At 30.5% G+C, this 60,948-nt stretch overlaps 7 protein-coding genes, 1 non-coding gene and 1 pseudogene across 11 annotated transcripts; 2 read left to right on the top strand and 7 right to left on the bottom strand.

Moving 5' to 3' along the window:
* Positions 1-2,536: 2,536 nt before the first annotated feature.
* Positions 2,537-2,729, bottom strand: LOC130978492 (small nucleolar RNA U3; annotated as a pseudogene).
* A 1,879-nt stretch (positions 2,730-4,608) lies between these two features.
* Positions 4,609-5,732, top strand: LOC130976769 (RING-H2 finger protein ATL67-like). Its single transcript, XM_057901695.1, has one exon. It carries the CDS (start codon positions 4,778-4,780, stop codon positions 5,333-5,335), a length of 558 nt encoding a protein of 185 aa, XP_057757678.1. The 5' UTR covers positions 4,609-4,777; the 3' UTR covers positions 5,336-5,732.
* Positions 5,733-11,509: 5,777 nt separating this feature from the next.
* On the top strand, positions 11,510-13,488 carry LOC130973978 (reticulon-like protein B3). Its single transcript, XM_057898678.1, has 5 exons — positions 11,510-11,924; positions 12,354-12,534; positions 12,621-12,762; positions 12,865-12,934; positions 13,028-13,488. Exons 1-5 carry the CDS (start codon positions 11,684-11,686, stop codon positions 13,195-13,197), a joined length of 804 nt encoding a protein of 267 aa, XP_057754661.1. The 5' UTR covers positions 11,510-11,683; the 3' UTR covers positions 13,198-13,488.
* Positions 13,489-13,597: 109 nt separating this feature from the next.
* On the bottom strand, positions 13,598-20,191 carry LOC130973977 (golgin candidate 3). Its single transcript, XM_057898677.1, has 15 exons — positions 19,719-20,191; positions 18,442-18,540; positions 18,210-18,305; positions 17,809-17,964; positions 17,284-17,416; positions 17,121-17,185; positions 16,562-16,729; positions 16,314-16,424; positions 16,061-16,207; positions 15,522-15,818; positions 15,318-15,383; positions 14,917-15,119; positions 14,648-14,702; positions 14,242-14,427; positions 13,598-14,125 (listed from the first exon to the last, which is right to left on the bottom strand). Exons 1-15 carry the CDS (start codon positions 19,968-19,970, stop codon positions 14,054-14,056), a joined length of 2,106 nt encoding a protein of 701 aa, XP_057754660.1. The 5' UTR covers positions 19,971-20,191; the 3' UTR covers positions 13,598-14,053.
* A 385-nt stretch (positions 20,192-20,576) lies between these two features.
* On the bottom strand, positions 20,577-20,649 carry TRNAA-AGC (transfer RNA alanine (anticodon AGC)). Its single transcript has one exon. It is a non-coding gene; the product is annotated as a tRNA-Ala (tRNA).
* Positions 20,650-22,626: 1,977 nt separating this feature from the next.
* LOC130977102 (desiccation protectant protein Lea14 homolog) lies at positions 22,627-25,228 on the bottom strand. The gene is made up of 2 exons (XM_057902115.1): positions 24,737-25,228; positions 22,627-23,249 (listed from the first exon to the last, which is right to left on the bottom strand). The coding sequence occupies exons 1-2, from the start codon at positions 25,021-25,023 to the stop codon at positions 22,952-22,954; spliced, it is 585 nt and encodes a 194-aa protein (XP_057758098.1). The 5' UTR covers positions 25,024-25,228; the 3' UTR covers positions 22,627-22,951.
* A 19,456-nt stretch (positions 25,229-44,684) lies between these two features.
* On the bottom strand, positions 44,685-48,119 carry LOC130976460 (probable WRKY transcription factor 45). 2 transcript variants are annotated; one of them, XM_057901332.1, is made up of 2 exons: positions 47,505-48,117; positions 44,685-45,019 (listed from the first exon to the last, which is right to left on the bottom strand). In XM_057901332.1, exons 1-2 carry the CDS (start codon positions 48,050-48,052, stop codon positions 44,842-44,844), a joined length of 726 nt encoding a protein of 241 aa, XP_057757315.1. In that variant the 5' UTR covers positions 48,053-48,117; the 3' UTR covers positions 44,685-44,841. The 2 variants fall into 2 exon arrangements, with proteins under 2 accessions (XP_057757315.1, XP_057757316.1); XM_057901333.1 differs by having other exon boundaries at positions 44,753-45,062; positions 47,505-48,119.
* Positions 48,120-51,222: 3,103 nt separating this feature from the next.
* Positions 51,223-54,953, bottom strand: LOC130974003 (sphingoid long-chain bases kinase 2, mitochondrial-like). 2 transcript variants are annotated; one of them, XM_057898707.1, is made up of 12 exons: positions 54,265-54,950; positions 53,932-54,008; positions 53,365-53,418; positions 53,154-53,213; positions 52,936-53,013; positions 52,768-52,814; positions 52,644-52,684; positions 52,479-52,563; positions 52,289-52,403; positions 52,056-52,178; positions 51,873-51,973; positions 51,223-51,697 (listed from the first exon to the last, which is right to left on the bottom strand). In XM_057898707.1, exons 1-12 carry the CDS (start codon positions 54,425-54,427, stop codon positions 51,568-51,570), a joined length of 1,074 nt encoding a protein of 357 aa, XP_057754690.1. In that variant the 5' UTR covers positions 54,428-54,950; the 3' UTR covers positions 51,223-51,567. The 2 variants fall into 2 exon arrangements, with proteins under 2 accessions (XP_057754690.1, XP_057754691.1); XM_057898708.1 differs by lacking the exon at positions 53,365-53,418 and having other exon boundaries at positions 54,265-54,953.
* A 36-nt stretch (positions 54,954-54,989) lies between these two features.
* LOC130974002 (uncharacterized) lies at positions 54,990-59,731 on the bottom strand. 2 transcript variants are annotated; one of them, XM_057898706.1, is made up of 11 exons: positions 59,381-59,576; positions 58,944-58,998; positions 58,316-58,452; positions 58,039-58,212; positions 57,566-57,802; positions 57,372-57,472; positions 57,173-57,245; positions 57,017-57,085; positions 56,776-56,883; positions 56,361-56,486; positions 54,990-55,571 (listed from the first exon to the last, which is right to left on the bottom strand). In XM_057898706.1, exons 3-11 carry the CDS (start codon positions 58,385-58,387, stop codon positions 55,377-55,379), a joined length of 1,155 nt encoding a protein of 384 aa, XP_057754689.1. In that variant the 5' UTR covers positions 58,388-58,452; positions 58,944-58,998; positions 59,381-59,576; the 3' UTR covers positions 54,990-55,376. The 2 variants fall into 2 exon arrangements, with proteins under 2 accessions (XP_057754689.1, XP_057754688.1); XM_057898705.1 differs by lacking the exon at positions 58,944-58,998 and having other exon boundaries at positions 59,381-59,731.
* Positions 59,732-60,948: the final 1,217 nt, after the last annotated feature.

Raw genomic sequence — 60,948 nt, 5'->3', positions numbered from 1 at the left:
CGAATAGGACTTTGTAGCTATTTTTTTTTTGTAGTTTTACCAAAGAAGTGTTTATATCTAATATCAACATATTTTTTCTTTAAAAAAAAAAAACTAAAATCAATCTGGCTATAAAAAAACTTTGAAATGAACTCAAATTATGGCGACATTACAGGTTATTACACTAATAAAATTAGTTATTTTTATGCCTATGTAGTTATATCTTCAAATTATATTTAAAGATTGATATAAATCATCACATACAAGGGATTTTTATAAAATTAAAATACAGTAAAAATTAAACTATTTATTCTTTTCTAACACTGACGAAATTCAAATTAATTTTTCTTTATTATGATGTATTAATTTCATTTAACCTCAAAAGTCAAAACATGCCAATATAATTATATTTATGCTAACATATAGTAATATTAACATTAATGAATATGATTTTAGTTTTATTTCTGTCCCAAAATGTATAGTGGAGAAAGAATACATGGTTGTGATAGCTACAAAAAGTGCAAAGGTCCAAAGTCTAGCACCCTCTTCACTTTTCCACACCACAAAAACAAAACCACACGCAAATATTTTTTGTTCTCATTCTTTTTCAACATTTCAATATTATACTTAAATGTTTCTTTTATCCTTCTTAAATTCTTGACACTATTACTAAATTAATGTAACCAACACTCAAAATGTTCCTTTTCACCTTTTTAAATTTGGTTGGCAAGTAATTAAATCTTAACTTTTGTACGATCAAATAATTATTGTATTTTTTATTATGAAAAAACTTAAAAATTTTGAACTAACTTCAATTTTTTCACCCATTAAAACTCTTATTGAATTCATAGTATAGTAATTACAATTTTGAATTAACTCTTAATTTTTTTAATATTTTAATTTTAAATGAATCAACCGATTTTAATATAAATTTTTTAAATTTTATATTTAGAATTTAATTTATTCTTTTCAATCTTACATAAAATTTTAATTTTTCGTGTCTTACCTATTACGTGACTAAACTTTTTAAATATAGGGAGCAATACGTGAAATGCAAAAATATTGTGATTTTTTGTGTTTTATCAAAATATGAGAGACAATTTATAATGTAATAAAGTGTAAAGACTAATTTGTAATTTTTATTTTACAATTTTTAACAAAAAAAATTGCCTCGTAATTTTTATTTTTTTAAAAAAATATATAAAGAAATTTCCCTATAATTTATATTTTTAAAAACCTAAATGTATTATTTTCTAGTTAAATAACATGCAACATGCCTATAATAAAAATAATAATTATATGGTGAGTTCTACCCAACCCCCTCTATTTCAACATGTAAATTACCCCTCGTGACGTGACATGCTTTAATTGGATGCTTAGTTTTAGTTTGAGTTAATTTAACTCAATAAGAGTTAATATGTTAACTAAAGTAGGGTAATTTTGTAATTAAATATTTTTATAAGAGAGATAAATATATAATTTCTATAAATATTAAAAAATAAAGTTATATTTTTATCATTGTGTAGAAATTCAATTTACCCCAGTCCCATTTCTCTATGAAATTGAAAGAAAAAATCAACTCCTTAGGTGTTCCATATTTTGATGAACCAGGAAATAAGGGTGTGTTTGGCAACCACGTTCAAAGAGAAGAAGTACGTAGCTGTAATTTTTGGTTTGGCAAATTTTTTATTCATGAACGTAGAAGTGATTTTGCATTCAAAACCACGTTTTCAAGAAGCAACAATTTTAAACTTCTGCATTTCACCAACGGGCTTTTAGCCATCAATACTCAATCTTTATTTATTTTTTACCAATTTTATCCTTTATGCATACTATTGTATTATTTATATTATTTTTGTTTATATGAATTATCTTTTTCTATTATTTACTATTTTTTTATTAATTATTTATTTGATATTATACACTTTTATAATTATAATTTTTTTGTATTATTTTTATTTTTTTAATATAATATATTGATCCTATTAAGAAAGTAAATTAAACAAAAAATTAATTGTAAATAATAATAATAAAAAATTATAACATACTAAAAATATACTGTATAAAAAATATCATAAATTTTTTTTTGATTTATTTCAATTACTACCAAAATAAATATTTAATTTTTTTATTATTTGCAGTACTCTCTAAAATTTATATTTTGTTAGTTTTAATTAAAAGTATATTTTGCCAATTTTTATATATTATTTTTATCTTAGTGTATAAATATTAATTTTATTATAGAATTAATTAATAACATCTATTCAAATATCTAAATTAAAATAATATACAAAAATTATTTAAGTTGATGTCTATTTTAGTAATTTTGTATCTAAAAGTGATTTTGAATAGTGTAATCCAAACAACATTTATTTTACTATAATTCATTTTGATATAAATATTGCCAAACATAAATCACTTAATACAAACTTACTTTTCATCAAAATCAAGTTTGCAAAATTAATTTTATTCAAACTCCCGTTTGCAAACTGTAATCCAAACACACACAAGTATTTAGAGAAAATAACTAATTAAATGGCCAAGGAAAAAATATTTGAGTCTGTCAGAACACCGTGAGACCATCTCGACCACAAGGTTGTAGTGCGAACGATCCACCGTTCAGATGGCATGCGCTTTGGAACAATTAATCACGCTCTGACCTCACGGTCATAGTTCAACCAAAGTCTTCTTAGAACTCAAGGATACAGATGTACGAGCCTATAGAACAGATCCTGTTCAAGTAAGGTCGTGTTCTGTGTTTTGTGTTCTTTGTGTTTAGTTATAAAAACTGCTTTTGTTTGGTGAACCTAGCCCAGGTGAGACTAAGTTTACGTTTGCAAAATTCAGAAAATCTTAAAATTTAAGAACGTGAAATCGATTATGATGGTTTTTCATGATGATAGTGTAGAAGGGAAAGATGAAAAAGAAAATGAAAATAATGATGATGATGATGATGATGATGGTGATGGTGATGATGATATGAGATTTCTGGATGGCATTGAAATTAAATTTGGAGGTATTTAATTACATAATCACCCACTTTGGACTATAATTTAATTATCAATAATTTAACCATAGTTAACATAGCAACCAATTAAAAGATGACATGTCACAGAGGATAAATTACATGTTATTATAGGAATGGTAGGCTAGAATTTACCTAATTATATTAGATGTATACAAAAAATAAATTATATAACATATATATTTATATGTAAATATATAATTATTTATTTTTAATGTATATATATTATTTTTATAATAACTTGAATTGATTTACTAATTATCTTATATATTGATTCACTTAAATAAATAATAAAAATTTAAATTCTACTTTATATATGTAGAAATCTATTGTCCAACCACTAAAGAATATTATTTTTGTAAAAATAATTTGGGACAGTAAATATTCAAATTTTGAAAAAAAAGCCTATAAATTAAAGTTGAGTGCAATAAACTGTCAATTCGACTTCTATTCATTTTTTAGAATGACAACACAACTCTTTAAGATAAAAACAATTCATTTCAGTCTTTGTCTCCTATTTTTGTGATACAATACAATACAGTTTCTATGGGTATTTTTTCATCAATTTTGAATAAAAAACAGTGACGTATCAATAAAAATTTAATTTTTTCTAAATTCAAATTGGTTAAAAATTTATTTGTCTTTATTCTATAAACAATATTTTTTATAAATTATTTTTTATTTACTATATTAATTTTTCTTTAATAAATTATTAAATATATAGTATAATAAATATAAATTAATTAATAAATTATTTAAATTTTAAAAATATTATTTATTATAAAATTTAATAAATAATTTTTAAATATATAAATAATAAATATTAAAATACAGTTAATACATTAATAATAATATTTCTATCATATACTATTAGTTTTATAATTTAAATAATTTTTATAATAAAATAAAAAATCAGATTGTTATTATGAGAAATGGATAAAATGGGGGGCTAATTTTTTTTGTTATGGAAGTAGAAGTGGTGATATACCTTAACATGTAATTTTTGGTGTTTTTCAAAACTGTGAGTACAGAAATCGGAGGGTCCGCTGTACCTTAAATTTTTTTTTTTATACCACAAATCGGACGGTCCGATTTGTGTACCTCCCACAAATCGGGCGGTCCGATTTCTGCACCTCCCACAAATCGGACGGTCCGATTTCTGCACCTCTACAAATCGGACGGTCCGATATCTGCACCTTCCACAAATCGGACGGTCTGATTTCTGCACCTCTACAAATCGGACGGTCCGATTTCTGCACCTCTAATAAATCAGACGGTCCGATTTCTGCTTCTCTGATTAAACGATCCCACATTTGAGTATAACACCCCAACAATCCACATTTTAAAAAAACACCACTACCACTCCAATATTAAAAATAAAAAAGTGAAAATGGGGTTGGTAATTCCCACATTAAAGTATTAAACCTTAGACAGTTCATGTGTGACCGACTGAGGGCAGAGGCTATTACTCTTTGGCAACGGATTCTGCCGTTAACTACTCTTTCTCTCTTCCTTTATTCTCTCTCTACACCAACAAATTTAATGCATTCTACCTTCCCTCATTTAAAGCTTTTGATTTCAATCTCATTGAGCCTCTCCCCGTAAACCTTACTATTAAATGCACCACTCTCTCCCCCCTTCCCCCCTCTTAAAATATCCCCACACGCTCTCTCTCTTTCTCTCTCACTCTTCTCTCTCTCTCTCTTCACAAATGGATTCACCAAAGAATCACAACAACGCTTTCTCCTTCTTCTTCTCCCTCTCCTCATATCCATGTCCATGTCTTCAACCTCATCATTCCTCAACCACCTTGGCCTTGGCTACTCCATAGCCATCGCCCTTGCTTTCCTCGTTCTCCTCTCCACCCTCATCTTATCTTCTTACCTCTGCTGTAACCGCAACCGTCGCAATAATATTAACAACCCCACCACCACCCACCGTGACGGCGTCGTTCTCCCACGAATAATCTTCGTCGCAGAAGGCGATGATGACGAAGACGGAGACGAAGAGCGCGGCGCGGTGGGGTTGGAACAGAACGTGATAAACTCGTATCCGAGGTTTCAGTTCAGCAGGGACAGCAGTAACATCGGACAGAACACTACGTGTTCCATATGTCTGTGTGAGTACAAGGATTCGGAGATGCTGAGGATGATGCCGGAGTGCAGGCACTATTTCCACGTGTGCTGCCTTGACTCTTGGCTTAGGCTTAATGGCTCCTGCCCCGTTTGCCGGAACTCGCCGCTTCCGACGCCGGTTCCCACGCCGCTGTCGACGCCGCTGCAGGAGGTGGTGCCGCTGTCTCAGTATGCTGCTGATAGGAGGAGGAGGTGATGCCTCTTTTTCAAGGGAGAGGGGAGGGGTAATTTGGGTATTTTATTCACTTGTTTTAGAAGATAAAAACATGGGGTTCTGATTTTTCTTTTTAATTCCTATTTTGGGACTATTGGGGTGTTGAAAAGGTTATAAAGGAAGGATTTTTACTTTTTGGGGTTTGATGTAAGTGGGAATTAGGGAATAGAGAAGTAGTAGAATGCTTAGTGCTAGTTGTTGGACTAATGGAAATTTCATAGGAGTTTTTATTTTTTTCAATTAGAATTTAACGTATCATAGCATAAAGTTAAATAGTTTGATTCTTGCTTTATGAATTAGAGATTTTTTGTGTTACAATTCAAAGGTGCTGGAAAATGATTTCATCTTTGAGCAATTGTTCTGTGAATATGAAACCTGACTTTTTATGTCTTTGTTTATTTTTTAACAAGATTTTGTTTTTTTTTTCCAACATTTTTTATGGGATTGAAATATTGAATCCCATTAGTAAAGTTGAATGTTAAGTTTCCTTATCTATTTTGTACCTGTCATTAACCTTAGTGTAGATGTACCTAAATAAGATGTTAGATTTGAAACCTATGAAGGGTTTTTCTTTCTCTTGTCCATATTATTGTACTAGTAGATTATGGTGAACATATTTATAGTGTTGGTGCCATGTTTTTAGTGATGGTGCATACTGTCCGCTATTAGAAGACAATCTGAGTTTGTTTGCTCAATGTATTTTTGGCGGTTTGGACACTCCCATATATATCTTCCTTCCAGTTCAATGTTGGCTTTCTGAGTCTTGACTTATTTTGGTTGAATTTCAATCCTTTTTTATTTTCTTTTAATTTTTCTTTTGCATTTTATTGGTTCAGATCTCCTTTTATGGCAATAATATAAACATACTAGTTGCTACCTTTATTACTGATTAGAAAAGAAGAAAAAATATTGAGAAATTCTTAGGGGTATATAACTTTTAATATTTTTACATTTTAGCATTTATTTGTGACAATTATTTGGTTACTATAAACATGAAATTGTCTTTAGTAAATAATTTTTATTAATTTATGTGTATAAATTTTAAAAATATAAATATAAATTATATATTTTTTGTATGTAAAATATTTATAAATATAAATGTAAATTATTATTAATTAAGTATTAAGTAAAAAATGATAATATTTATTAGTTATATAAGATTGTTTAAAAATATTATATCTGATCGTCATTATTTTTTGGTTGAAATATTTAGTGTATATCCCTGGCCCAACTCCAAAATTATAATACCCTTTTATGAACTTTATTCTTTGGCTCCACTTCATTTCAGAATAATATATAGCTTACTTTTTTAGCTTCTCTTTCCATGGATTCATTTATTTGTCGTCATATGTAGATAGTTTCGACATGGGATCCACTAATTCTTGATCCTGTTTAATTTTCTCTCCACATTTTTCTTTTTTATATTGTACCTTCCAACTTCCAAGCACGGTTTAAAAAACAGCTACAAAAGTGTCTTTTAATCTTATCAAATAATTAAAAGAATTAATATCAATTTAGATACTTGACTTGACAAAAATAATGAACAATATTACTAGTATATGGTTTATACTTCATTCAGAGATCAATTGAAGTGGTCAAGATATTCTTTTCTAGGTACTAGTGGTCAATGATATTTTACGCTTTGCTTCATCTACAATTAATGCTTTCTCCACCTAGAAGTCAAAAGATTGTGTATAATATGTGGTGTGGCGATAATTAACAACATATCGAATTAGTAACATTTCTGCTGTTGTTGGTTTTTAATTTTATTTACTTTTTTCTGGGTTCTTGTCTTCCGGAGTTAGTAGAAGACATGAACTGTTGTACTTGTACATGTGGTCTCTCTCTCTCTCAAATTTGTTGGAGATTATTTATTTTATTTTTAACAATAATAAAAATAGTTATTAATATATGAATAATTTTTTACATACAAGCATTTTTTTATATAAATTTTTACAAATCATTTACATTCACGCGCTTTGAATCGTTATTGCACGCTCTTCTTCTTCTTCTTCTTGCTGCACCTCCTCCTCCTCCTCCTCTTCTCCTTCTTCTGTTTTGTTATCGTCGTCACCAACACCACCACTTCCTCCTCCTCTTTCTCCTTCTTTTTTCATTGGAATTTCTTCTAGTTAATTTTTTCGTTAGCAGTTTATAATTCTGTAGGTGAATAATGTTTCATCGTTGATAGTTTGAATTGAATATAATATAAAAATTTTGCATTGAAAAAAATATTTTTCTATATTTGCAGTTAATTTGGGTGTAATACAAAGATATTTGGGTGTAACATAAAGATATTTGGATGTATTTTTATTCTGATAAGTTCTGCATAATTCAAAACTCTTTCTCTTCTTCATCTTCTACTGCTTCTTCTTTTTTTTCATCATCATCACTATCTTCTTTTTTTCTTATTCATCTTTTCCTTTTTATTTTACCTTCTCAAGTTTCTTCTTGTTTTATTCTCTTAACAAGAATAAAAACAAAAAATCAAACAAAGAAGAAGAAAAAATACATAATGCTGCAAAATTATTTAGAAGGTGATGAACTTACATTCATTTAACTAAAAGAAAGAAAGAAATAAGAAAAAAAAAGAAGAAAAAAATACAGCATTAGAGGAAACATTTTCTGTATTTACAGCAAATTTGGGTGTAACGTGAAGATATTTCAGTGTATTTTTAAGAATTTTAGGTGTATTTTTATTCTGATAAGTTCTACATAATTCAAAACTCTTCCTCTTCCTCTTCATCCTCCTCATCTTCTACTGCTTCTTCTTCCTCATCTTCTTATTTTGTTTTCTTATAATTCTTTTTGGGAGAAAAAACAAATAAAGAAGAAAAAATTATATAATGTTGCAAAATCAATAAAAAGAGAAAGAGGAAAAAAATGCAGCAACAATAACAGTAATAAAAAAATAACGATAAAGATGAAGCATGCAAAGAAAAAGGAGGAGAAACGCAAAGAAGAAGGAGGAAGAGGAGGAGGAACGCAAAGCACGCTATGAAAAGTGTTGAGTAGCGCGTGTGTGGTTTGGCCCAACTTGTAGAACTTATAAACCCAAATGACTTGTATATATAGCACTACTCTTAATATATTTATTGATAATTATATATTAACTATTTTATATTTTATCATTAAAATTTTTTGTAGTAATTATATAATTTTTGGTAAAAAAAATTTTAATAGTCACTAAAAGTTATTGTTGTCATAGTAATTCAGCTGTTCAATTTTTTTTTCTTTTAATTACTAGTTTAATATACCTTTTCATCTTTATGTTAGTTAAATTGCTGAGGTTAATCTTAGCAAATAGTGAAATTTGAATCATGAAAGAATAATAGTGTTCTTCATGATTCAAATTAAATCTATCCTATTGAGTGAGGATGACTATGCGAGCAAAGACAATAATATGATCATGATGCAATTTCCTAAATATGGTTGCAATAAATAAAAATAGAACACAAAGGAAAAAGCAATAACATAAATAGTTTTCAAGCACTGCGCTTAAGAACTTACTAATTATTATCATCCTATTCTAAGCTATGTCTCAACTCTCAATGGAATGACATAGAAGGAAACCTTCTAGAATTAGATATAAACGATTAGAAAAATTTAAAAGATTAATGTATTTAAATATAAGAGCGCAGATGTCATAGATAACCCTAAAACCTAGTTAGGCCAACTCGACACGCCAAATTATTTACTTGTGCATTGTACCCACAACTCTCTAATATAAAGTCTAACGTAAAAATTTGGTAATAACTCAACACCAATTATTTACCAGCGTATTGTTTGAAAGTTGTTATATGATGGTGGATGTCTTTTTTAACCTAGATTAATTATTACATTTTCTTATATATTGTGTATTATTTTAATAATATATAATTTTAAGAATTTATTGTTGATCAATGAATTATTGAATATATAAAACTGAATTTAAATTTTTACATTTTTTAAGTAAATTAGTAAATTATTTACTAGACGAATTCAAGTTGATTAACTTTTTTGTGATTTATATTAGGGTTAAATACGATTTTGATCTTAAGGTATAGACCGAAATTTTTTTTGTTTCCAACCTATTTTTACATACAAAATCGTCACTAAAATTTAACTTAGTTTTGAAAATGTCTTTTTTACTTAAATTTTAAATTTTATTACCAAATCACTCCTAACTAAAAAAATTATAAAAAAGAAAAAGAAAAAGAAAACGGATGAGAAGGAGAAAGAGAATCATGCGGGAGGGGGGAAGAGAAGAAGAAAAAGAAGAAAGGGAATGGCGACAAGGACAACGCCAATAGATATGTGGAGATGACGTTTGTCGCGTCGTCATTCTGCTCCTCCTCGCAAGCTTGCCGTTCGCCGCATTTACCCTCATCAAATCCACATTCACTAAATCCATTGCCACGCCAAAGCCCTAACCTTCCCTCCTCAACACTTCTACTTCTTCTTCCTCCGCCGCACTTTCAAGGCAAAGTCTCATATTTTTTCTAATTCAATTAATAAAGGAACCATTTTTTAGAATAATTGTTTCTCATTTTGATTTAGTGTTCAATTTTTTCTATTTTTAAATTATTTTACAGGTCGGATTCTCAGCTGAAGTGCGTGTAGTCCCTATTTCCACTGCACTTGGCGGTGTCTTTGGCGCGCTTGACGTCTTGCCTCAGCGTTGATTCGAGGAGCTCGAGATCGTTGTTTCAGGGTATCCTCTGCAATGCCAACCCCGGAATTTGATAAAAATGCTCCAAACTTATTTTTCTATTTCATATCTGTAAGCAATTTTTTTGTTTTCTTGCAAAGTTTAGTGGGTGGGACAAGTATCTCCAATCTCAGACACAACTTGTTGCATCATCTCATTCTTCTATTTCTAATTCTATTGTTGTTGTTGATTCTTCCGTTTTTGTTGTCTATCATTGTTGTTGTTCTTCCAAGTTGAGAAAGACGGTGATTGTTTCTGCTTTTTTTTCTTCTTTTTTGCTATTATTACTAGTTGAAATGAATTGTGTTTTGATTTTTTGATATTTGCTAGTTGAAATTCTGTTGCTGCTATTGAAATTCTAGTTGACGAAGAAGAAAAAGAAGAAGGGATACTGCTGTGATGAGAAGAAAAAGAAGAATAGAATTTGAGTATTTTGGTAAAAAAGTAGAATGATATTTTAGTCCGAATAACAATTTTAAAATGAAGTTAAATCTTAAAAATAATTTTGTATGAAAAAAAAAATTAAAAACGAAAATTTTTTTAACCTATACTTAAACCAAAATTATACTTCACCCTTTACATTACATAAAATATTTTTTGTTATTTTTTTTATTCTTTTACTATTTTGTTTCTATTTTTTTACGATCATACATTCGTAATCATTTATAAGAGAATCAATAATTTATTTCTCCTCTTTATATATATTATTGTATTATTTTCTTTTTAACTATTTTGCAATTTAAAAAATACACTTTATAAAAATTGAAACAATATAGCTCTGATTTTTTTTTAAAAAATAATGTTCTACATATTTGTGAAGTTTAAAAATTTTATCACAGGTTTAATTTAAATTATATTCCTAGAAGAAAAATTAAGGTTGAAGAAGATTAACCTTGAAAAAATTTGAGCGAGCATTAACTCTATTTTTAACACTAAACATTTTTTGTATCAACTTCAACTATTTCTACATTTGTGTGTTATAAACTTTTGATTATATTAGGGTAAATCATAGAAAATACATTCGAATTATTTTGTTATTATCAAAAATATTTTTAAATTTTATTAATAAAAAAATATTTTTAAATAATTGAAAAATATATCAAAAATACACTCTTATAAATTAAGATATTTTATATTAGCAAAAAATAAAAATATTTTTTTATATTTTTAATAATTTAAAAATACTTTTGCCAATATTAAAATATGAGCAATGCTAGGGGACCAGCAATTTTTGTGATTGTTAGCTATCAACTAGTCATCAATGATGATTTGATGGTGTGAGATTGGTGTGCAATTTCATCCAATGGCTCACCTTCCTCTGCTGGTTACATGCTGGCCAAAATTCAATAAAACTGCTGCTCCTAGACTTTTCCTTAAAATAATTCGGAACATTGTTTATGGTTTACCCAATATTATTATTTATTAACTTATTAAGTGATGCAACCCATTCAAAGTAGTGAAGAGTGGCTATTTGTGCGTATTTTCATTTTAATCTTTATTGGGTAAATGAAAATATTTTCACATCTCAAAGTCACACTTGGCGCACAATCAATCACTTACATTTGCAGTTTGCACAATCCGAGTGCCGAATTCCGAAATTGAAGCATTAGGGTTAGGGTTCAAAAATTTCAGCGAGCTCAATGGCGGAGGAATCCAACAACACACTCCCCAATCCTGCTGTTGCCGCCGCCGCCGCCGGCGGAGGAGGAGATTCGCTGACGGAAGAGATATCCGAGAAGCTTCACTCTCACCATTCCTCTTCTTCTTCTTCTTCGGATTCCGATTCCGAAAAACGTGCTTCTTCACCCGTCAAGGACGCCCGTGTTTTCCGCCTTTTCGGAAGAGAGAAGCCTCTTCATTCCGTTTTCGGCGCTGGAAAACGTAGCTATTTCTCTCTCTTGAATGCTACTAATTTTTGTTAAAAAAATTATTTTTATTGCTCTTGTTTCTTTTTGTGGCCCCTGAAAATAGTGGGATGTTGTCAAAATTGTTTTTTTTTTAATTATAATTATGTTACTTTCATGACACTATTTTCTTTTTCCAGTTGTGACCTGTGAGCTTTTACTGTCTTTTTTTTTTATTTGATCATGTCACGATAATATCTGCATATTTTGAATCTGAGAATTATGTTTAATTTATATACACGGATGCTAGAGAGTAAGAATTTGAGTGATTTGTTAAAGAGAAGATAATCAAAATGGAGAACTTGTATACATTTATGGGTTCTAGAGGGACCAAGAAAAGAAGCTGCCTTTGTATTTTTATGCTGCTATGTTCTTATGACTCTTTGTTGTTAATTATTGGTTGCAGCTGCTGATGTGGTGTTGTGGAGGAACAAGAAGATATCTGCCGGTTTACTCGGCGGAGCCACTGCCGTTTGGGTCCTTTTCGAGTTGCTCGAGTGCCACCTCCTTACTCTAGTGTGTCACATATCAATACTAGTGCTAGCAATTCTGTTCTTGTGGTCCAATGTCCACACTTTTATCCACAAGTAAGTTCATGTTCTTTTAGTCTATGTTGTTTTTAACTTAGCAATTTGGATTTGATGATGGAATATCAAATGATGATATATTGTAGAGCTCCGCCTCGCATCCCTCAAGTTCATCTTCCTGAGGAGCCGTTTCTGCAAGTTGTGTCTGCATTGCGAATCGAAATCAACCGGGGACTTACCAGTCTGCGAGATATTGCTTCTGGAAGAGATTTGAAGAAATTTCTCGTTGTATGTTGCTTTCTAGCATCTAATACATGCTGCTTTGCTTTAATAATTAAATGGATGCCTAAATTTAGTACGTTGAGGATTCGATTGTGGATACTATGTTAGGTTATTGCTGGCTTATGGATTCTATCAATCGTGGGGAGCTGGGGCAATTTCCTCACATTATTCTACATAAGTAAGAGCAATTAGTACTTCAGTTAATTACATCAGTTTCTTCTTTCTAGTAAGAAATCTCATTTTAATTTGCTTATTTTCTCTTGTTGAACAGCCTTTGTTTTGTTGCACACGGTTCCGGTCTTGTATGAGAAGTACGAGGATAAGATAGACCCATTTGCTGAGAAGGCAACCATTAAGATTAAAAAGCAGTACTCTGTGTTTGATGCCAAGGTCTTGAGTAAGATCCCTAGGGGTCCTTTTAAGGGTAAGAAATTAGATTAGTAAATCGAAACATCAGAAAGATAAAAAGGGCTCTACTTGTTTATAGGTTGCCAGAGCCTCGTTTCTATGTATCAGATACCACCCTTTATCATGTCCGGGATGGGTTTTAGGTGGTTGTAATAAAGTGTAAAGGGTTATCTTAACTTCAAGTAGTTCCTAACAGTGCAAGCATAGGGGTCTTGCTGGCTTCTACTATGTGTCTTCACTTGTAAAATTTCAATAATTTCCACTGTAAGGTAAAAAGTAATAGTATGCTCCTTTTTATTTCTTGGTTTACCAGAAATATAGTGTGTGATGTTAGCTGTTGTTTATACTTTATACCTTAGCCACAAAAATGGTGGAAAGATTCTAATTCTCTAGTAATTGCAACTTTACAAGCCAGGCCAAATAAGATAGCTGGTAGTAATAAGCTGTGTACTACATAGAATTTACATCAATTTTCCCAGGTTCCACATTACGCAAGAGAATCCAATCTATGTAACTTTTTTGTGAATAAAATAAAATACATTGATTATAATGAAAGAATTAATTGAACAAGGCATGCCTAAAATTTAATAATGACCTCTATACCTGTGACTGATTACATTTTGACAAAACGAATGTATATTTAGTATCTAGTGAACGGTTTTGAACTAGGAGCTTTGCTATCTGATGATGTAAGAGGAACAGTGGAAAACTCGGAACCATTTTCGTCAGATTGATGAAAATATCCACGAGGCAGAGGACTTGTCTTGTTATTAATGGATGAATTATATGGCGATGTATCAGTGCTGAACCTCTGATTAGAAAATGGTGAAGTAGCAGAATTATTATTTGAACTTGTATCTTGTGAATCTTCCATGGATGTACCTGTAGTTCAAGCTGACTCCCTCATCTCTCTTTGTTCAGTCTCCTTGAGAAGAAAATCAACCCACAAATCCGCAAAGGACTGAAAAGGGGAGAGTAAAAGCACTTATTAGTAATCAAAACAAATCATCAAAATATAGAAGTCCGGTTAGAAGTGACAGTGAATAGTTCTTTTCTGGTACAAGATTAAGAAGTTACCTGGTTATCAGAACCCACATTCGCAGCTGATTCAGCCGAAACTCCTCCCAATATACCTCCAACCAGGCGGCCAGGCAGCCCAAGAACTCCCCGGACAACACCTTTTCCCGGACGTTGCTGAGCACTGCCTATCCTTTGCTTGTCCTCTTCAGAGAATCCCAGCATGCGAACCATTAGATCCAATACCTGCCCCAATGTCAAATTTTAAGTGGAGTACATGATAACCTTGTGCACTGAATTGAGCCTTACAACAACTTAAAACAAACTCGTATCCAATTCTTCAAAACCCTAATACTTGCATGGTATTCATTTTTTCATAGATATCTCCTAAATAAAATTAATAAACTAAATACTAATTTGCATGATGAATCTAACTGATGGAAGTATAATTTGAAGATTTCCATACCTCTTTGCTGTGATTTCTTTGAAAATATGTTACAAGTAACTTTATAACAATGCGCCTGTATGAATAGATCTTAAATTAGTATGTTGATTTACTCTCTCAAAAGGAAGCAGGCCAATCCTACTACACAAGTCTAAATTGAAACCCGTTACAACTTTTCAATAAGGAAATTTTGCAAAACTAAGAATAGATACAAGAAAACATAGCCAAGAGTGTCTTCAAAAGAACAAATCCCTGCTTATCCAAACAATACTTTAAAGAAGCGTACTAACCTGTCCACGAGAAAATCAGAATCCACTGACATTCTATTTAGCCGTGTCATACTCTGCTCAAGAGCTCGTCTCAATTTGGCATTGTCTTCCTCTAGTTTACTTACTCTACTTCTCCATTCTGATTGTACCTTCTCAGATTGAGAAAGCTTGGCTAACATTTCTTCTTTTTCACCCCTCAATACATTGGCTTTCGAATCTGCATCCTGTCAATATGGCTAATTAGAGACAGCAAGTAGTTAAAGAGAAAAATAAAAGAAAACAAAATTTGAATAAGATTAAACAGAGTAGTCCCTCGAAAAATTTTTACAACCTATTCTAAAGTGAAACACATTGTAAGAAGTTAGTGTTTCCATCTAAAGTGAAACATGTTGAGAGAGAGAGAGAGAGAGAGAGATCTGTACTTTCAACAGCTGAGAAAGCCTAGCTGTTTCTTCTCTTGCATGAGCCAACACTTCCTCTAAATGTTCCTGAAAAAACAAATTGACAGTGGATATAAGCTTACCCGATGCAACAATAGACATACAGATAATAAAGATACTCAGAAAGAGGAAGTTAAAGGGAACATTAACAACTCAAATTATGTTTGTTATGTGAATAGAGACAACCTTAGCTTCAATTTCAGCATAATACTGTCCAAGGGCTGTCTGTAGATTTAAAAGTTCCATATTCTTAGCATCTATTGTGCTCATACAGTTGGTAAGCTTTTTGTTCAGGTCATCGATGATTTCCCTGGACTTTAGAATTTCATTGTTGTTTTCCATCTTCAGTTTCTCCTGGCTTGAAGTTGCTTCCTTCAGAGTTCTCTCAAGATTTGATATTTGTGCCCTTAAATAATTGTTGCTATCACGTAAATCTTCAATGATTTTGCTATCCTCATCCATTTTTTCTAATTCTTCCGATTCCTAGACAACACAGCAATGTTAACATCTTTGACTCAACCACACAACAAGTGATATGTGAAATTCATCTGGATGTATGCAATTTTAGTTCATTCTCTTGGACAGTTAAGGGGGAAATATATTATGTGATTGACAATTTATGAGATCAAACACAGATAAAAAATAATGAGCAGATCATTTGGTTCTTGAATCATATCATGCTCAATCATCCTTTATTCCAAAATTAATCGGCAAAAAAATGAAACCTTTTCTAACAAATGTTGTTTAAGGCGGGTTAATTCGTGTACTGCTTTGTCCCTCTGCTTTTGTGTTTCCTTCAAATCTTCACTTAGCTTTTCTATGGACCTTTCCATGTCTTCTTTTTCCGGAAAACTTTTGGACGGGTCTGATGTCTGTTAACAGAAGGGAAAAAAAAAAACAAAAATAGAGAAGATAATGATTATTGACATGATTATTAATTCACAACTGAAAAACTAAGTATTGTTATTAAATACTGACATCACTGCTAATGCCTGCATCCTTATTCTGAAACTGGGAAGCATCAGATGACATTTTCCCGGAAGACGCCCTGCTTGTTTTAAGTGCAGCTTCAAGTTCATTCTTTTCCATCTAATAATAATAACATAGGGTATATTAGAGTGCATTCTGAAATGCAATATCAAAAATCATTATCAATTTGAGTGGTAATATGGTGAAAAATCTTTATGACAGAATGTATTAGAATATAGTAAAAATTATCAATCAACCTGAAGAGCAGTGTTTTCCTTCTCTAAAGTTTGGATTAGTGTCTTCAGGGTGTCCACAGCTTCAACTGGTTCTTCATCTTCGCGTCTAGTGAGCTCCAGTTGCAGACATTTTACTTCCAATACTCTCTCATTCAATTCATCACGCAATTTGCTCATCTCCTGTGTTGTCTGCCAAGCAACAAAAATAATTCAGCTCATGATTTTGCAAACTACCATAAAACCAGCTTCTAAATTCCTCGAAAAGATATAACCTATTACCCAATAATACAATTAAAATTATCAACAAAATGATCAGATTATTCCTTCCCAGTTTGAAATAATGATTTGGAGATTTTTGAAGAATTGGAAATTGACATACCAGACTACACAGAAATTGAAGTATAACTATACTTTAGTTTGATAATATAGGCCTATTGATTATGACAAAAGCTCTTACAACTTGTAAATTCTCTCAATACTATAACCATACGTGATTTGTTTTGTCAGGAAGCTTCTAACATAGAAGATGTAGTGTTTTAGCAGAAGATCATAAAAAATTTCCTATTGTTTACAAACTTACTTTTTCTCGTTCCAACTTTGATAATTTAAGCTCATCCTGGAAAGACTTGCTCGATTTCTGTTCCTCTGAAATTGAAAGAAAGAACATGATAGTTAGCAATTATTAAGTTTACACTCCCAAAATGTGACAAAATCTAATAGATACTGAAGTGCTGAATATAGACCCTGGTCTTTTAGTTGAATGTTTGCCAATTTATTGCGTTCTTGCTCCAATTCCAACTTCAATTTTTGTATCTCATGAGTATGTAGAACAGCTGCTGTGGGGCTATGTTTTTCCTCTGTCAAATCTGCAAGCTCCTAGAAGTCATTCATACATCTGTTGTCAAGTTCATTCATCACTAAAAATAACAATATCATGAATCCTAAAAAAAATAAGATAAATCAAATTAACCAAAGAAAGAAAAGTTTTCTAACAACAAAAACATTAAACAAAATAAAATAAAGGACAATCCAGTTCACAAGCATCCTACGTTAATACAGGATTCTGGGAAGGGTGCACCCAAAAACAAAATAAAATAAATAATATTTTTTCTAAAAAAAGAAAAAATCAAAAGCTATTTTCATTGAAGAGAATGATTAAATATACTTGATCAAGATTTGGGCAAGACATATTAATGAATGCCACCTAATGGTGAATCTTCCTAAGTTGAGGCATTCTTTAAAAAAACCATAATCTAAGGCATCATTACCTTCTCTGTTACTTGTAAGTTTGAATGTTTCGAAGTCATCTTACTTTGAATGGCATCGGGATCCAAAGCAGACATGGATCCGTTGTTTGCAGCATAGTGATTTTTAATATGAGGTGTGTATCTATGCTGCCTATTTGAAGATTGGTCACCATTTCGCTGCACAAATATTTATAAGTAACAAGTAGTCAATAAATCCTTAGTTACTGTCAGCATAAATGTGACATATAGCAAAATTCTATCAACTACATCACAATAGGATATACGGGGTTTACAACTTTACATACTTGGTTTAAAACTTTACATACTTTCATGTGATGAAGTACTTACAGCATGGGTAAAATATTTTTCAAGACAGACACTAAATTTCCTTTAATAGAAATTTCATTAGAAAACTAGTTAACCTTGATCATGTATGTGCCATTTGAAGATGCTGGACTCTTAGGCTCCGAGTTCTGTTTTAATGAGGTATTTTCTTTACCCAACCTAATAATCTGATCCTGTGACATAAAAATAGTTAGAGGGTTAAAACTCATGTGGAGTAATAAAAAAAAAATTTTCTGCACTTGATTGTTGAACAAATTGAAAAAATTGACTCAGGTACGAAGATGATGAAAAACTAATAGCCAGCTATACCTCTTTTTCTTTTAATAGAGCTGCATAATTAACTGATAGCGCTTTAATTTCTGCCTCTGATGCTTGAAGCCTCTTGATTTCTGCTTTGTATTGTTCTATCTGCAAGAAATTTTGAAATGACATCTTTGACCAAACTACTTACCAAAATCAACTACAGTATTCAATGGGAGAATTGTAATGCACAAACTCTTAATGCATTACACTTGTAATATATAAATTTCATTAAAAAGAAAATCTCTAGATTAAATATTAAGCTCCATGAAGCCAGCACCAAGAACAGGCAATTTAATCATACTAGCTCAGTCATCAATACACAACCTTTGAAAAGGTGGCAGAGCCAATATATCATAAGCAATCACTTATAATCATTAACATTCCCATCCTTACAATGATAAAAAATCAAACCACCTTAGTAAGCAATAAACAAACAAAAACTAAGCCTAGAACTCTAAATAAGAACAAAGAAGAGCCATGGGATGTATAAATTGCATTACATGTATGCCTAAATTCACAATAATCTCATGCTCATAACAAACTTCTTCCCTACTTCAAACAAGCTGTGATAGATAAAACTATTATCAAGACACCAAGTAAATATTGATTGTGATAGCCCTCTTGGTAAGATGTAGGCGATCCGTAAGTACCCTATGTAAGCCCTCACTGAGCCCTAAGGCATACACTGTCCTACAATCTAGATGCACTGACACTGCCAAACCTGCCTAAATTGTTATGTAACCAAAAAATCTACTGACTGAAAAAAAAAATCCAACAAAAAGATGTCTACACCTCATGACCTAGGACATGCAAGGATCATGAATAAGTCAATTTGATCCTTCGAAAATTCAACGAATCAATTTGGTAGATCCTAACGTGAATCAAGTTGGTCCTAAGTCCTAACCTTAACTTCCCGATAACGTCTTACTGATAACCGCTGTAGTGCGAGGGAAAATTTGCCTCAGGTCACGTTCTTAACGGTGACTCGCCAGCAAAAAAAGTTAATAGAAGGACCAACGGTATATTTTAGGAATCAAATTGAAGCATTGAACATTAACCCGATATATAACTATTTGTCATTTTCAATCATCTTTCGATGGTCGAATTATTATGCAGTAACTTCCTGAACTGATTATACATATTATGCACTTACACACGCTGCTAAATACACACAATTTCAAGTAATTATATAAAACCATCACAAAACCTTATCCTAAAACTAAATTTATTGAATAAGAGTTGAAAGCAAAACGCAGAAAGCACAGAATTAAAAAGGAGCTTACCTCAGAAGCAGAGTGAGGATCCGATGTTACATTGGAAAGCGGCGACCTAGGAACCGGAGATTTGGAGTGCGCGAAGCTGTGAGAGTTCCGGCGATCGGAGACGGAAGAGTGGTTGTTGTTGTTGTCGGCGGCGGCGGCGGGGGATCTGTAGGAGGAGAAAAAGACGGCGTTGTCGTCTTCGTCTTCGTCGTCGTGAACATCGAGGGCAATCTTGTTGAGATTTTCCTTCAAATTAGCAATGGTTCCCCACATGATTTCAGAATTGAGTATAACCAGATTACCAGATTGAGATTTTGATTTCGAATCGGTGATTGTTGTTGTTGTTGTTGGTTGGTGTTGAATCTGTGATTAGGTGTAGACGCACCCACTGTAAACTATGGTAGATCTCTTTCTTTCTCACACGCCTGAGAAGTGAGAATCTCTCTGTTCTTCGTTTTTGTTGCCACAATGTTTTCGGAACTCCGTTGTCTCTCTATACATCTGAGTATTTTATTTAAATAATAAATAAAAAAAACTTATGTTGAGAAATCAAAATCGAATAAGATTTTTAGTTATCTTTTTCTAAAAATTTTATAAAATATAAAAATAATTTTATTTTTGGATATCTTATTTAAAAAAATTTTTATTTATTAATTATATTTAAATATAATAATATAAAAATAATTTTTTATATAAAAAATATAAAATACTAATATATTATCTATTAAATTATTATTAATAATAATTAATTATTATATTTTAATTATTATTAGTATTGACATATATAAAGATATTTTTATTAGATAGAATTATAAAAAAATATTTTTATTAGATATATCTAAAAAAGATTTTTATTTAACACAGTTATAAATAAGAAAATGGAGATGCGGGGTATCGATCCCCGTACCTCTCGCATGCTAAGCGAGCGCTCTACCATCTGAGCTACATCCCCACATGATTAACTAAAAATTGAAAACAAATTGAAATTAGTAACCAGTTTTTGTGTAACTTAATTATCACTATTACTTATGATGGAGCATCAAATTAGAGATGCTAATGTAAAATTTTAATCTCCCACACTACATAGAAATTACCCACTATTATTTTAACTTTAACCTCTATATTTTGATATATTTTTCCTTGACCTGAAAAGCTGTCTGGTTTCCTTACGTTCTTCCAATTGTGTGTATTGTGTAGATGTACAGTGAGTGACATAGAAGAATAAGACGAAACTATGCCCACATTATTATTATTATTATTACTCCATTGCAAAACTTGTTTTAATTTTAGGGTGAAATATATTTGTTATTATCCTAACGTTTATAATTTTTTTAAAATATTTTTAACGTTAAAATTTATTTAATGTTATCCTTAATATTTTAGATTTATTTAATTTTATCCTTAAAATTTTAGATTTGTGTCAAAATTATTTCTAAAAGTTTTAAATTTTATTTTTAATATTTTATATGGAATTAATATCTAAAAATAATTTTAATATAAATTGAAAACGTTAAGATAAAATTAAATACAATTAAATATTAGGAGCGTTTTTTAAAAAAAAATTGCAGAAAAAAATACTTTACTATTAATTTTATTATTACACGGTTAGTCTAACAATACAATTCATTTTCATCGTGTTAAACTATTGATACATGTATGAGATTATATGTTCACTGTACAGTAGTCAATATCAATAAAAGTTTCATCACGATGCAGATGCTAAACTTGAATGTATTTTATGCTTTTTAATTTTTATCATATCATAGCATAAATGTAGGCTTTATGAACAATTAAGGCAGTCAACCGTCTACGATCATTATTTCCAATTACTACTGTACTTCATATAATTCCAAGCAGGGCAACATTTATTTGTTACTTAAAATGCAAGTCAAAATAATATTTGATGAAATTTCTTTGTTGACGGAATCATAAACCGTATTATTTTATGAGGAGTGTTAGGATAAACAAATTTTGTGATTTGTACTCATTAATTAATTATTATTGATATTTTTAATACTATAAAATTTTATTCAATAATATAAGATTATTTATTTTTTTTGTTAGTTAAATATTAGTCAAATTTTAATAAAAGTACTTGCCTAAATTTTCTCTAATTTTATTTTATATCCAAGTACAGATTTTGAATGTGAATTTTTATAGTTAGATCTTTTTAACATATTATCCTGGTCCGTGCTAATTGAACTTAATGTTTTAGACATGTAATTGTATATTACCATATAATTCTGTAAAACTCTTATAAATCCTAAATTTCCTACGCATTTTTTTATAAATATTATTTTATCAAAATTTAGATTAAATTTTAATTTGATCTTTAATATTTTAATTTTTTTTCAATCTTAATAAATTTTAAATATCTTATTTTAGTTCCAAAATTTTTTAAAATGATTTAATATTATCCTAACATTAAATGTGATATAAACAATTAACATATTATAAAAAGCTAATAATATTTTATTTCAAATTTTTAATATATACATAAAATCGATCAATAAGAGTTACTAATATAAAATTTTTTTTCTTTGATTTTAGAGTGTTGATGATTAATGGCTAGAATTTAAATTTTTTTTTCTTTTTATAAGAAAAGGATCAAGAGAAAGAAATATTACAAAAAGATTTTAACTATATTTTTCTAACATCCGAAAAAAAATATAATTTAACAATAATATTGTTAAAGTTTAGGTCACTCACTTTATTAACTATTCATGTCAAATTTAATAATAAAACAAAATTAAATTCGTTTGAAATTTTTTGGGATAGAAACAGAATATTTAAAATGTTAAAAACCAAATTAAAATTTGACAAAACATTAAAAACTAAAAAGTAAAAATCCTTCTTTAATATATCAACAAAGTAATATAGATAGATGGATAAATAGATAGATAGAGATAAGCTAAATTTCGTCCCAAAATAAAAAGAAAAACGTAAAATTTAATATGAGAAGAGTAGTACTACTCTACTACTTTTAGCAATACATAATTGACATAAACCAAGCTTCCTAGTAAACACACTTGGTTTCAATTTCAAATTTATGCTTTGAAATACTAAATAACCATACATATATATAGTTTATGAACTACAACATTTCTTATACAACCAACAAAGTGTAGAAAGAAAAATACAGGATTATTGAAATTGATATAAACAGAAAATATGATATAAAGGAGACTATATATATTTAGTTTCTTCTTTGCTTATTCTAATTTTAATAATAACAATAATTAAAGGGTAGGTTATTAGGTAGTAGCAGGAGCAGGAGCAGGATCAGTATTCTTAGAGCCACCAGTAAACATGTCCTTGAGGGTTGGAAGCTTAATCTCTCCCTTCTGAGAAACAGGAATGGTGATGTTACCAACACAAGGAATATCAATGACTAAGCCAAGGTCCAATTGGTAATCAATGTCCCAGTCTCTACCAATGTCCCTAATCAAGTTCACTAATATGCTGTGAGCAACCTTAACTGGGACATCAAGCAATGTTGTCCCATTTGCCTTCAATGAACCAGGGTCTGGTATTACACCTGATGCTATCTCTCTTTGTAAGCCAGCCCAAAAAAAAAAAAGGATATTAGATACATCATATATGGATTATTATTTATGATATAATACATATTTGTAAGAATAAGTTTGCGACACTAGGCCCTCACAAAATAAAGAGACTAAAAAAGCAATATTCACATATGAAAAAATTCATATAACTGACAAAAATAAGTTTTAAATTTACTAATGATAAATTAGCTTTTAAATAATTTTAAAATATAATAAAAATACCTAAAAATACTTTTTCTTGTTATAAATAAAAAGAACTTTATATTTGAGAAATAATTTGTGCATTTCATTCAAACTTTTGTAAAAATATTTGGATATGTCTATAAAAAATAGTAAAAAAATTCACTTAGTATGTGAAAAAGTTTCATTTTTTGAACATATTTATTCGATTTTTTTAAATCTTTTTAAGAATATATAATATTTTAGTATTTTTCGTTGATATTTTTCTCACATTCTTGTCAGCAATATAAAATCCTCAAATTTTAAATTACTAATTTAATAGTTTAACCACATTTTATTTAAGAATGAAATTCTTATCTTTTAAAAGAAAAATTTATCAAAAACTTGAATATTTTCTTTACTAGAGAGAGAACATGATAATGATTGCCTTCTCTATTAGAAATGTCCTCTCTCACCAATCATGCACTCTTCAAATATTTTATAACCACAGAAAATTGATCATGACAAGAAAAAGGAAGGAAATAAACTTGAGGATATTCTAAAGTCAACAAAGTTGTTCAAACAAAATGACAAATTCATGAATTCTCCAAGGGAAACAAACACTGTTTTTCAAACCAGAAACAGTCGTTTAAACAGACATACTACAAAATCATAAAATATTTTTTCTTTCTAAACACGAGCTCAATTTCAATAACTAATTTAATCAAATTTCCTATTTTATATTCGTTACTATTATATATATTTAAAATGTTCCATCTTTTAAATGATCATGCAAATTATTTTATATTGACAGCGCATCAAAATTTAATTATAAAAAATAATAAATTATTTATACATAAAATTAATAACAAAAAATTATTAAATAATAATTTAATCAAACATGTTAAATTATCTGGTAGCTATTAATTCCCATGTGAACCCAGCATACGAACTAATTCACTGGTGATGATATACAAAACTAGATCCAGCAAACTAGCAAGATACTCCAACCTCCACCATCCATTCACTTGATCATAAATCAAACCCAGTATTTCATGTTTCATCTGATTAATATAATGGATTGATTAACATACCGATTGAAAATTCACTCAAAGTCTCCAGCAAAATCAATAATAATAACAATTTAATTTTCACACGGTTATTTAGACAGATAATCAATGATGTATTATTATATCGGTAAAAATAATTCATTTTTAAATTTATTATGTAAAGAATGATGTGAATACATAAATCTGATGAGATAATAGAGTAAAAGATTTTTGAGTGTATCCAATTAATAATAATAAAAATTACCTGCCATCACTCTTGAGAGAATACTTGATCTCACAAATGGGAAGAGGGGTAGAATAGGGATTGGAAACATTAACCTTGGCAAGGTACTCGACGCCATCCTTCCCGACGCGCATGAAATCCACGTCAGCCACACTGGCCTCGGGCTTCGGCATGTTGGCCACTTTATCGTTAACATAGTTCTTCGCCTTATTCAACAACTCCGACATCTTCACCACAACCAATATCACAAAACTCACTCCGATCACACCAAACGACACCTTCGTTCCCAATCCCATCCCATCTTTCATATTCTCCTATTTATACTCACTCCAAAACGATTCCAAACGACACCACCACTCAATAAAAACAATGGGTGTGCGTGGCACGTGATCACTGGAATGAGATCCGATTATGGCGACGATGATTGTGATCATAAATAAATAAATGAAAGTAATTAAATGAGAATGACGCTGTCGGCGTTTTTTTTTCTTTCCTTATTCCTCTCGCTTTGATCCCGTGTAGCTCAAGTGTATGGACGGCCATGCTCCTGTCCCATACCACTATTTAGGATTTTTTTTTGTAAGATTTTCTTTTAATTAATAAAAGATAAAGTTCTTTCACAAGTGTATGTTTGGTATATTTTGGTGATGGGACATATATAATTAATTTTTTGAGTCTCGGAGACAATGGACTATTTGTACAATATGTACAATAGGCTATTAAGTTACAAAATGAATATCCCTTATACTATCTAGACAAACCATCAGAGTACTATGGATAATAAACATCTTCGAACTCTTAACCTTTCAGATCTAACGCTCTAATACAATGTCATGATATCACTCATCCCAAAAGCTTTAACTGATAGAAAAAGATAACACTAATGATTATATCTCTAATACTTTTTAAACCTCTATTATACACATTATACAAATATTCTATTAGCTCCTCATAATTTTTCTTAATTTTTTCGTGTGATTAATTGTATATATGGATGGGCTTGTTGGTGGAGGACATCACGAATGAGTATTGCTAGATTTGAAAATCAAATAAACCTAATGTATTTAAGTTGGTGGAGTGGAGGGTTTATTTATTTATTTAAGTATTAGAAATTTAAATTTTATTTTATATATGTAATAATTTATTGACTAACAATAAATTTTTAAATAAAATTTAGATCTTGACGAATTAATTTTTAACTCATCAAATTAAAAATACTTAAAAAAAACTAATGTAAGTATGGTATTTAATTATTCACACATGTATTTGATCTCTCAATTGTTGCAAGGTAGTTATAATTGGATATATGGCATTCGGTTAAAAATGGATTTATAACAAAATGGTGGTGGATGTGACATGAAACGAAGAGTTTAGTCACATACTCACGTTGAGGTGAAAAATAAGAAATTAGGGTTAAGATTATTAGATGAAATGGAGGTTAAGTATTTTTTTTTTGGTTAGTTATCTTTTGCAGATCTAAGATTTAAGACGTTTGTTTACAAGAATAAGATACTAAGATAGAAACATAGACATACAAAAATATAAAATTTTATGTTTTTATTTTTTATGTCTTATTTTCAATGTTTTATTTTGTCTTGTTATCAGAAATAAATCTAACCTAATTTATTCGCAGATCACATATAATAGACATATTATTTAGGTTTTTTTCCTTTATTTAAATATAACAAAAATAATCTAAAAATTTTTTTAAAAAATTCAAGTATACAATTTTGTTTTTTATTTTAGTTCTTTTTATCTTTGAGATTTTTTTTAGTTGGAAATGATCAATAGATGTGTGATTTGAGAAAAGATAATAAATTATAAAATTAAATAAAACTTTTCTAATAATTCTTATAAACTGCAACAAAGATTATACCATAAGATAGGTTAAATTAAGATTTTTTTTTAGTTGGAAATTATCAAGAGATGTGTGATTTGAGAAGATCCAATAAATTATAAAATGGAACTTCTCTAATAATTCTTATAAATTGCAACAAAGATTATACTATAACATAAATTAAATTAAAAGTTAATATTAACTATAATAAGTCAATCTATTTCATTAGACATATTATAAAGGTTAATTTATCCTTTAATTATTAAGAGAAATTGGATAGAATTCATTAAATATTTTTATGTTTTTTTATTAATTTAAATTTAAAAAAAATAATTTATAAGAATATTATTAATTAATATTTATTCTAAACCATCCTTTTAGATTTTTCTTAATGTATTCATCAAACAATGACCCAAAAGTTTATTCTTTTCCAATTTCACTTCTTTATTCTTTTAGCCAGAGAAGAACAAATTAAAGTGGTGTGTAAACGAGTAATTACTTTCTTTTCTTTCCCCCAGGCCCAAATATATGTAGAGAGATGCTTGAGTGAGGCAAAAAACCGAGACATATACTTAATTGAGAAATTATTTTCAAGAATTTTTTTAAGTGAATTCTACTCAACTATTTCTAAAATAACATATAAATTATTTTTTACGATGTGTCAAATTTTAATTGTTTATCATCTTAATTATAATTAGATTATCTTGTAATTTATTATTTGAGATGGGTAATTTCTTCAAATATCAAAACTCCACTTCTATTAATTGAAGCACTTTTTCAGTTTCCACTCCTCCATTCTTTAACTTCTGTCCTTCTAAACATCGCGATCGTCCCAAGAAGTGCCAACGTCGTAATCATCATCTCTTAACGACGTCGTCAAATTCTCGTGATCCATAACTTTGTCGTCCTTCCCAATATAGTTAATGCTGACCTTATCGCTATCTCCTATCCTCTCATTCGATCTCTCTTTTTGCAATCGATCACTCCTTATCAACATAATTAATGGTTAGTTTGGTGAGTTAATACTCATTTTGGCCCCTGAAATTGTCGAGCGGCCTCAATTTGGACCCCAAAATTTATAGTTACCCAATTGAAACCTTGAAATATTGAATCGTGACCCACGTTTGCCCTCGTCGCTATCTCCGTTAACGAAACGCTGATGTGGCACGTTAAATTGACACGTAGGAAAGCATAAAACGACGCCGTTTTATGTTCCCTCCCAGTTTTAACTCAATGTGACGTCGTTTAAGGGCTTTATTGGGTTAAAAAAGTTGGGCCAACGTGTAGATGAAGACACAGACGTAGATTGACCCTTCTTCTTCCTTCTCTTTGTCTTCTATTCTTCTTCTCCACGTTGTTGTTCTTCTCCATTGCTTGACTGTGAAGAAGGAGAATCAGAGTAACATTGTTGGTGCATTGGACTGCTGGGTGAGGTTGCTGAGGAACTAACATGGGCGCAGAAAGAAACGAAGAAGATCAAGTTAGGAAGTGAAGTTTTATTTTTTTTTTCACAAATTTCTTAATACTCTATTTTTGGCTTTTGTTTGGGTTTTTGTATTGCATTGTTATTGTCGAAGCAAGGTGCTGGTTATATTTAGGACATTGAAAATTGTTGCATGTGAATGATGCTAGGGTTTTTTTTTCCTTGATGAAGAAGAGAATGTTGATTTTATTTTTTGCTGTCTGTGAAAAAATGTTATCATGTGTGTGTTATTGCTTGTGTTTAAAAAATTTGTTGTTTTAAAATGAATGATGACCTATTGTCCTGTTTGGAGTTTGAAGTCAGTTAAGTCAGTATGCTTTATTTTTTAAAGTTATTGTTGAGATTTTTGTTATTTTGCAATGTAGATGGATGATGATATAACAATTGTCATCCACCATGGAGGAAAATTTGAGACAAAAGAAGATGGAGAAGTTGTGTATGTTGGAGACCAAATTGAACAGTTATTTGGACTAGAGGAAGATACATTGGACGTGTTCTCAATAAGAAATTATTACAAGGTTCTAGGATATGACAACTTGAAGGAGTGTTGGTGGCTAGCTCCTGAAAGGCCCTTGAAGACTGGATTGAGAGCACTGTCACATGACAAGGAGCTCTTAGAGATGTGCTTTCATGCAAAGAATAATGAAGGTGTAGTGCATGTATACCTTGAGCATGGAAATTCTGAACATGAAGGTGATGAGGTTCCACAACTGGTCCCTATGACCCCTAATACAAAAATTATGGTATCTGACACCACCTCAAATCCATCCTCATGTATTTCAAATACAGCCCTTGAACAAAATACAATCACATTCCCTGAAGCAAACTCTGTACCCACAGGCCAATTGAACTCTGCTCCTCTAAGTCAGCCCCACTCAAAACCTCAAACCAAACCCACCTCAAATTATCCAGCCCAACCCACCTTTGAACCTGCAGCCCAGCCCAAGTCAAAGCCTGCAGCCCAGCCCATATCCACACCTCCAGCCCAGCCTACATCCACACCTCCAACCCAGCCTAAACCAATGCCTATTTCCAATCCATGTTCTTCTAAACCAAAAAATAATAAATCTGAGAAGTCTATTCCACCCACCACTACAAAGAAGTCTGAAAGAAGTGTCAAAAAGAATTCAAAGTCTACCCCAAAGAAAGGTGCTATGAAGAAGGTACCGATACCACCACCAAAACGAGTGACACGATCAGCTTCAAGATTTGCACCCAAAGGGAAGAAGGTTGTTGGTGAGGTTCCATCTGTGACATTAAGCAGTGACAGTAGTGACTCGTATGAGAGCGCGGAAGATGAACTTTATAGGCCTGGACCCGAGGCTTTTGAGAGTTCAAGTGATGATGAATCAGATTCTGAAGTTGCTACAGCAAGACCTAGGGAGTTGAAAACAAAAAAAAAAATAAGGCAAAAGGTAATATATGTCTCGAAGACTTGTGTAAAGAAGATGAGCTGATAGTTCAGAATTCTGATGAGGAAGTTGATCTGGGCCAAGTGATTGGAAAAGCCCCTGAGGTCCAGCCACCATATGACGCCTTTGATGCATACCACGATGATTCTGATGGAAATGACTCGTGGAAATCTGAGAAAATGAAGACCCCACCTAATTCGGACGAAGAATCTGATGCGGATGAGGACGATGCTTTTCCAATGTTCATAGAGGGAGCAAGATTTGGTGAGCTAAAGTTGGAGGTCGGGATGAAGTTTAATAGCAAACATGATTTTATTGAGGCCGTGAGAGAGTTCACCATACAAGAGGGGAGGCAAATCAACTTCAAAAGAAATGAGAGTTATAGGGTGAGAGCTGTTTGCAAGTACAAGAAGGAGGGTTGTAAGTGGGTTGCATATGCCTCTATGGATCATGAAGAGACTTGCTGGCAGATGAAAACATTCAACAACAACCACATATGTGCAAGGAGAACTAAAAATAGGGCAGCAAATAGGAAGTGGTTAGCCTCAAAGCTGGTAAAGAAAATAAGAAAATATCCTAACCTGAAACATGGAGAAGCGTCTGATTACTTCAAGAGAAAGTGTGATCTTGACCTCAATAAGTCCTCTCTGACTAGAGCCTTAAGTGATGCAAGGAACATTGTATATGGAGATGCGGCAGCACAATACACACTTCTCAGAGACTATGCAGAGACACTATTGAAAAGTAACCCTGGATCAACTATTAAAATAGGAGTGAAGCCGCAGCCTGAAGGAGAACCAATTTTCGAAAAAATGTACATATGCCTCGATGGATGCAAGAAAGGATTCAAGGCTGGGTGTCGGCCTCTAATTGGGCTAGATGGAGCCTTTTTGAAGACACACTTTGGAGGACAAATACTAGCCGCAGTTGGACAAGACGCCAACAACCATATATATGTCATCGCTTGGGCCATTGTAGAGGTTGAGAACAAGGAAAACTGGCGATGGTTTTTGGAGCTTCTGTTAGATGATCTGGGTGATGTAGCCTCTAACAAATGGTGCTTTATGTCTGACATGCAAAAGGTAATATTTAAGCTTTAATTCAAAATTTGACTGCAACTATCGAGGACTCTGTTGGGACATAATTTAAATTTAAGGGTTTAGATAGAGTCATAACTGTTTATTTGGGGGGCTTAATTGGGGCTCGATAACAGTAATTGCTAACAGATGGTTTCATATGCTGGCAGGGGTTAATTCCAGCAGTCCGTGAATTGATGCCTGGAGTGCACCATAGGTTTTGTGTGTGGCACCTATGGAAGAACTTTAACAAGCAGTGGAACACGCAAGAGTTAAGAACCATGTTATGGGAATGTGCAAGAGAGACAACTAGGCATGGATTTGAACAGAAAATGGAGAAAGTAAAGAGAAAGAATGAGGAAGCCTGGGCCTACTTGAACAAATGGCCAAAGGAAAGTTGGACGAAGGCATACTTTAGTCATGATCCGAAGCTGGACAACATTTGTAATAACGCGTGCGAAGTCTTCAATGTAAGGATAAAGGAGTATAGGAAAAAGCCTATACTCACTCTACTAGAGGAAGTACGCATGTTCGTGATGAGAACAATTGCAAAAAACAAAGTGAAGCTGCAACACCACATTGGCAGGTTACCTTCTATTCAGAGGAGCAGACTAGAGAAGATAAGGAAGGAGTCACAAAAATGGCGTCCGGTGTGGTGTGGTGATGATGGCTATCATAGATTTGAGATTCATGGATTTCCAACAAACATGGCTGTTGACTTGGAAAAGCATATATGCACATGCAGATTCTGGCAGATCACAGGTATAAGATTCTTTTTTTTTTCTTACTTGGTAGTAGTTATAAAATGTCTTAGAAGTACATATGAGGTCTCATTGGCAACTTTTGTAGGAATTGTAACGTTGATTGAAATATAACCTCCTTTTTGATTGAATATAATCTGGATTTCAGGCATGCCATGTGTCCACGCATGTGCTGCAATAGCTAGACTCAATGGGAATCCTGAAGACTATTGTCACAAGTGGTTGACAATGGACTCATATAAAAAAACATATAAGCATTCCTTGAATCCCATCCCTGGACAAGCAATGTGGGAGAAGTCTCAATATAGTAGGCCCCAGGCTCCCAAGATTCGGAGGAAGCCAGGTCCTTTGAAGCAGAAACGACGAAAGGATGCAGATGAAGACCCTTCAGGAAGTAAGAAGAGTAAGACAGATGCAACAAAGCTACCTAGAAAGTACAAGGAGTTTTCTTGTGCTTACTGTGGGACAAAAGGTCACACAAAGAGAAGTTGCTCCCACAGAAAAGCTGATGACATTGCAGCTGCCCTTGCTGCTGCTGCAGCAGCTGTAATAGCTAAGGAGAAACAAAAGGGTGCTAATGCAGCAACTAATGTTGCCACTTCTGCAGCAGCTGGTGTTGCCACTTCTTCAACAACTGGTGTTGCCACTTCTGCAGCAACTAATGTTGCTACTTCTGCTGCCCCAACAAATGCTCCTTCAGAGATTGTGCTTTCACAGACCCCTTTCTCACAACCAGATAATGGAGATCAGGAACAAGTAGGATTCCAATATGTCCTATTATTTGTGTTTTTAATGGTTATTTAAAAAATATCTGTTTAATTTAATTTTTACTTTGACTGACGGGGACTTGTATTATACTCATGCAATCATAGGTGACTCCTACAACGAGGCCCGACAAATTACAGCCTAAGAGGAAAACATCTCCAGCCCCAGGATCATCAAGTGTTGACCCATTACAAGGAGCAAGTGCTGAAACATCTTTAAGGATGGCTGAATTCATGAAATTTGTCCCAACACCAAGAGTGAAGCCAGCATTCAAACCTCCTAGGAAGAAATGAATGATGTTTAGTTGTAATAGACTATTATAGTTGGGGTAGTTATTTTCTTAATTATGTTTATCTTGTGTCACTGGAACATGGTTATGTGTGTGTGTCCAAATACTTGGCTATTTTGTTAAAGAATTTCTGGATGTATTTTGTTAATGACTTTCTGGATATTTATTCAGTTGTTGGCAAGCAATACTTTTGGATATTCACTAAATGTAGATACCTTATTTCAGGTTTATGAATGGTACCAATATGTTTAATATTTAGCTTTCCTTTCTTACTATTGCAATAATGACATGTACCAAAGGAGCTAAAACCATGCTTCTTTTTCATGAAAATCTGAATACAATACTTTCATTTACCCTCAGAGTACACACCTTCAGGTCCACACTTTTAATCAAAATTTAATCATACTTACACCATACATAACAATCAGAAACACAACTAAACAAATAACCAAACTTAAAATACTAATCCATATTTTCAAACACCTAATTTCAACTTCCATTGAAGTAATTCTCCATGCTAACTTCATCTTCCAACTATCATCACTGCTTGTATCTTGTGTTTTGCCCACTAAACTATGTTCTTCTTCACCGTCTGCCCACATAAAGAAATCACACCACATTCTCCCAGAACTCTGCCAATTTTACAACAACCAGCAAAAAGAAAAAATCTTAAGATTACTCATCAACTACAAATACCAGTAGCAACACATTGAGGAAGAAGAAGACGACATTGAGAACTTACATTATAATTTGGACACCCATAAAAGGGTCTATCAGGATTAGCATTTGTTCCAGACCAGCGAAGCACTGGACGCGTTCCACAACCACACCAGTCAGGAATCTTCCCCAACCTTCCACCATTACGGTTCCTTAGAGAAGCCCCATGAGAACGTGATCGTGCAGAACTCACTGCAGGTTGGCTTCCTGAATTTATCATTTCTCCAGCACAGTCTTCACCGTATTCGAAAAGGAGGGTTGCAAATTAGGGTTTTATCATCTATGGAGGGGTTAAATTGAGTTGATTCAAATTTGGCCACATCATTCACTCATCAAGAATCCACCCTGGCAAGCTACATGACACTTGGATACACACGCTGGCGACTTAACGTGTCACGTTAGCGTTCCGTTAACGGAACTATCGACAAGGACAAACGTGGGGCACGATTCAATATTTGAGGGTTTTAATTGGGTAACTATAAATTTTGGGGTCCAAATTAAGGCACCTCGAAAATTTCAAGGGCCAAAATGGGATTCAACTCTTAGTTTGGTTATTAAAGTTTTTTATTAAAAATATATCTTTATTTAATTACATGATAGAATATATACTCGTATGTAAAATATAATATAATAAAATAAATTTATTCAGAGTAATTAAAAGAATAATTAAAATTAGGAACATATAAATATAATAATAAAATTTATATTTTAAACAAATAAACATACCTTTTATCATACATAAATTATTTATAAAAATGAATAAATGGTTAAAATTAATAACACAAGTTTAAAATGATAAAATTCAACTTTTTTACAAGTATCTTTTATAGTATTTTTATTCTTTTAAATTTTAATTTATTAGTACTTTATTATTTACTTAATAATTAAACAAATTATTTTCATAAAAAATTATTTTTGTATTATTTTAAAGAAGAGACCAATATAACAGTTTAAAAAATAACGTAAAAATAATATTTTAAATAAAAAATAGTTAATATTAAAATTTTTAAATGCAAAATAAATTGTATAGATATTTAAAAGATAAATAAAAAATACATGCTTAAAATAAATAAAACAGACAAAAATCATTCTCTATTTCTCAAGAATATTTCTATTTATATATTTTATTTGTTTTAGACATGTATTTTATATTTATCTGTTAAATATTTATATAATTTATTTTTGTATTTAAAAATTTTAATATTAAATATTTTTTATTTAAAATATTATTTTTACGTTATTTTTTAAACTTTTATATTGGTCTCTTTTTTAGATAATACAAAAAATATTTTATCATAAAAATAATTTATTTAATTATTAATTAAATAATAAAGTACTAATAAATTAAAAATTAAAAGAATAAAATATTATAAAAAATACGGTAAAAAAGTTAAATTTTATCATTTTAAATTTTTGTTATTAATTTTAATAATTTATTCAATTTTTTTAAATAATTTATGTATGATAAAGCATCTATTTATTTGTTTAGAGTACAAATTTTACTATTATATTTATATGTTCATGATTTTAATTATATTTTAAGTACTCTAAATAGATTTACTTTGTTATATTAAATAAAGATATATTTTTTTAATAAAAAAATTTAATAACCAAACTAACTATTATTATGTTAGTAAGTAGTGATCTACAGCAAAAAGAGCTATTTACTAGGAGATAGTAATGACATCGGCATTTCTATACTAAAAAGGACAGGAATTTAACAACGTAGTTAAAGAATAATGCACTAAAAAAGGGAGATTGCGTGAGAGAGTGCGGTAGATGACGACGACGTCGCCGCTTCTTGTCACGACGGCAACGCGACACTTAGAAGGATCGAAGATACGCGATGAAGAAATAATTGAGGAGTGAAAAGGTATTTCAATTAACGGAAGTGAAATTTTGATATTTTAAAAAATTATACTATTATTTATCTTAAATAATAAATTACAAAATAACTCAATTATGGTTAAGATAATAATCAATTAAAATATGACAGATCATAAAAGATAATTTACATATTATTTTAGAAGGAGTTAGGTAGCATTCACTTTTTTTTTATCATGAATTAGTAAGTTGAATATCCATAATTAGCACTTACATACAATTTAATTAACCCTACATATTAAAAAAACAAATTATAACTCATATTAATATAAATAAATATTATCTTAAAAAAATATCTAGAGAGAGTAGCTTCCGTTTCGATGATGGAATATATAAAGGTGATCCACGTTGATGAGTATAGAGAGAAGAAAGTGATTGAGTAGCCTTCTAAACGAAAATAGGAATGTGTATATTTATAATTGCTTTACGAATCTTATTCTTAAGTCTTAACGTGTCAACCCTTATGTTAAGGTGCAACAGCAGCACTATAGCTTCCTTTTATTTTTTTGGTAATATATTAACCTCAAATGATAAAGGATGGTGGGGACTACAGGGAGAAACTTAGAGAAGATTACAGAAAGATTTATTTGATAATAATGAATTTATTCATTATTATAGTGGCCCTTCATTAGTTCATTTTCAACTTTCAAGTCGCTGAGTTGGCAAATTAAACTGATTTTGATCTGCAATAAATTAAATCAAATATCCTTTTTAGTTAATATGTTGATATCAATGAACAAATTAAAGCACGTGTAATTTTACTCCCTATATATACTGGAAAACAAAGTCATCCTTAAAAGCAATATAATTTTTTATTTTTTTTACTCTAAATTTGAAAATATGTGCAAGTTTAGTTTAATTAGAAAAAAAAATGTGGTGAAAAAAAAAAGTGGAAGAATCTGACTGGCCGGTGGGAGTGGATATAAAAATGCTGCAGTAGTAGTAGTAGTGACTAGTGAGTGTTGATGAAATAATTGACAAAAAAGTTTTCAAAAAAAAAATTGACAAAAAAGTTGGAGAAGAAACAAAAGATAAGAATAATATTATGATTTTTTGCTATGAATATTCTAACTACTTTATGACTGGTTGGTGGTACGTACTGGATATTTTTGAACTTGTAAATATTGCAAATATATTATGGTTTGCAGGGAGCTATTCATAGCAAAAATATGTTTTAATAATTAATATATTTCTTACAACAAATTTATTGGTTAAATATATTTTAATTCTATTTTTTAACTTTTTTTCAATCATTTACTTAGTATTGACAAAGATATTTTAGAGACAACTTTGTTATTAACAACAACAAATTCTTTTAGAGATTGATTATATATATATATATATATATATATATATATATATATATATATATATATATATATATATATATATACTAGTATTTTTATCCGTAATAACATTACGGGAATATAAATTTTTTAAAATTATGGTCTATTTTATTTTGATAGTATAGATTATGTATAGCACAAAAGATTTATAAAATAAAATTACTTTTACAAAAAAAAGTTATAAATTAACAAAAATCTTTAACTAAAAAAGTTAAGATATCTGCAGATAGAAAAAAATAATTAGATTTTTATTTATTATTTTTATACGAAAAAACCTAATTTTTTATTAATAATTAATTTTAACATTCGTTATCTAAAATTTAAAACAATTTAACATGTATACTTTTACATTTAATTGGGTGCTAACTATTAAGTCTGTTTCATAAATAAAAATAATTATTTTTTATACTTTCTATTTAAAAATAATATTTTTCCTCTCTATGTATATAAAAATATAATTAAATATTAGCATAAAAAATTATATTGATAGTTATAAAATTAACCCAAAATTATTTTTTTTAAATAATTAAATCTTGATTCTAACTTTTAATTATAACATTAGTATTCTCTCAAAATTATATGTAATAAATATTTGAAAAAAGAGAAATGAAAATATAAATTAGAAAGATAAGCGGTGAAAATTTAAAACTAAATAAAAAATTAAAAACCTATATATATAATAACAATATTAATAATATTTTTTATTTAAATTATATTATTTTGTTAATTTTATTTTCTGTAGAAGGAAAAGATAGAAAAATAGAGAATGAGAGAAAAGAGAGAGAAAGATAAAGATAAAGAATGAGAGTGAGAGTGAGAGTGACAGTTTGTTAATTTTGGAAGAAAATTTTTTATTTTAATTATAAAAAATTATCAGATAACATATTTTGATTTGTCAAATTATTAATATAAAATATAAATTATATATAGAGTAAAAATGTAGAGAGAAATAGAAAAATGGAGAGAGGTAGATGAGAGAATTTAGGAAGGGAGTTTATTAATTTTGAAAAAAATGTTTTCACTCAATTTTAATAAGAGAATGTCGTGTGACACATTTGATTATTAAATTAGATAGTAATATATGATACATAATATAGGTATTTTAATATTTCAATTTAATATTTTAATTTTAATTTTAATGCAATTAAAGAATGTCATGTTGCACATTTTGATTGTCAAATTAGTAATAATCATTGATATTGATAATGATATATAAAATAGATAGAGTGGTTGAAGAAATGAAAAAAATAGAGAAAGGAAAAGGGAGGAGGGAAGAATTCTTTAATTTTAGACAGAAAGATTTAATTTAGTTTGCAATGAGGGAGTGATATGTGGCACATTTTGGTTGTAAAATTAGTAAGGAAGATGGAAGAATTTTTTAATTTTGAAGGAAGGATTTAATTTCAATTACAATGAGAGAATAACATGTGACACATTTTAGTTATAAAATTAGTAAAAAAGAAAGAAAAATTTTTTAATTTAAAAAAAAAATTAATTTTAATTATAATAAAAAAATTGACATGTGATATATTTTGATTTTAAAATTATATATATATATATATATAACAATCAAATTCACTTAATATAAATAGAGAGAGATGTTAGAGCCCGACAAAAAAAAAGTTGGAATAGATGCTTACACATCTTATAATCGATCACACTTTCGAAGTGTTAATTTTATAATTCTATAATGTCTTAACGAAAGAAAAAAAAGATTTAATTTTAACTTCTATTTTTTATAATGCAATCAACAAGAGGATTTTTTATTTTTATAAATTAAATAAATATAATAATTACCAAAATAAAAAATTTTAAAAATATTTACAATAATAAATATCACTCTCTTATTTCATTTACACTGTAAACGAGATAATTTTATATAGTGTAAACGAGATAAAAAAATATATTTATTTCGATAAATATTTTTAAAATTACTTATTTTAGTAATTATTACATTTATTTAATTTATAAAAATAAAAATTCCTCAACAAAAAAACAGCCATCATATTATTATAATTATTATTTTTTTTGATTTCCTATTATTATAATTATTTAAAATTATATGAATATTATTTCCATCAGGACCATAAATCAATGGCCCAAAGTTAAAGACCCAAAGTCGTACATGCCCGACTCGGCCGAAGAAGTTAATTAAGTTGGGTCGCTGTAACACGATTGGGTCCAAACCTAGATCTTCCGATCCATTATCTGACCTAGGGTGTGCATGGGTAGGGTGAAACCAGATTTGATGTGACCTAAATCTGATCTAAAATATATATCGGGTCTATTTATTAGACCCGAACTCGGCCCTAAACCCAATGAAACCTATACACTTTCGGGCCACGATTATACCGGATAAAAATCAGGTGAAAACTGGACCGTTAATATTACATTACCTTTATACCTTCTTATAAGTTAACATGTGAAAATATCCAAATTTTCAAGACTCCAACTATTATTTGACATGATAAGATTCACTTAAAAAAATATAACAAGAACCAACTCTTTTCTAAAATTAAAGCATAACCATAATCAATACTAATATTATATAATAACACCAAATATTTAAATCAATACAAATAACACAATATTATGCATTAGTCTAAAATCTTATGCATTTTAAACAGAAAACATTCACTTATAGTCTTATAATAACTAATAACACAAAATATTAAGTTTTACAATATTTAAATTCTACATAAAAACAGCCATCATCCATCACTAATAACACAAAATATTAATTGTGTCTGATGACTAGACCATCGGACCGACTTCGAATGACCCGAGCCATGGCTCGGATTCGACCTAAAATAATGACCGGGTCTATTTTTAAGACCCTTACCCAACTCTAAACCCAATAAAATCACACAAAATTAGATCATAAAGTATTCAAATTCAAACCAAATCTTCAGACCGAATCAGACCATACACACCCCTAATCTGACCTAACTTGGAGAGCATACTCATAGTCATAGCTCCCCATTCGTAAGAAGATTGGACGCCCCAAGTGAAAAAATATGTCGAAACATATAAAAATATACAAGACGAATTAATTCTTTATTTATTAAATTGAGTGATTTTGTGAAAAACCAAAAAAATATACGGAATAAATATATTTGCAAATGTGTGGGAGTAAGTTCCCTATTAGATTTTATAAAATTTTCAAGTAATACATAACAGTAAATCTTATTGAAAAAGTATAGAGAAACGATCATAATTGCGAACAATATGAATAATAAATTAAAAAAATATATAAAATTAAAATAAAAAATTAGATTATTAATTAATTATTTAATTTTAATATTTAAAATTTTAAAAATTAGGATTAACATTTAAATGCATTTACACTATGTATAGTTATTTATAATTTTACTATAATTTCTAATACACGTCCTTATCGTCATTGTTTTCTGATCTTTATCTTGTGCTGTTATACCCCCATCAGCCGTACCGATGCTGTTGTAGCCTTCTGTCGACACCGTCGAAATCTCACTTGGCGCCGCTTTTCCTCCGTAGCAAAGGATGTTGAGCTCTGCATGGAGATCGATCCGTCTCCTCACCTGGTCATGTATTTGAACCGTGAAGAAGTTCCATCAGTGTATCTTGATGGTTTCAGTGGCTAAGAGAAGGGTGGTTGAATCTTAGCCCCCTTTTTTGCTTGCTAATACTTGCTGAATTTAGAGGAGACTTTTCTGTTTTTATCTCGTCCCTAGCCATGAGACTTTTTCATTTTGTCTCGTCACTTGGCACGAGACATTTTTTATTTTTAGCTCCTGTGCAGTAGAAACAGAAATGGAGTAGGAGAGAGAAAAGATTACACCCAGATATATCCTGGTTCGGCTGCTAAGTGCAGTGCAGCCTACATCCAGTCTCCATCACAAACATGATGGAATTTCACTATAATCATCCAGATTACAAATTGTAAAGTGCTAACCCAACTTACAAGGGGATTCCCACAGAATCATGAAACACAACATAGATGAACAAAGGAACTCTAAGACATCTATGGCTTTTTCTTTTAATTTTGCACTCTCTGCCTTTTTCCGCTCTATGGCTTTTTTATACAAACCTCACTTGTTTGCCTTTTTCCATGAGACTCAAGACATGACAAAATTAAACAGAATACATTGAAGGAGAAGAGAAAATTGTTAGCTCAGGTAGCTCTGAGAACTCTGTGCCTTGCACTCTTAAATCTTACTCCTTGCCTCAAACCATGACTGTTCACCCCTTTTATAGAGAAGTGAAGTCTTTACAGTTGAAGCACAAAAACCAAGCTTAGCTTCTTTTCCTTCAAAACAAAACTGGTTCGGCCACAGAGAGAGAGAGAAGATGAAACTCATGCAAAACCCAACATGCAAGTACCTCTAGTTCTTCCTTGGTCATCACTCTTCATCAATCCGAGCGCTCCATCCTTGGCTTCCTCTCTAAGATGGATTTCTAGCCCTTGATGCTTCATGATGATGATGACTTCATCTGCTCCAATCTCTGCCTCTTTCATCACTTCGCCACTCTAGCTACTTCCTGTGGTGGTTGAGCTGAGTCAGAGACAAGCCATGCCTCCAAGAATCTCACCTTGCTGGCCGAATCTTCTTCCTTCTTTTTGAGTATGAAGGATCCGAGATTACCTCACCAAATCTTACTACATATGGTGATTATCTCAGCCACAACATACTTTTGGTTTTCTTTTTCTTGCCATCATTAACTTGATGGTCTTGATGCATGCAGCTTCTTCTTTTCGGTGAGTGTTGCTTCCATGGCTTCCTGGTTAATGACTGAAGAGAAGAGAGAAAGAGATGAGAGAGAGTGTGAAGTTAAAGTAAAAGCAATTAAGTGAAATGAAGCATATGATGGATAGCTTTTACTTCCCTTGCTTTGAGTAGCGTATAGCATTAATCATAATGATTCCCATTAAATTAAAGTCAAGTTCTCTCTCATGTTTCCAATGCTAGTATATTAAGTTTTGAAATCCATCCTTAGCAAGCAATGGAATCCGTTGGAAAGCATGAAGCCTATATGCTTTCTTGGTTTCGGACCAAGCTTGGAAACATTCAGAAATTAATGTTGGGCTTGTTAATAACAAAATTAAATCTGGCCCAATTAGTAACATTTGCTTTCCTGGTGAATTTTGGTTTCGGATCAAGCACATGAAGCTTTCATCAAAATCAAATATGGGCTTAGTTGCAACAACATTGAGCTTGGCCCTTTAATACAACAATTCAGCCATATAATAGGAAATATATAACAAGGCTGATTGTTGGTTTTAATTTGGGCTAGCAACATTTTATTTTCCGGCCCAATTAAAAACCTGCATCACAAAATTATTAATTAACATATGTTAAATGAAGATTAAATTAATAATTTTACAATTAAATATTTTAATAATGTTTGCTCATCACAAATATTAATTTGGAGTTTTCCAAACTCATCATATCCAATATACAGATATCCAGTGCAAGCATGTGACCACTGGAGTGCATCGATTTTTTGCTACCACGCAAGGGAACCGTCTACCATCATCCTCACTGGTGGCCGTCGCCGGTAGTTGTCGAACCGTTGAAGGAGGAGGTCGTTGCGTCGTTTTTGACACGGCCTTTCAGTAAAGCTACTTCAATGGCCAGTTCATGATGGTCATTTTAGTAGGTATGCAGATGATTATTTTAATTCTTATGTGGATGATTATTTTGATTGTATTGGGTTTAGTTATATATAATTAAAATATACTGGATGTTCAATTTATTAAGTATGCGGATGATTATTTTTGTCTTTAAGTAAATGGTTATTTTAACTAGGGGAGTGACATCAGTGATGGTGTGTGGTAAGCTAAGCAGTGACGATGAGGAGGAGCCCAATGGCACCGTTCGTTTTCGGTTTGAAGAAGAGCAACGTCGATGAGAGTCTTTGTTGACGACCAAACGACGGCAACGACAATAAAAAATTTGAAGAAAAAGCTGGTATTTTAGTAAATTAGGATATAATAAATGATTAAAATTTTTAAATTACTGAATGAAATTTTTTTGTTAAATAATTTAAGTAGAATATTTTTTTTAACTTTATTGGACCAAATTTTCAATCGATTGTTTGTATTGTTTAAATTCTTTATCATCTACCTGACCAATCCAAATCTTATTTACCTCCATTATACAAATAAATTTGACTCCATTTCTCACTACCACAATGTTGTTGAAGGACATTTAATTAGATTTAATTTTATAAATATATAAAATTTGATTTTAATTATTTAATAAAAATTAATTAAATAAATAACGATAAAGAAAATGAGAAGTATCCTAACCCTAAATTCCTAATTACTCCAAAACTAACTCTCTGTTCCTACCTTTCTCTGCTCTTTTCAAGTTTTATACTTTTCTTCTTTGTTCTCTGTCTACTACTGACCACTATGCCACGTGAGCGTCACTGTTGCTGGCGTTGCTATCACCGTCATTGCTGGTCCGGACTTCGCTTCGCATCACTGCTCGTCTGCTCTGGTCTTCACTTTGCATCGCTCATTGCTTCGGTTTGTTAATGGTTGTTATACGATAAAATTTTGGAAAAGTATATAGAACCAAAAGGTCATCAGCCAAAAACTAAACAAAATCACATTAATTTATATTAATAATTAATTTTAAATTTATAGAATTCAAAATTTAAAAAATTTAAAATTAATTAAGTAAACCTAATTAAAACCTATAAAAGCCTTCCTTTTCTCTCTCACATTAACCTACCCACCTACAATAATCACACACACACCTCTCTCTCACCAATGCTGTTGGAAGCGCCAGCGACTTCCATGCTTTCCGGGACGCCCTCAACAAGCACAATAAAAATCCATACAGACAACTCAACCTCGTATTGAACATAAACGACAGCGTCAGGTGCGGACCCGTGCCCCCAGAGAGCCCTCCCCCACCAGATCCCAACCTCCCCACCAAGGTTCTCTCCAAAGACCTCCCCATCAACAAATCAAAGGGCATGTGGGCGAGGATCTACCTACCCCGCACACTGGATCAGAACTCCAAACTTTCGTTACTGGTGTTCTTCCACGGTGGCGCATTTTCATATTCCCGTGCTTCTCATCAGAATAGCCATGAGAGGAATTATAAAAATATATTTATTTAATATAAAAAAATCTTAATACTTAACAAAAGAAACATTCAATTATATTTTAATAAAAATAATTAAATATGTATAAAATTTAAAAAAATATGAAATTCTTAAAGAAACAGAGATATTCACATTTGCAATAAAAAAAATCGAAAAATATATAAAAGAACATATATTTAGTATGAAAAAGAAACATTTTGATACTTAGCATAAGAAACATCCATATATATTAACTCGTAGAGATTTTGGATTCACCCAAAAGTATTTGGCTGATTTTTTGCTAATACCCTTTTAATTTGATTCCCTAGCATTGCTTTAAAATTTTATTAGTATTTTGTTATTATTTAGCTAATGGTTATTGTATAGTACAATTTTATTAATGTGTTTTTATGTTTGGTTTGCTAAGTAGTTTTTATTCATATTGTATTTTTAGATTTTTGTGGAATTGTGAATTATATTTCTATAACAATATTATATTTATTAATAAACTAATTTAGGTTTATAAATTTATATTTTTAGTAATAAAAAAATTATTTTAAAAGAACATTATTATTGGAGCTTAAATCTCAAAACAATTCATGCGACATCTTTTAATAAAAAAAAATTTTAGAATTTAAAATAAAGAGTCTTATAATAAATTATGGACATAGAGTTACAAGAACATATATAAAAAGAGAAATTTCTTGAATTGATAAAAAAAGTATTCAATCTTTTTAAAATATAAAATTAAAAAAAATGAAATTTAAAGTTATATGTTATTATTTAAATTATTATTTTAATATTTTAATTTATTGTTGGATAATTTTAAGATTAATTATGTTTTATAATAATAAAATATAATTATAAAAATTATTGCGTTGTTATATATATTTTATTGCCACAGACAAAATTTTTTGGATATATATTATTGGGTATGTATATTAAGTTATTGAAAATTTTTGGGGGGACTTCGGTCTATACTAGTCTCCTCTGATGGTTTGTATAGTGGGAATAATGTATATTAGTATATATGAACTACTACTAATTAGCACGAGAAGCTAAGATTAATCACTCTTCTTTTATATACTCCAAAATACAGCATGTGCACAAAAGGAAATTAAAATGTCATATGAAGAAGAGAATATTAGATGATGAAAAATGTACAGGAGGGGAAAAATGTAATAAATTCTCATTAATTATACCACTTTTTTCAAAACTTAATATAAGTTGATAAAAGATGACATATAAATTATTATACCTTTAACACAAATAAATAATTTAATTTTAACATAAGTTTAAGCCTAGATTTAAGGTATATATAAAATATAATTTACGTTAATTTTATTACAGAAGCAAGCAATCAGGATCACCGATCTGGATTCATATATACACACAAAATATTATTTAAGTTCAGAAATCATCACAACTCACAATGCAAGCATAGCAAATATATATGTTACAGATGGTAGGAATTAATTAGATGGTAGCGAGAAACTGAATCTGTTTGAGAAGAGGGGTCAAAGTTTCCATAAGCTTCTCGCAAGGATGGTTATGAATTCCCTCGTACGTTGTCACCACAATGCTTGTGTCTTTCGACAGCCTCTGCACTTGTTTCTTCACATTGCATGTGTGATGCGTGCAACGGTAGTAGCTTCTTCATTTTGTATCAATTCATTCAAACACAAACTAAATAAACCCTTCATTCAATTTAAACATCATAGAACCAATAAGCTACCCACAAATTAAAAAAAGTAAACTGTTAATAAAATGGTATTCAAAAGTTACATCGCTAATAAAAAAATTCTCAAAAGATGTTAATTAATAATAAACTCTCAAAAAGTTAAAAATGAGAAAGAATTAGATATTAAATATATATATTTTAAAAATAGATTTTAAAGATCAAATTTTAATGTATATTTTTGTAATTATTATTAAAAAAATATTTTTATTTTTAATAAAATTTGATAATTTTATGTGAAGTGAATTTTTTAAAAAAAAGTTTTAGCGTGAATGACTATATTTTTTTGAAAAATAACAAAATTAAGATTAAATTTTGCTTTGAATTTTTTTTTGTGCATTTTCTAAATATTTATTCAAATATTGGCACAAAAATTTGAATCAAATAAATATGTCGTTTGTTAAATATAAATTTTTTTGTCACTTACAAAAAATATAATATTTATTTGTTATTTTTGTCGCATTTTCAAATCATTAAGAAACTATTTTGTCGATAACATCTTTCAAAATCCTTTTTATTAGTGATTGAATCTTTCGGATACCAAATTAGTAATTAATCCCAAATTAAATTTGAAAAGAAAAAGAAACTATACATACAAATTTCACACAAAAACAAAAAAATTCCTGACTGTATGTGTTAAAAATAATTATGTATGTGTCTTTTTTTTATTAGTTTAAAATTTTGTAGAAAATGATGATTTCATGACAAAATTAATATTACTTCCTAGTTTTAAATATAATTGTTGGAGAATATATCATTCATTAAAATTTAAATATAAATGTATTTTGTGAATTTATTGTATTTTTAGATTTGTTGTTATTCAATTTTAATTGTTTTTTATTAAAAAAGACACTTCACTGGATAATATAACTTATATTTGAGTTCAGTCAATTTTTTCATTCAAAAACATCTTTAATAATTAACAATAGAAGAGTGCTAGGGACTAACAGATTTTGTAATTTGTAGTCATTAATTAATTATTATTAGTATTTTTAGTGGTATAAAATTATATTTAATAATATAGAATTACTCATTTTTTTTACTAATTAAATATTAACTAAATTTTAATAAAAATATTGACTTCCTAAACTTTCTTTTAACGATATATTCTTTAAAACGTTCTATTGATCCGAGTTCTAATACTATGTCGTGATACCACTCATCCCAAAAACTTCAGTTAATAGAAAAAGATAACACTAATGATTATATCTTTAATACTTTCTAAATCTCCATTGTACACATTATACAAATATTCCATTGGCTCCCTATATTTTCTCTTTGAATAAATACTTTATGGTTAAGTGTTTTTCTATATATAATAAGATGATAGAGACTCGTGTAATTATATATATTCATATAAAATTAATAATTAAAAATAGTTAAATAATAATAATTTTTTAACAATTAATTTCATACTAAAATAATCGTATGTTTTCACCTAACAAGATTAAATAAAAATATTAGGTAGTTATTTTAATGAAGATTTTATGATTGTTATCATGTGAAGATATTTCAACCATTAGATAATAAATTGTAGAGTTTGATTTTTATTTAAAGTAAAAGTGTTATTTTTATTTAAAATAAAAATGTTATTTTTATTTAAAGAACTTGATCTTTGTCCATTTTCACAAGGGACAAAGCGATTCCTGTCTAAAAAAAGGACACTTCGATCCTTAACTTTTTTATTTTGGAATAATATGATTCTTCTGTTAAAAAAACTATTTAAATAATAATAAAAATTAGTTTTGTGGGAGTTTTATTTGTATTTTGTGGGGGATTTTAAACCTATACAAATTATTAATAAGTTTGTTTTTGAAAAATTCCTTCACCAATGGTGGTTAAGTGAAAAAAAAAACTATTAATAAAAATGATGTCACAAAAAATAGTAATTGTAGTACAAATACTTTTTAAAAGAAAAAAATAACATCGAATAAGAAATAAAAAAAGAGAACTTTAATATTGATAATATTGATATTAGTGATGATGATTGATGACGGTAGAGGAGATAATGATAATGATAAATCAATAAAAATAATAGAAGTAGGAGCCATAATAATAAAAATGAAGAAGGTAGTGGTAGTAGTAGTAGTAATTAGTTATATTATTGAAAATAATTTTGTGAAGGTTTAAAATCCCCACAAAACCAATTTTTATTATTATTTAAATAATTTTTTAACAGAGAGATCGTATTATTTCAAAATAAAAAAGTTGAGGATCGAAATGTCCTTTTTTTTCAAGAATTATTTTATCTTTTGTAAAAATGGGTAAAGATCGAATTGAATATTTATTCTTATTTAAAATATTGCTAAACAAATAAGTCACACTTTTTAAATAAGAATCACCACACGAAAAGATTATTTTGATATCTTCCTTGGAGTAGTTGCCAAAATATTATACGTACCTAGGATATGTGGTATTCTTCACTGCTTTCTGGCCATACTTCCTCCAGCGGTAACCATCATCCAATATATCATCAACACTTCTTGTTTGGAATGCAAACCTTGCCACTCTTGTTGCCTTCTTCACTCTTCCAACTATATTCTTTTTCTCTTTCTTCTCCTTTTCTTCTATGCCACGAGTTCCGATAACATTTTCGGTCATATTGAAAGAAGGATGAAGAGAAGAAGAACCGCATTCCATTGCGCTCGTTATTGTTTCCTTGGCATCACTAACGTTGTTGTGGCCAGCGCCGCCATCGCCGCCGGAGAAAACATAACTAATGTTGCTCCAATAATAGTCATCATTGATGTCACAACCAAGGCTATTATTATTATTGTTATTATCATTAGGATGAGATTGAGGTTCCATTTGCAAAGGGTTTTGATGAAGCATGGAAGGTAATGTGAAGGGTACAAATGGAATATTGTTGTTGTTGTGGTGGTTATCTTGGGGTGTTGGCAATAGTAATAATGGTGGTGGTGGAGGATTTGGCGGGTCATGGTTTTCCATTATTGTTGTGTTTGTGATTGAGAATAATGGAATAGTAACGAAGATTGAAAGAGAGATTGAGAATGTGTATTAGGGTTGAATTTTATAGAGGCTAATGAAGAAGATACGGTAGTAGATGGTAGAAAATATTTGGCAGCCTCACACTTAATTACAAGGAAAATATATTATTATTGAATCTCGTTAATTAAGGGGATTATATATATATATTATTGTCTTCTAAACTCACTACATAAAATATGGATGTATATATACTAGCTAGAACATGAAGACTACTTGGAAAGTATTATATACTTTGAAAGTTAAGGGAGAAAAGAGAAAATTAAAAACAATAAAACCTACCACAAATTAGTATTACAAGCTAATTAATTAGTAGGCTCTTTAAACACTTAGAGTTATATACAATTTAAGTATAATTCTTTTCTGAATTGGTATCACAACAAAATGATCATTTTGATGATAAATAATTGTATGGTATGTGATGATGATGAAAATTTTGATAAGTATATGCTTCATGTACATTATTATTACATTACATATAAATAGTTAAATAGTAAATACACACACGCATTGAAGATAACGAGAGAATTGAAGTATTATTATGGGGCACGTCTCCTTTAATTTCTCACAATAATATGAACTTGAATGGCAGTTGAACTGTAAAAGTAGTTAGAATTTGGTTGAGTTAACATTTGGGTGCAAGTCATCAAGCTCTCATATATATTCCTAGAGAATTAGAACAATGTACATATGCCTATTAATTCCCTAATTTCTTTTTTTTATCTCTAATAATAATTATTTCATCTCATGTACGGTTTTTATTATGTGATGAGAACAAACATAATCCATTAGGATATACATTCTCTTCACCCACTTATCTATATACCACACATGTTCAAATAAAAATGTACCTGTTCACCAACCAATAGAAGTTGTGCCAAGTCACCATTAGTTTACTATCAAATTAAATATATTAATTATTAATTATATTCATAGCTTCTTAGGAAAGGCCTATACTTATTAATGCATCTATCATTGCAAATATTAAACTATTTTTTTAAGTAATTCCTAAGAATTTTTATTTCGAGGAAATTAGACTCTAATAAAAAAATTAATAAATTGGTCTATAATATTTTAAAATATTAAATAAATTAGTCTCTAATAAAATATTAATTAGTCCTAACCTTTTTAAAAACATGATAAATTTATCCTTAACTTTTCTGAAAAATATTATAGTTTGGAGAATATTACTTTGTTTGAATTTCTTTTAAAAATAAAGCACTAATTTATTTTGTTATTTTACAAATAAGGACTAATATTTTTAATTTTCTTAAATATTAGAGACTAATTTGTTAATATTTTATTAAAGACTAATTTATCCGAAACCAAAACTATTGGTGATGGCCCAACTCAAAAGATTACTCTTTTTCATTTTTTTTTAATTAAACAGAGTTGTAAATGAGGTGATTGTCGATTTTTTGTTTGCACAAATCATTCTAATAAACATATTATGAGGTTAGGTGATGATTTACGCATAATTCTTGGTTTATAATCATAGATACTCTAATTTTGCACTAATTGTTAAGGTAATACTTTATAGATAGGGTTGAGCCGTATCTATGTTTACAAAATGGAAATACTAGGTAAATAATGACTATTTTAAACAACATGAACAACTACCAATTAAATAAAAATACACTATATCTTTAAATTAATAATCTAAATTTTAATATTAAAATAACCATCCGTACACTAGTGAAATGAACATCCGTATATCTATTGTTTACATTATTTAATATTTTCATTGTCTACCTATACTTTTTCTTACAAAATATATACTCTCAAGTCAAGATAATTAAGTTAATGTATTCTTTCTGCTAATTAAACAAAGAAATTTATTGTGTATCATGTTGCACAATGTAAAGATAAAAATAATCCTTTATTTTTAAGTTATTTATTATTATTATTGAAAATGAAGATAAACACAAGAGAAACCAGATTTTGAGAAAACTTGCAGAAATAACAAAAGGGATAGCTTGTAGAAACAGAAAGTGTAACAGTTAAACACCTAAAATTCTCAAGGCCTCAAAAGAAACCTTGTTTTTTTCTTTTAATATTTATTTGTTTCAAATAAGGGCATTTGCTTAACATATAGCTTACATTAAACCGCTGATGTTGATACCCTATATATGCTATTAATTAACGTGTTATGGATAATTAATTAGCAGAATGTGATAGAGTAATGTTATTATGTTATTGTTACAAAACAAAAGTAAGGAATCCAAACAATAGATTTGTGGATTGAACAAATTTGATTGGTTGTGACAAGAGAAAACTAGCAAGAAAAGAGGTGGGGAAAAAAGTGGCTATTTGAGACCCCAAAACAAGACTAGTTGTTGAACTTCACTAAAGGATAGATACCCAAACACTGACTATATTAACATGAAATAGGGCAACTTACACTCTAAGCTTCACAACCACCACGTAAATACAGAGAATTAAATAAGAAAAAGTTGAGTTATTAAACCCTCGGCAATTTGCTTGCCTCAGTTATAAAAAAGAAATCAAAATTTTCTTTTGAACTCATAAAAAATGTGTTAGCCTGATCTTCAAGATCCTATATGCTATTGCTATAGCCTATATGCATTGTCGTTCTATGTACTAAATTAATTGATTGAAATGGTTTTAATAATAAATTTAATAATCAATGGACCTGTTAGTGATGTACTATTAGAATTGCATTTATAGAGTTATTATTATGTTCATATCCTTAAATAATTTCAGACTTTTTAAACCAACTTGAGTTGGTTGAGTGGTCAGTACACTTGTTTGTTTAAGTAAGTGTGGGATCCGAATCTCGCCTTGTATATGTATCAACTCGTTAGTCAGCAACAAACCCTTAAATGGAGCTCAAATTCGCGACAAATTAATTCTTGACTTATTGGGTTGGAGGATACTCTTGGCTACAAATAGAAAAATCGGACTTTTATAATACTCTTCTATAGAAGTAGATCAAGCAAAGTGAGAATTTTGATCAATATGGAGATTAACACTATCTAGTATTTTTTTTTTTTTTTTGGTGTCTTAACATTATCTAGTATAATTAAGCACTAGAGCTTATAAATTGCAATTATGATATATAGATGCTAATTCCTACAATTATCAATATCTAATTAAGAAGTCAGTTGCAGAGTCAAACTCCTTAGCATTCTCTCTCTGAATGAGTATGGTTTCATGCAGTAGGGAACACTTTTCATATGTTGGAACACAATTATCTGTTACTATGCTGAAATTAACAGAAGAGTCCTAAAGTAACAGGTTCAGTGTTATAATTTTCATAAACATTGTAGAATTTAGGTGCAGGAATTGCATGTTATAGGTTATAGCAGTGATGTTAAGGAAATTACTCATTTCTTGATCTAAGTAACAATTCAGAATCAGAATCTGAAGACACATTCATCTGGCAAATAGCATCATCATCTTCACTATTTCATTGACACAGTTATTCTCCAGATGAATCAGCATATCATCTCAATAGCACCAGGTAGAACACTAATCTTTTTCGGAAGGAACCCCAAATGTTCCCCGTCCGATTGAATATGAATGCCGCCGTTGCCTGAGATGTCCTCCAACTCGATTGAAAGTGCGCTATGATACAAAGAACAATCTGAATTAGCACCAACAAAAACCTAAGCAAGCCTAATTAACAGCATGAACCAAGTCTTGTTCTGCTAGGTAGGTCAGCTACATGGATTAGAAGGCGAATGCTGAGTCACATTTTTGAATTAAAGCTTAACAATAGTGTTTCGAGCCAAGATCATACCTTCTTGCTGATATATTTTCAAGTGAGAGATGTGTTCCATTATACAGCTTTTGTAATTTCAGTATGAAATCATGCCACTTAAAGTTTTGAACAATCACAACCTGAAGAATATAACACAACTTTTACTTGATTCAAAATATATGATGATATTCATCCAAGAGATTTTAGAGAAACATATTTCACCTCTAAATTTCCACTGTAAGGAGTAGCATTCGGTGTAATCTTCATGCCGCCACCAAAATACTTTGCATTTCCAATGCAAACGGTTGTTACTTGAGGCCATGTCTCCCACTCACCTTCATTGAACTGCATTTCTTTAAGTATTATAGGACCTTATATGAAAAATATGCAGGACCTAGAAACATTTGGTGAGATATGAAGCTTTACATGAAAAAAAGGAACTAACTAACACTGACCTTGATTCTCAAATCCTGGTTTTGATGCCCCATGAAAGCATGCAATGCACCAAGTACATAGCACAGTTTACCAAAGCTCTTGTATCTAGAAGCATAAAAACCAGCCTTTGCACTCCTGCAAAATTTTGCGATATGCGATTGGATACAGTCTATGAATTATACTAATTGAAATTTTCTAAGTTTGCCTTACAAATGGATGTCAGCAACATTTATGAAGTAATGGTTTTCGCAACTTTCTCCGCCGATTACACCAATGTCTATCCTTGATCTCAACCCTGTAAGAATGCCTACATTAATAAGTAACACAGCAAACAATATTGCAATTGCAAAAACAAGAACAAGAAGAAGAAGAAACCTCTAGCAACACGTTCAATGGCCTCTCGAGGATCATCTTTCCTGGAAAAGATCCAACAGATGTTTCCATTTACTGCATATAAATAAGAAGCGCAAGAAGAATGAACACACAAACAGAAACTAACCAATGAAGTGTTCTTGCAAAGTCAGAACCAGTTCCCAAGGGTATAAGCTGCATAAAGCCGAAACATACTGAGGATTCGATTCAGGACTTTTCGCTAGAGGTATTTAGATAAACTTGAATTGAGTAAAAACTAATAATATTGCATTCTAATTCCAATTATATGACTCACACCAAGAGCAGTTGAATGTGTTGAGTCTTTCATTTGACTAGTAACAGGTTTTCCAGCCCAAAAAAATCCATTGACAACCTGCTAGTAATAAACTGTGCTGGATCAGGAGAGCAATTAAGTTATAATGTTGAAATTCTTCAACAATTAATATCAACTAACAACTAATAATGTTAAATAAGGTGGAATTCTAAAAAAAAAAAAATCAAAGCTATTTGCACCTCATGAAGTGTTCCATCACCACCAACGGCAACAACAGCATCAGCACCTTCTCTTATGGCCTGCATAGCATGATTGCATATAACAACTCAGAATCATTGGAAGCAATAGAGTTACTACTACCTCCATTTCGAAATAAACTTCGCCAAGCTTATTTTGAAACAGGGGGAGTAGTAAATACCAATCGTGCGATTTGAAGTTCTTTGTGCTAACCTCTCTTGTTATGTCAATAGCATGACAAGGACCTGAAGTTATGGACTCCAATATCTATTCATTTATAGAATGGTTAAATTTATCTGTTAGTCCCTATAATTTCACCAAATTTGTAATTAAGTTCCTATTGTTTAAAAGCTTTCAATTAGGTTCTTACACTGTTTTGAATTTTGTAATTAGGTTCTTTCTAAGCCAAAAACGTTAATAGTTAATAGAATATTCTGAAAAAATAAGATGTTCAGGTTTAGGAATTTAGCCTTTTAACTGTAGGTATTTTTAATTTTGGGAGGAATATTCTGTTAGCACTAATGTTTTTTGTGCAAAAAGAACCTAATTACAAAATTCAAAATAGTGAAAGGACCCAATTGCTTTTAAACTATAAGAACTTAATTACAAATTCAATGAAACCATAGGGACTAACAGAATAATTTAACCTTACAGAATCAACACAGCATATAAAAATAACGAAAAATAGAAACAACATATCATGGATTTACAAATTAACAAAAAGCAACTGAATTTGCAGATTTGATCTTCAAAAAGCTCATCTTACAATTACTAACTCACATTGCATTCTTTACCGAGGCGAGACTGTAGATATGGCAGTATCTTCCTCCATTGTCTACCAGTCTTCCCATTACAACCTAAAACCCAAGATTTAGGTTTCAAAACTTGTCAAATCAAATCATATAGCTCTATATTTATTACACAAGAACATATGATTTGTGAACCTAAGAATATGATAAACATTGCAATCTTTTCCCCAAAAATGTAAACTTTACCTCAACAAATAATGGGTAGCTCTAATCTAATTCCAGCACCCTATCATTAAGTGCAGGAACTCAACAAGATTTTTTTTTCCTTCTTCTTCAGAGTTTTCTAAGAAGAGAAAATCATTACCTCGAGGATTGACGATGAAAACAAGGTCCCTTTGACGAGAAGAAGAAGAAAAGGATGAACCAACTGGTTCTGGTGTCATCATTGGTTGTAGCTCTGATCTGAAAACCATGGTGCTAGCAGCAGCCACGTGCATTCCTCTTCCAAATGCCTCCATCATCATCATCTTCTGATACTGTTGATATCTACGCTACTATAATAGCACACAAACTTTCTGGTTTGTTATGCTGAATTTGATATTTGGAAAGAAATGTATAAGATAGATGACGGAAGAAGCAAGGAACTGTTTAACTATCTTATATATTATACATGTTAAGATTGATCACCGTACTTGACAAAGGGAATGGACAAAGTACAATGTTCCCTTTTCAAAACAACAAAAGTTTTATGATGAAATTAATGCATAAATGTATTAAAAATATGATTATCTTTTTCCTATGATACTTCTACATGAATTTTCTTTAAAAAGTAGTGTTTTATATATGAGTGCGTGCGTGTGCATGCGTGTGTAGAATTGACAAAACTTATTGCCAAATATTATCAAGTAAAATGAATGATTATAAATAATTTATTTGTGCTTTCTGTCATTTACTTTTACTGTCTTAATGATGCAGGTTTCCTAGTTACACATAACCTGATTATATAGTTATACTACTTCAACATTTAATTAGGCCATGTTAAAAGTAATAATAACAAAAAGATAAGAATTCAATAACAGCAATATTCACTTTCTTTAAAATATAAATATATATAAACAAATCCCATATTTTTTTTTAATTCCTTCCCATAATAATTGTCATTGGAAAGAGCAAGAAGCTTGCAACCAAAGCCAAGCCTGAAAAGTGCATGAAGTACTATGTATTTCAACTGGTAAGAAGTACAATCTTACAAGATTATACTTTAATAAATGAAGATTCTATGGAGTCAGAGTTCAAAGACTTAGTAACAATAAAGACTTCAAGACTGTCTATCATAAAAAGTTGGAAACTTATAATCAGGTGTGATTCCATAAGTCTAACTGCATGTTTGGTTTTCCGTCCTCCAAACCATGATTTGGAAACTGCAAACGGAAAACCAAACATAGGTGAAGGGAGCGAGAGGAGTTGCAATGGTGATCAGAAAAGAGGTTTCCTCCCATTCAACATTCCCAGCAAGTGATCAAGAACTTTTCCCCCTCCGTCTCGCAAGCCAGAATGCATAAACTCATTAGTTATCCAGAGCCTGATCCCTGCTATTTGAGAAGCTGTTTCAATGGACAGTTTAAAATTCACATACATATCTTCGTAGTAAACAGCTGCAGCAACGGGTACCTGCCAGCATTAAATGAAGCACATTAAAAACAGAAAACTTCACGACGCTCAACTAGTAGATTCGACTCTAAATAGGACTAAGATATTAGAGACATGAACAGTGCCTCTGAACATTTTGAAACCAATACAGAAGAGCTCTTCAAACAAGAACTCATTCACTTTTCAATTTCAACCAACATGGAATATGGTATGGCGTGATAAGTACAACTTTACATTTCTAGAACACGATTTGTTGTGGTTGAACCAAATATTTTGGTTGTAATTTTGAAAATATTCTCAAGTAGAGAAGTTCTCTTTAATTAGCTTTTGCTATATCATCATGGGAAATTGATAAAAAGTAAGTCAACAACTCTGTATCCAAAATCCACAATATATATTTACATTTACAACTATGACGACACTCAAATAAGAATAATATTATCTTTTCGTGAATGAAGAATAATATTATCTTAATTTGAGGTTAAAAGAGAAAATCATGATCAATTAATCTAAAATAAATAGCCAAGACTGGATTAAATACCACATTGCTAATTCAAAAAGTCACACAATTTTTTGATGTAATCTGGACCATTTATATTTTTATATGCATGATCTAGTGGCTATTTGAATTAGGGTACGCTCCCGTTACCTTCGCATAAACCACTCCTTTCATTTGACAACAGCACACAAACTTGTGAGTTGTGACAATATTCAGAAGGGACCTCTAGAAAAACCTAGCTCCTCTTTGTTACTGATTAAGAGATTGTTTTGATATGAACTTCTCCATGAAATGGGTGCTGAGTAAACTACCTTGTTGTCTTTCAAAGCTTGGACGTTGTAGAGCGGGGGCCAATCCTTCTTCTCGGCCAAAATATCAGCTACATCTTTGAACGGTTTCAAGGCTTGAATCTCATCAAACATCCATGGGAAAATCATCTACAAAAGGAAAACATGATTAGCACCTTGCTCCTCATAATTATAAATAAATGCATTATTAGCATTTGAATTCGAAGTCAAAAACATGTCTCTTAGCATTCAATGTTGCCGCAGAGCTTTTAATTTATTTTACGGGTGAAGCATCACGCTAAAGTATCAGTTTCCAGACGCTAGAATGTGCGCAAGAATCAAATCAAAACAAAACATCACAGTACTGCACAAAGAAATGTCACACTGAACAATGAACACAATTAAATATTCAGAAAACCATGTATTATTTAAAACCTACCTCTCCTGTAAAGAGTACAGGTAGTCCTTCTCTAGCCGCCTTAATTGCATCGAACTTGTCATTAATTTCATTCCTTATTCTATGAGCAGACCATCTACTAGGAGAACCCTAGAGAGAGATATAGAGATTGAGGACAAGAGTTAAAGGAAAACGATAGATCATCGATGAAGAGAGAAAAAAAATTGAAGGGATTGTTGTAGCATATACTATGCATAACCAAGAAACTCAAATGGAAGTCTACCTGACAATAGATGGACTCATGCATGAGGGCATACAGTGGATTAGTATCAAAAACTAATGACTTCTCGAACTGCATGGAACATAAATCAGAGGTTTATCTTCAAACTAAACTTCATGTTCGGGATTTAAAATCAAGGAAAAGTAAATAATTTCTTACAGAACTCAAGAAATAGTAACTTATTCTCTTTGGTGCTCCCGGAACTAACGTAGGCTCCCACACTCTCTCAAACCTAAAAAATTCAGTACACAACAAAAATGAGACACTAGTTTTCTTTGGTGCTTGAATGAGGGACAAATGTGATTTCAAGATAGGAAACATAAAAAGGAAAAATAAAAAACAGCATTTAAAGCATTACAGATAATGCATGCGCTCAAAACCGGCTCCAGATCCTAAGCCAGAGAGACCAAGAATTTGCAACCCTCTTGGGGTTAAGATTCCCCCGGATGGAAGGGCCACCTATGAAAAGGGAAAAGGAAAATAGATTTTAGCAAGGTTAGTTAGTATGCTTCTTTAAAACAATAAGAAAAGGTGTACGAGAGAGATGCTTGCCCCTCCTCCTTCTTTTTCTGCTAAATAATTAACAAGTTCTTGAACTACTTTAATATCCTGAGGGTATCGCTTGTAATACTTCTCATTTTGATTTACAACTTGCTCAAAGCCTACTCTGTACACCGAATCTGCCGTACATCCATCTCCAATTGGAGGAATTCCTCCTGTTAGAAAGGCTTGCTTCAGTCCTTGGGGTGCAAAACTCAAATACGTGACTGCACAAAAACCACCATAACTCTGCCACAGTTGACAGTTAACAAAACAGGATAAGAGTTAGAAAGAGTTGAATTCCAATGTTAGTGTGGCATCAAATGTACAATTTTTAAACCAACATCGAACAGCAACTGTAGAAAATGATTGATACTCAAGGAGAGAAAAAGAGAGGAAAGATGTTAAGGATTGTAAAGCCAAACTGCTCAGCATCAGAATCAGCTGCTTGCATGAATACTATTAGAAAACTCTACTGAGAATACCTGTCCCAAAATTGTCCAAGGTCCAGCATTTGGAACAATTCGTACTCGGATGAACTCTGCATCATTTACTATATTATCAGCTCTAAAGTGTTTTAAGAAGTCGGCTAATTCTTGTGCAGATTTGAATTGCGACATTGATGACACAGACAGAGGAGTTGATAATCCCGTTCCTCGCTGCAGAATGAAAATAAACAAAAAACAATAGAATAGCTTATCATACACAAAGTGGTCACAAGACAAAAAGATGACAATGATACAAGTGTTTAGCAAATCATGCCTGATCCATCAAGATTACACGAAATTCTTCACAAGCTTTCTGAATCCATCCGCTAGACTCAGTTGGCCGCATGCACTCAAACCCAGGTCCACCTTGCAAATATAACAGGTATGGCAATGTTTGCTCTACTTTCCCAACTGAAATGAAACAACACATTCTTTTAATAAAACAATCCAAGATGATGAAGGAGGTGATTAACAGAATGAAGCCTAAGCGCTCATCCATCACCAATCCATAAAACAATAATTTGCCATAATTTACCACAAATAACTTTCTGGATACCATAAAAAACTTATTGTGTTGACTAACAAGTAACGATATTAACACGAACAGAATATTCGAGAAGCCCTTGTGCTTCTGAGTATGAGAAATCTAATGTTGCTCCCATTGCCAACATATGTAGTGCTCTCGAGACTCTAGTCATGGTAGTCAATACTAGAATGTAGATAGATACAATCTGCCTCCATCAAAACACAGTAATTTCCATCACCAAATTGTAAGCTTTGAATCATACAAAGCAACCAAAGAATAATCACTCATCAGATGCAAGTAACATGCTTCACCAGCAGTTCCAGCTAAAGCTCCTTTATTATTTATCCAAACAAACTCACGTGAAGTAATAAATTACCTAAAAGTTTAATGATCCAGATTCCAGATTCCAGATTCCAACTCCACACCTCCACCTTTCCAAGGATGAAAGTTAAAAATAATCATTTCAAAAGTTGTAACACAACCAAAAAAGTCAATTAATACTTCCAGAGAATCCAATACTTTGGATTCTTCACTCGGATCCCCATGGACAAAATATTCAAAACAGCAGCTGGGTTTTCCCAATTTCAGAAAGTGGCACATCACTGAACTCACCACCAAAATCTCTTTTTTTTTTCCACCGCAAAATCAACACACACAAAAACTCAAACCCTTGAAAAACCAAGGAAATTTTTTTTCTTTTTTTCTACAATCACCAAATAATCAAACTACGGTGAAAGAACCACGAATTCAATCAAACCCAAAAGAAGAAAAAACAACTCCTTTTGATTACTGTGATAACTATAACATTGTTACCTGCAACGACTTCACGAGCAAAAACCGTGATCTTAGGAGAAGAATGAGTGCCACGAGAGTAGTCAAGAGGTACAGTGAATCGGTGATCACGAAGCTGGAGCTCCGGCACCGATTGCCATTCGCCGGTGACGTGCTCCGTCGATGAATCACCGGCGGCGGCGTTTTTGTTGTTGATAAGTGCGGTCATGGAGAAGTGTGAGGCGCGAAGAGAATGTGAGAAGAGAGTAAGAGTTCTACGATGGTGATGATGATGATGATGAAGATGATGATGATGATGATGATGATGATGGAGTTGAAGTTTGATGAGGGATAATGTTGTAGTTGGTGTGAGAAAACGTAGTGGTGGTGGCGTGTGAGTTAACAACATATTGTTGAGGCGAGCGATGACGAAAGCAGATAATATTTTGAGCTCACATGCACGTGTATCTTATCCTACGGCCACTATTTTTTTTTTTAGTCATCAGAAGTTATCTGAGCCGTTGATTTTAGAGAGTAATTATTGTTGTCATATTTATATATTTTTTAATATATTATAGGATAAAGTATATTTTTTTATCGTTTGTAAAAATTTTAAAAATATTTTAGATTTTATTTTATTTTAATTTTATTCTAAAAATTTTTAATTTATATTAAATTTATTTTTAATGACTAATTTTTAAAAAAAAATTATGATTAATTTAAAAATAATCCTACAAAAATAACTTTTAACGTAAATAAATCAAGTATATTTATCATCTATTATTATTAAATTAATTTTGATTTTTTTTAAAATTTAATCGTCAAAAATATATTTATTATAAATAAAATTTTTTTAAATAATTTAAAAATAATATAATAAAAATTATTAATTAAAACAGAATAATATTCATACCCTAAATCTCTTAAAAAATATTGTTTTAAAGTATGAAAAATTATAAAATAATAAATAATAAATTAATTATTATTGAATTTATAATTTTTATCATATATAAATTTTATTATTTTGATTAAAAAAGAATTAATTTTTATATATTTTATCAACCTTTTTATTTTTGCTTGGTTTTGACAAGTCAATTCGTCTTATATACGAGCTCCATTTATCAATTGATCCAGTAAGAGAGATGCTACAAAAATAAGGGGAAAATGATTTTCAAAAATAAATTTGGGTCCAAAACATCAGAATTTGAGTGATAATGATTTGGGGGAGATAGCCCAACATAGTCCACAGCTTGGGCCAATAAGACAAAAACATATGTAGTTTGGACTTAAGCACATGGCCCAAACTCTATCTTACCCACCTACGGGCTCCATCTGTATAGTTTGGCTAGTTGCATTTGGATCATATTCTTATCTTTTTTGGAAAATAAAAATAAATATTTTCTTTTTTAAAAAATTACAGAAAAATATACAAATCTGTTATTGAGTATATACTTAAATAGGTTCTTTGTAAGAATCAAAATTTTTACATAAAACTGCTTTAATAAAATAATAATTTTAATTAAGCCAAATAAGTTTGAAAATATAGAAATGATATTTTAAAACTAAAAAGGTGAAATTTGAATTTAATGAATTTTTCTGAATTGAAAAAT

Source organism: Arachis stenosperma, chromosome 4 (genome assembly GCF_014773155.1).
Source record: "Arachis stenosperma cultivar V10309 chromosome 4, arast.V10309.gnm1.PFL2, whole genome shotgun sequence".
NCBI lineage: Eukaryota > Viridiplantae > Streptophyta > Magnoliopsida > Fabales > Fabaceae > Arachis > Arachis stenosperma.
The sequence above is the reverse complement of the archived record's forward strand: the minus strand, read 5'-3'. Positions and strand labels throughout refer to the sequence as shown.

Coding starts and splice junctions, on each gene's coding strand:
- LOC130976769 (XM_057901695.1), top strand. CDS start 4,778: ATGTCCATGTCTTCAACCTCATCATTCCTCAACCACCTTGGCCTTGGC.
- LOC130973978 (XM_057898678.1), top strand. CDS start 11,684: ATGGCGGAGGAATCCAACAACACACTCCCCAATCCTGCTGTTGCCGCC. Junction 12,763..12,864: donor ATTTGAAGAAATTTCTCGTT/GTATGTTGCTTT, acceptor ATACTATGTTAG/GTTATTGCTGGCTTATGGAT. Junction 12,935..13,027: donor CCTCACATTATTCTACATAA/GTAAGAGCAATT, acceptor CTTGTTGAACAG/CCTTTGTTTTGTTGCACACG.
- LOC130973977 (XM_057898677.1), bottom strand. CDS start 19,970: ATGTGGGGAACCATTGCTAATTTGAAGGAAAATCTCAACAAGATTGCC. Junction 18,306..18,441: donor CTCTATTAAAAGAAAAAGAG/GTATAGCTGGCT, acceptor TTTATGTCACAG/GATCAGATTATTAGGTTGGG. Junction 14,428..14,647: donor AAAGAAATCACAGCAAAGAG/GTATGGAAATCT, acceptor ACATTGGGGCAG/GTATTGGATCTAATGGTTCG.
- LOC130977102 (XM_057902115.1), bottom strand. CDS start 25,023: ATGAAAGATGGGATGGGATTGGGAACGAAGGTGTCGTTTGGTGTGATC. Junction 23,250..24,736: donor TCTCTCAAGAGTGATGGCAG/GTAATTTTTATT, acceptor TGGCTTACAAAG/AGAGATAGCATCAGGTGTAA.
- LOC130976460 (XM_057901332.1), bottom strand. CDS start 48,052: ATGGAAAACCATGACCCGCCAAATCCTCCACCACCACCATTATTACTA. Junction 45,020..47,504: donor AAGAATACCACATATCCTAG/GTACGTATAATA, acceptor TACAAAATGAAG/AAGCTACTACCGTTGCACGC.
- LOC130974003 (XM_057898707.1), bottom strand. CDS start 54,427: ATGATGATGATGGAGGCATTTGGAAGAGGAATGCACGTGGCTGCTGCT. Junction 54,009..54,264: donor TTTCATCGTCAATCCTCGAG/GTAATGATTTTC, acceptor CTTGGGTTTTAG/GTTGTAATGGGAAGACTGGT. Junction 51,698..51,872: donor GAAAATATATCAGCAAGAAG/GTATGATCTTGG, acceptor TTTGTATCATAG/CGCACTTTCAATCGAGTTGG.
- LOC130974002 (XM_057898705.1), bottom strand. CDS start 59,567: ATGACCGCACTTATCAACAACAAAAACGCCGCCGCCGGTGATTCATCG. Junction 57,473..57,565: donor CAGAAAAAGAAGGAGGAGGG/GCAAGCATCTCT, acceptor CCCTTTTCATAG/GTGGCCCTTCCATCCGGGGG. Junction 56,487..56,775: donor CTGTACTCTTTACAGGAGAG/GTAGGTTTTAAA, acceptor TTCCTTTTGTAG/ATGATTTTCCCATGGATGTT.